The 72,089-nt window shown below is 32.8% G+C and overlaps 2 protein-coding genes across 2 annotated transcripts in view; one reads left to right on the top strand and one right to left on the bottom strand.

The window, feature by feature from the left end:
* The window catches only part of LOC134718363 (uncharacterized), a 9,293-nt gene extending 6,630 nt beyond the window's left edge, over window positions 1-2,663 (bottom strand). The window contains exons 1-2 of the mRNA XM_063580860.1: window positions 1,648-2,663; window positions 1-1,488 (exon numbers count right to left, since the gene is read on the bottom strand). The exon at window positions 1-1,488 is cut by the window's left edge and continues 1,456 nt beyond it. Coding sequence (XP_063436930.1) covers window positions 1-1,488; window positions 1,648-2,663 — 2,504 coding nt within the window. The remainder of the gene's footprint in view (window positions 1,489-1,647) is intronic.
* A 9,184-nt stretch (window positions 2,664-11,847) lies between these two features.
* On the top strand, window positions 11,848-69,215 carry LOC134718362 (uncharacterized). The gene is made up of 17 exons (XM_063580859.1): window positions 11,848-11,865; window positions 12,952-13,038; window positions 17,964-18,062; window positions 18,819-18,920; window positions 25,085-25,174; window positions 34,858-34,933; window positions 40,088-40,330; window positions 42,304-42,783; window positions 51,773-51,879; window positions 56,016-56,469; window positions 57,072-57,844; window positions 58,429-58,459; window positions 60,190-60,461; window positions 61,615-61,642; window positions 64,377-64,700; window positions 66,156-66,455; window positions 68,881-69,215. The coding sequence occupies exons 1-17, from the start codon at window positions 11,848-11,850 to the stop codon at window positions 69,213-69,215; spliced, it is 3,819 nt and encodes a 1,272-aa protein (XP_063436929.1).
* Window positions 69,216-72,089: the final 2,874 nt, after the last annotated feature.

Here is a 72,089-nt window from a genome sequence, read left to right as displayed (position 1 = left end):
ATTTTCCAATACTCTTTGGTGTTTTGAGATCTAAGATTTTTTAATTTTCGAGCCATATCTTTTTTATGTTTTTTAATAGCCTTGTCCATGACCTTTTTATATCTTTTTTCAGATTCTTTTACTTTATAAGATAATAAAGGCGAAGGCCTCGCCTTAAGCTTGCGCTTAAATTTCCTATAATTCTGTCTCTCAAATTTACACTCAAGGTTAAACCAAGGTTTATCTCCCTTGATTTTGTATGCTCGTTTTTTCGGCTTGTCTGATCTTGTTCCTAAAGTTTCCCTTGCGGATTCTATTAGGATTAATCCGATCTCATCCACAAAAGAGTTTATCATGTCATCATTAATACTTTCCAAATTAACATTTACTAAATCATGTAATAAACTGTCTAGTTTTTCAAAATTTAAATTCTCTCTAAATTCAGGTTTCTTTTCGTGATTCAAACATATAAACAATGGACAATGTACATCTGAATACAAATGCGAAAATTCTAAAACGTCCAAACTAATAATGTTTTTAATAAAATTAACATTACATAAGCAGTAGTCTACTACACTTGCATTTCTACAGGTAAATTTACCAGCTATATCAGTAGCTAGTCTTCCATTCATAATAAATAAACTGTTACATTTACATAACTCAAGTAATTGATTACCGTAACGGTTTTTTCCTTTGTCCATACTATTACGATCTATAGGTATATTAAAAAGGTTAAGGTTACATACATCATTAAAAGATACACATTCTAACTCATTACTTTTATCATTTTCGTCAATAAAAATATAATCTTTCTCACTGGCCGTGCGGGCGTTAAAATCCCCGACCATAAATATATTGTCATATTTGGATGAGAGTTCTAGGTACTCGCTTTCAATTTCACCGAAAGCATCAGGTGACGAATAAGCAGTGTATTCTGGTGGTATGTACACAACACCGAGAATAACAACCCCATCTTTAAATAATCTTGAAATCTTACACCACAGAACAAATTTACTATTTGTCTCAATTACTTGAATACAGTCAGAAATATTTTCCCTAAACCCGAGTACGATACCACCGGATTTCACTCTAGATATTTTACGTCTATTTTTTGCTTTTATCTTATATCCCGGTATACAAATTTCATCCATATCGTCAGTTTTGGACTCAACAAAGCATAAAATTTCATGTTTTTGTAATAAAGTTTCGAATTCTGGGTATTGTAACTTATGTTTTAATCCACAACAATTAATGTAAATGATATTTATGTTTTGAATATTTGTGGCTTTTGCCTGAGACTGATATAAAGATTCACTGCTAGGAGCATTTGGATTCTCATCAACTAAAATATTTGCATTTTCAATCTCAACATTTACATCAAATATCATATTAATCTGATCATATATTTCATCAGTACATGTATTACCCCCTACAGGTATATTACTAGGTGTTATATCTATTGTATTATAATCATTAGTACATAAGTTTATAACATTATATTGTTGCCCACTAAATATATTACAATCAGTCACACCATTTATTAGATTACTGTTTTCAATATGAACATCATTGGCACTTATATTTACATTGTCAATTTCTCTACATTTAACACCAGATTCATGACTTGACTTCAACGTGTTAAGGTGGTGCACTCCTTGGCGCTCCTACCATCTTGAAGGGGTTGAGCTCGTGCGAGGCCGTTTTGTGGATCTGCGATCTCCTTGTGAGTTTGGCGTCGAGTGTTCGTTTCCAGGTGTGGCATCGTTACGTTCTTCTGGGTGTACTTGGCGATCAAATGTGTCGATTTCATCATGTATCTCGTACAGTTCATTGTCGATATAGAGTCGGTCGCGAACAAGTTTCACATTTCTTCTATTGTACTTTGCTTCCTTCATGATTGGATACAATTTTTTCCTTCTGTCTTCTATTTCTTTCGGAAACTGCTGTTTGATACCATACCTAGTATTGTGTAACCTGTAAGCATTTTCTAGTACATACTGCAAATCGGCTTGATATAGAAATCGTGCGACGATTGGTCTCATACCACGCTGACTTCGTCCAAAACGATGGACATTACCAAATTCAATTTGGTAATCAATACCAATTTCAGTATGGAGGAAACCTCGGAGAAGTTCTTCGGTGTTTTCATCTCTTATCCCATAAAGACCAGTAAAGATGAGATTGTTCTTCATAGACCGACAAGATAAGTCAAGCACTCTTTCCTTGAGATTCTCTAGTTCATCTTGGCAGTTACATTCAGTGGAAGTTCTACCTTGTGACTTTATTTCAGAAATGTCTTTGGAAACCTTATTTATGCTTGATTTGGTTTTGTCAACTTCACTGGAATTCTTGTCATTGAGGCTCTTGTTTTTATCACATTGAGATTTTAGGTTATCGAATAAATTTCCTACTCCTTGTATGTTGTTTTCAAGTTCGGTTATTTTGCCTTGACATGTTTGTAAGCCTTTTTCGTTTGTAATAACTCTACTTGTCAGAGATGTAATAATATTTTTTATTTCTCCAAATTTGTCAATGCCTTTTTCGACCGACTGTAATCTTTTATCAATGCTTGATACTAGGTTTATAAAAGTGTTTAAAAGTAGGGGTACGCTTTGGTTCTCCCCATTTTCTTCTACAATCTTTCTACTCTCCTCCAAGAGCTGACGTGTTTCACTAAGTGACATTATGTATATGGGTTTTAGAATTATAGATGAACGTATGGTCAAGTGGTCAACAAGGTCCAAAGTCCAATTTCGATGACCGATTGTAACACCTCACACATTAAATTACATTGTTCGACTTAGTGAATTGTTCTCATTATATGTAGGTGTAATGTTCTATTTTTAGTGCTGTCTTCAAATAAATTGCACAAAAGGTGAAAAAATAAATGATTATCATACGTTTATTCTCTTCTTCTCACCATGTAGTATATTGAATGCTGTTCCCTGTGGTATATCGGTTATCTTCGTTCTTTTTGTTAATTCTACATTTTGAATGATTTTCGTCTCTCTGAAAATTCACACGTCCATTACGTTAAGGGGACATCACTGGTTAAATGGCTTCTGCTAAATGTCACATACAGAATTTATTTACCACTTTGCGACGCACGTGTTTGAACAAACTTTTGACGTCTCCTCCGCTTTTAAAGATAGTTTAGAAAAGAAAGCTGTTGTTGTGACGAAAAATGTTCAAAAGCAAGAAAAATCTCGGATTTAAAACTTTAATTATCCTTTGACTTAAATATCGGTAATTGATTCGAAAGACGTTTTTAAAGTCGTTTGAGTGACACACGTATTTCAAGCCTAGTTTTGCGTCTCAACTTGGTCAAGAAAAGAAAACTGTCGTTATGAAGAAATCTATCCAAAACGTTGGCTCGAATGAGAGTAGCCCTTCAATGTAATGACTACACATGAAACGAGGGATCAATTTCATGTGATAAAAGCTTTTGTTTTGTTGTAAAAAGACTTCTTAGTACAAAAGGGAACATCAGTATTTTTCTTTTAAAGAAACTTTTACTACGAACTATACTGGTATTATATAATCAAAACATGTCCATTAATTTTGTTATATTTCAGGACTTATATATTCTTTATTATTAAAAGTATAGTGGCCCAATCAATTAGAAAAGTTGTTTAAAATACAATGAATAGTTTTCCCTTTTAAATTAAAAAAATCTGTTGTTTTAAAGTAAATTTTTAGTGCCCTTCATTAACATATAAACTCTAAAATAAGTTTGAGAGCATAATCAAAGACATAATGGGCAAAATCATCTTATTTAAGGGAAAGGGGGAGGGGGGGTAGAAAAAATGTAAATTTTAAACGAAAATATAGTTATGTTATTTGGCGAAAAAAATAATAAAGTGGCGAAAAATATATTGTTTTTGCGAAAGAGGTGGCGAAAAAAATAATTGACCCAGGGGAAACCCTGATCTTTGTCAAATGATTTCCCTTCTCCTGGACTCTCTCTTTGTTTGTCTACCATTCATTGGTTAAGGCTGGGTTGCCCACCTAATCCTTACAGTGGCAGGTTGGATTTGGCCATTTTGACAATATCCAATACACAGAATAAACTCTGTATTCACATGTAAATTTGTAGGATACTTATAGTTATACAAGTGAATTTTATTTACCTACATTTGTATATAGAAGAACTGGATCCTTCATACTTCGTACTTTGGATATAGATGCCTTATGTTATGAAGTTTCTGTCTGTCATATGTCCATTGTCCTTGACCTCATTTTCATGGTTCAGTGACTACTTGAAAAAAAAATTAAGATTATTAGTATTCTTAATTTCTCTCTTATAATGAGTAATTGGATAACTATATTTGGTACGTGCGTACCTTGCAGGGTCCTAGTGCCCATCAGACAGTTTGTTTTCTATTCATGGATCAGTGAACATGCAAGGTTAAATTTGTATGGGTCAAGTCCATATGCATGTTTCAACTTCTCTGTAACCTATGTACTTCATGGTTTTATGAGAATAAACTATCTATCACATCTTAAATACTGTAAGCAATAGGTCTACTATATTTATGCCCTGGTCAGTCTGTGCGTCCGTCTGTCCCTACATATGTCCATGCGTCCCAAAGTTGGTATCCGTTCTCTAACTTTAGTTTGCCTCAACCAAATGTTATGAAACTTATACACAATGCTTATTTCCACAAAGGACAGATTAAGTTTGAATTTTGGTGCTTCACTTAAACTGTTCTAGAGTTATGCCCCTTTACAAATGGTAAAGGTGCTGAATTTTTCGTTTCTGTTCTCTGACTTAAGTTAGCCTCAACCAAATTTTGATAGTGACCTTTACTGTTCTTCAGTTATGTCCCTTTATAACTTTATATGATATGCAAGCGGGGGCAACTTCTGTGTCCCATGGAAACATTCCCAATTTATTTGTATATGGAATCATTATAAGATGTACATGTCCAACTGGCAGCTGTCACCCGACGTTGACCTCATTTTTCATGGTTCAGTCAGTCAAGGATATAACTCTATAGAGTTATTACAGAAAAATAACATACATTTGTTATCGTGGACTAAAAAATCAAAGAACTGTGATAACATATGTATGTTACATGTTTCAAAGGAACAATATACATCATTAGTTTTGTTTAAATATATACAAGTTCTATTGATATTACTATTGTCTTTATGTATACTCAACTATAGAAAGATATAACAGTTGATAGTTTCCAATTATGCATAATACACCTATGTTATTACAGAAAAAGTACATGTATGTCTGTAATAACTAAAGGGTGTTATTACAGCTTTTCTTCATCACTCCAAAGCATTTGCTCAGACATATACATCATGTTTGTACATGCTTAAATACAATGTATTTTAATTTATTGTAAGAAATATGATCAGAGCATGTACAATGTAATGAGGTTCTGTGCAAGCTTCCCAGTAATTCCCAAGTTTCTCATATATAGTAAGTTACATGCCTTAAATAACTAAGCCTTGTTATAACAGCTAAGTTTATCCCTTAAAAGCCTCGTCTCATTGATTTACCATGGTTAATGAAAAATGTATCAATTAGGACCCCGCCTAGGCGGGTCGCCCTATAGTGATCAGTCTGTCCGTCCCTCCCTCCGTCCATCTGTCCGTCCGTCTGTCCGTCCTTCCGTCCGTCCGTCCGTCCGTCCGTAACACTTTAACTGTGTCCGCTCCATATCTAGAGAACCATTATGATTTCATACTTTATACTTTACATGTTTATTAACCACCACCAGAGGGCGTGTCATGATGTATGTATCAGGGTTGGCAAAAACCTGGGTTTTATGAGTATTGCCCAGCCCAGTGGGAATTACTGGGAAAACCCGGGTTTTACAGGGTTTTACTGGGTAAAACTGGGCAATAATGGGTAATATAAAATATTGGCATGAATTTAAGAGAGAATGAGTGTTCAAACACAAATGCAATACATTAAAGATATATATAGTATTATAAACATACTTTGATTTGTATAGATTGGTCTAACTGTAAAAATATTTTAGCAAAAGAACTTATTTTGTTTATCAAATATATAAAACTAATACATAATTTTATTAAGACTTAACCATGTGAACAATTACATGTAGGACAGATTACTTTAAAACAATGTACATCACTAAATTGACTAATTAATAAGTAATTATTCAGATTAGAACACCTATTTGTTTATGTAACAATTATCAGCCTTTTCAATTCTATAAGTGTTAAATGGCATGTCCCTTTAGGCTGTTTATTTAGCAATATATATGATTGCATAACAATTAAAATTTACAATTCACTAAAACACTGCAATCAAAGTTTGGACAAATCATTTGAAACAATGCATGGAAACTAACAAGGTATCCTAAAATATGCAAATCTTGTATTCTGCCTACACAGAATAAGTTGAGAAGATAATTAAAATGAATTTTAAATCTTATAAAATGACTCTCAATGGTTATCTGTATAAGAAGTATATATTTAGCTATATTACTATGAAACTACAAAAAGTCATTTCTATTTTGTGTTAAAATAAGCTTAAAAAATCATATTGCCCAGTTTTGCCCAGTATTACCGATTTCTGGGAGTATTGCCTAGCCCGGGAAAACCCGGGTTTTCCCACCTGGGTTTTCCCGGGCGGGTAATACTTTGCCTACCCTGGTATGTACAACTTCCTAGGTCAAAGGTCAAGGTAAAAAAAACTTTGGTTTCAGTTTACAACCCTTTGTCCTGTGATGAAGATCGTGTCCGCTCTATATCTTGAGAACCGTTATGATTTCAAAGTTTATACTTGACATCCATTTTAACCAACACCAGAGGGTGTGTCATGGTGTATGTACAACTTCCTAGGTCAAAGGTCAAGGTCAAAAACTTTGGTTTCAGTTGACAACCCTGTGTCCTGTGGTGAAGATCGTGTCCGCTCCATATCTAGATAACCGTTATGATTTTATACTTAATACTTAACATCCATTTTAACCAACACCAGAGGGTGTGTCATGATGTATGTACAACTTCCTAGGTCAAAGGTCTGTCTGTCTGTTGGTCTGTCCATCGCTAACAAATTTGATCCACACTATATTTTGAGAGGACAGCTGTTATTATTTCATACTTTAATTATACCTGACAAACATTTCAACTTAACATATATATTAACCAACACCAGAGAATGTGTCATAACATGAATATTACAAAACTTTCCTGATAGAAATAATTTGCTTCTTTGTGTTATATTTTTCTTAAATTAAAATCATCTATTTTTCAAAAAGTTGCAGCCCCTCATCAAATTTTTTTAACATTTAATTAGCATTCTTTTTTGGAGGGTCATGATATATTGAAGGCATAATTCTAAAAATAGGTGACGGATAGCTAATGAGTATCACCTAGATTATTATTACTGTTTGCAAGATCTCCTTACAGTGATCATTTCCAAGTTTTTGCTGATCTTCAATTGTAAACTAATTAAGCAATATTGTGTATAAGTTTTTTTACAACATTTATTCCACAATTTTCCTGATAGAAATAATTTGCTTCTTTGTGTTATATTTTTCTTAAAGTAACATCCATATTTTTCAAAAAGTTGAAGCCCCTCAGCAATTTTTCATTTTTTAACATTTAATTGGCATTCTTTTTTGGGGGGTCATAATATATTAAAGGCATAATTCTAAAAATACAAAAATGAAATATGTGACAAATATCAATTGGGCAGCACCTTTAAACATATTGGTTAAACATCAATCCATATATCCAGAAGTCACATCATGCAGTCATATCACTATTATACTATGAAAGTAAGTTGAGAATATTTATCAGTTTTAACTTAAAATCTTAGAAAAAAATCACACATGAGACTGTAATAACTTCAAATAATGCTTCATATTAGATTATCAATACAACTTATTTACCCCACGTTATTGACAGTGGGGCCCACAGAGATGGCTCCCATCTCAATGGTATCTAGTTTAATTCAAAAATTAGTTATCATGGCTATGCATTTAGTTTCTCCGCACCGTTTCAAGAGTTCCCTAGAGGCCACTAAAATTTAAAATATTTATGATTTATTTTACAAATAACAAACATACATGACATATTTGCCTTTACTTTGCTGAACTAGTAATCATTATTGTTTAGCCTTTAGGGGCCAGATCAAGTGTGCCTCTGGGTGTGGAATTTTCTCGCTGTGTTGATGACCCATTGTTGGCCTTTGGCTGTCTCTGCTCTCTGGTTGGGTTGTTGTCTCTTTGACACGTTCCTTGTTTCCATTCTCTATTCTGTTTTATCTGTTTACATGTTTTAAATTTTAAAACTTTTTTTTCAGATTCTGATTGACTGGTGGCAGAAGGGGTATGAATATAAAGTGGCATTAAGGCCTTGAAGACAGACTATAACATGCTGAAGTTGCAATAACAGTTTGACGAAGACCCACATGTAATCCCATATTGACGGTTGTAGAACTCATACCAACAGATTTCACTTTGGGTATTTATTTGTATTGTAATAAGTAAGGGACTTTACTTTAACACGTTTCTTTAAAATCACATAATCTTCAGTTTGCATGCTCAGATTGAAAAAGTATTGCTTATGAGCTTCACTGTTCGACTTTCTTTCTCGCCTTGTAAAAGTAGTTACACAGGGTTTTTTCCATTGTTATGCATTGTACCTGTGCAATTATTTCACGATGTGAAACCGTGAAATTTCGTATGAAGTGATTACTGTCAAGTATGAAAATTTTGTAATCTCTTTAAAACATATATAATGTCATTCCAAAAACATTTCTGCCTCGAAAAACACAAAAACTGGCACAGAAACACTATATATGTACTGGAGTCTGGATGTGTAAACTTTTTATCAGGATCTGAACATCATAATATTCAATATGCTAAAAATAAGTGTTATTAAAGCCATGAAAGCTCAGACGATCAATAGCTTAACATATTTTGTATAGTTTCATCACTCGATGCATAAAATTGAGAATGGAAATTGGGAATGTGTCAAAGAGACAACAACCCGACTATAGAACAGACAACAGCAGAGTCCGTCATAGGTATTTTTATTGTTCGGCTGCTGTCCTGTGCAATATCTCCGATTAGTAAGCTATAAAGTGACCAAAAGTTATTTGTGTAAAATAACATAAAAAAAATCGTCCTTATTTTATATATACAAAAATCCAATGCATAAAAGAAATATAGTAGGTTTAGGTGTAAAGATGCAATTTTCACAAAACATATCAAATTTCCCACGTTGTCGAACATAAACATGGATAACATCATTAATGATTTTATTAAGATTGACAAATGTTCGAGTACGAGTCTGTTAAAAATTAAAAAAATCTAATATCTCCATTTGAAAAAAAATCTTAGCAAAGACGAAAACCATATGAAACAACAGTTGTTTTCCACTACCGTCAGAGCAAAGAGAACAGTTTGCAAGTGGCAAATACTGAAATATGTCAAAAATCAATACTTTTTTGTAAACACTGTCATATATGTGTATGTAAATACTTTATAATGGAAACCCGAACTTCTGAGGGATGTTTATATACAAAAATAAGGAGATGGGGTATGATTGCCAAATGGGACAACTATCCACTTAAGCACAAATAAAGTGGATATAAGTTATGATAGGCAACTGTAACGATTTCAACAATGAGAAAACCCCATACTGTATAGTCCGCTATTAATGGCCACGATTGATGATTATACGCTATTGTCTCTTAAAGACAAATATATAAACACATTTTGTCCTCGATTTAAATTACTTTTTAAACATAAAAGTAGGTGCAATATATATTTTTAAACTCAAAATGTTTAGTGACCCCATCAGATACTTGACAAGCTCTTAGTCTTCGTCTTTTGTATGAACACAAAATTCATGGATCACACATTTCTCTTTAACTATCTATACGAAAGTTTCTGCACTCATGAATATTAGCATCGGCTGTAATCGACGGCTAACTTTACACTTGTATGTTTGTCTGATGTGTTATTGTGTTTTTCACTGTAACTTTGTTTCGTTGCTGTCTGGTGGACAAATACATGAATTCTGCATGTCATCATCAAACACGTGAATAGCTATATATCTGGTAAATCAAACACTTTTTCTTCGCATAGAAAGAACTCTTCATTAATCTGAGCATGGAAGGAATACTTTATATCACAAACTATAAATGTGGATACAAAAAATGAAGAACTAAGCAAAATTGTTAGTCCCGCATTGCATGACAAAATGTGTTGTATTTAAGTAAGTAGCATGTGTTCTTGGTTGGTTGTAAACACGTAGTAGTCCATAATGCATTGTTGCTCATTTAGTGGATTGGTAAAAAAACCAGGTAACAATAAATTGCGTCACACGTAAATAAACAATTACACGTGCGAGAACATAAGTATGCTAATTCATGCATTTCCATATAAGGTAGTGTTGCTGACCTGAGTAATGATAACATTAAAATTTCTTTTTGACTTTTTTTTAAAGTCATGTGTGTTATGAAGGTAAATGTCACAGTTGTAATGTGGTAATTAATTTTTGCTGTACAAGTGTGTTAATGTTTATTTTTTTACATGATCCTGTTTGTGTTTCAGATTTGCAAATATCATTTTCATTATTAATTAAAAATGTACTTTCAATAAATGTTAGGGAGGAAGCTTGATGGTTCGTGGCATTCCCTCTTAATTAGAAAATAATCTATTATAAATATTCAATCAGAATCCAAATTCAGAGCTGTTTTAAGCCATACCTGTCAACTGACCCGTATTTTGCGGGTGTGACCCGAGATTTTCACAATTATGAGGGATCACCTGTGACACCCTCCGGGTCATTCAAATAACCCGGGAATTCCGAAAATGACCTGATTTCACCTGTTTTTCTTAGCTTTGAGATTGATTTCATAAGTAATATTCCTTTGAAATACCGGCAAATTCGTAATTCTTCCATGAACAGGAAGTTCATTTATCTATACAAACTGTCAAATTAAGTGAACCATTAAGTGTATGGCTTTACTTGACAGCTTTGGTGTCAAACACACTGTTAATTAACACCAATTACCTTAGCTTTAGGTCGTAAATAAATTGTAAACATATTTCAAACAGACGTCTAGAGTTACTTCCCCTTATTTGTCACCATTCAAAATTATTCCTTATATTTACGTTTTATGGGTGAAAAAGATTAAATCATTAATAAATGTAAAATTCAAATACATATTGAAAACTAAATTTTTATTATTTATATACCTTCATACAATTTTTTTAAAAAAGTTGAAAATTATTTTTTACATTTATACCTTCTTTAACTATATTACTATATTTTATCACTGTCTAATTTCCTTCTATTAACAAAAATGGTATGTTTAAAGGCTACATAGCCAGCAATCTCAAACATTTAAAAATCAACAATTTTAATTATCCAAGTAGTAAAGAACAGAAGACTGTTACACAGAATTATAAAAATCTTTAAAAGTGCAACGAAGTAATAATTAATATGATTTAAAATGACTTAACCAAGTGAACATGCATTGATGTTGTGGTATCTTTGATATACTTTACAAGAAAATGTACCATAAATACTGAAATTCAGCTCGAAAAAGTTCGTACGCTTTATGACTTGTGATTTGATTCTTCAATGCAGGTCATCATCGTCACAGGTTGACAGGTATGTCTTAAGCTTAAATGTTGTGTCCATACTTGTTCAACTGTTCAGGGTTCGACCTACATTGTATGCAGGAAAAACCAGTTTGCTGTCACTTGACAGCCTCTTGTTCTTATTGTTGAAGGCCGTACCGATGCCTATAATTGCTTACATCCACTTCATTTGAACTTAAGTGGATAGTTGTCTCATTGGTAATCATATCTCCTTATTTTAATAAATATACAATGATTTCATTTTCTTTTACAGGATATAATGGCAAGTTGGGATAAGGTAAGTTTTTCTTCTTAAAAGTCATTGTCATGTGACCTATGTCATGTGTCCCATGTTGTCTATAAACTGTACATAAAGATACAGGTGTGTAGTATTCTCAGAGTCAGTCAGTGTCATGTGACCTATAAAATGTATGTCATGTGATCTATGTTGTCTATAAACTGTACATAAAGATACAGGTGTGCAGTATTCTCAGAGTCAGTCAGTGTCATGTGACCTATGTCATGTGACTTATGTTGTCTATAAAATGTACATAAAGATACGATACAGGCGTGCAGTATTCTCAGAGTCAGTCAGTGTCATGTGACCTATGTCATGTGACTTATGTTGTCTATAAAATGTACATTAAGATACAGGTGTGTAATATTCTCAGAGTCAGTCAGTGTCATGTGACTTATGTCATGTGACCTATGTTATAAAGATACAGGCGTGCAGTTTTCTCAGGGGGAGAACAGGAGAAATCAAAATGACTACAGTGAACAGAATTTCAATATACAAAATTCCAGGAGACAAAAAAAAAGAAACGTAAGATATTGTAGGACATTAACAACTCTTTAAGTCGAAGAGAATCTGACAACGCCATAGAAAAAAATGAAAAACAATCAAAATTCAACAGTCTACATTAGTCATTTCAGGGCCTTTTATAGCTGACTATGCCATATGGGCTTTGATCATTGTTGAAGGCTGTACAGTGACCTATAGTTGTTATTTTCTGTGTCATTTTGTCTATTTTGTAGAATTGTCTCATTGGCAATCATACCACATCTTCTTTTTATATTCAAAACATTACATAAAAAACTAAAGACCGAGCAACACAAACCTCAACAAAAACTAAAGACCGAGCAACACAAACCTCAACAAAAACTTAGGCTGATCTCCAAACTGATACATAATACAATTGTCTACAGACTTTTCTAAAAAAAAAACTCTGAAATTATACACAACAATTTCACTCCTTCTTGGTAATCACTGTATTTGGTATAAACTGTTGAAACTGTAAAAATGTAGTTGTTAATTTCAATTATTACATTTATAATACATTTGTATGTTCTAGAGGAAAATGTAAAAGCTTTGTTTTGCTTACAGAAACTTCTTACAGCTGCAAGGCAGGGGAATATAAAAGAGGTAGAATTATGTGTAAAGAACAGAGCTAACTTGGAATGTAGAGATTCTGTAAGTAAAGTAAAATGTTTAACACATTTACAGATATTTATTATATATAGTACACATAATGTGGATCAGTTAAACACTGCCCTTGTTAGTGTTAGTGATTCAGTGTACATTCTAGTTATTGCAAATACTCTTGTCTTCAAAATATTAAGAAACATAGTATTATGATATATTGTGATTAACTTTATTACACTGATGAAAACCACTCCAGTTTGTATGTCAAAGAGTTGCTGTCTGATACTTCGAAACTGTATACAACTGAAATATTGTGATTTACTTCATTACACTTAACATAGTATTCTACACAAAAAACATTACTTTGGTTCAAAATAAATCTTGCATGACCATTACTTGAGACATGACACCTGATCATTCAACTTTCATTAACCACTCCTGTACTAAACATGACATGTGACACCTGATCATACAACATGCATTAACCACTTCTGTACTGAACATAACATGTGACACCACATCATACAACATTCATTTACCACTCCTATACTGAATATGACATGTGACACCTGATTCTACAACATTCATTAACCACTTCTGTACTGAACATAACATGTGACACCTGATCATAAAACCTGCATTTACCACTCTTGTACTGAACATGACATGTGACCCTTGATTATACCACATACATTTACCACTCTTGTATTGAACATGACATGTGACACCTGATTATACAACCTGCATTTACCACTTTTGTACTGAACATGACATGTGACATGCAGCATTCATTACCCATTCCAGTTTACTCATTCCAGTACTGAACATGACATGTGACACCTGAACATACAACATGAATTTACCACTCTTGTACTGAACAAGACATATGACACCTGAGTATACAGCATTCATTTACCACTATTGTACTGAACATGACATGTGCCACCTGATCATACAACTTTAATTAACCACTCTTGTACTGAACATGACATGTAACACCTGATTATACAACATTCATTTAACACTCTTGTACTGAACATGACATGTGCCACCTGATCATACAAATTTCATTTACCACTCTTGTACTGAACATGACATGTAACACCTGATCTTACAACATTCATTAACCACTCCTGTACTAAACATGACATGTGACACCTGATCATACAACCTGCATTTACCACTCCTGTACTGAACATGACACGTGACACTGATCATACAACCTGCATTTACCACTCCTGTACGGAAAATGTAATGTAACACCTGATTATACAACATGCATATATACCACTCCTGTACTGAACATGACATGTGACACCTGATTATACAACATTCATTTACCACTCCAGTACTGAACATGACATGTAACACCTGATTATACAACATTCATTAACCACTCCAGAACTGAACATGACATGTGACACCTGATCATACTACTTTCATTTACCACTCCAGTACTGAACATGACATGTGACACCTGATTATACATCATTCATTTACCACTCTTGTACTGAACATGACATGTAACACCTGATCATACAACATTCATTTACCACTCCTGTACTGAACATGACATGTAACACCACATCATACAACATTCATTTACCACTCCAGTACTGAACATGACATGTGACACCTGATTCTACACCATTCATTTACCACTCCTGTACTGAACATGACATGTGACACCACATCATACAACATTCATTTACCACTCCTATACTGAACATGACATGTGACACTTGATCATACAACATGTGACATAGTCAACACCAACATGTGACATAGCAATGACACTCTTATGCTCAACACCAACATGTGACATAGCAATGACACTCTTATAGTCGACACCAATATGTGACATAGCAATGACACTCTTAACCTTAACACCAACATATGACATACCAATGACACTCTACATCAACACCAAACATTTGACCTATCAATGACACTATTTACCTTAACACCAACATATGACATACCAATGACACTACATCAACACCAAACATTTGACCTATCAATGACACTATTTACCTTAACACCAACATATGACATACCAATGACACTCTACATCAACACCAAACATTTGACCTATCAATGACACTCTTTACCTCAACACCAACATATGACATAGCAATGCCACTCTGATAGTCAACACCAAAATGTGACATAGCAATGACACTCATATGCTCAAAACCAACATGAGACATAGCAATGACACTCTTATAGTCAACACAAACATGTCACTTAGCAATGACACTCTTATACTCAACACTAACATAGCAATGACACTCTTATAGCCAACACCAACATGTGACATAGCAATGACACTCTTTACCTCAACACCAACATGTGACATAGCAATTACACTCTTATAGTCAACACCAACATGTGACATAGCAATGACACTCTTATAGTCAGCACCAACATGTTACATAGCAATGACACTTTTATAGTCAACACCAACATGTGACATAGCAATGACACACTTTACCTCGACACCAACTAGTGACATAGCAATGACATTATTACACTCAACACTAACATAGCAATGACACTCTTATAGCCAACACCAACATGTGACATAGCAATGACACTCTTTACCTCAACACCAACATGTGACATAGCAATGACACTCTTATAGTCAGCACCAACATGTTACATAGCAATGACACTCTTATAGTCAACACCAACATGTGACATAGCAATGACACTCTTATAGTCAACATCAACATGTGACATAGCAATGATAATCTTATAGTCAACACCAACATGTGACATAGCAATGACACTCTTATAGTCAACACCAACATGTGACATAGCAATGACACTGATATGCTCAACACCAACATGTGACATATCAATGACACTCTTTTAGTCAACACCAACATTTGACATAGCAATGGCACTCTTATAGTCAACACCAACATATGACATAGCAATGACACTCTTATACTCAACACCAACATGTGACATAGCAATGACACTGATATGCTCAACACCAACATGTGACATAGCAATGATACTCATATGCTCAACACCAACATGTGACATAGCAATGACACTCTTATAGTCAACACCAACATGTGACATAGCAATGACACTATTATAGTCAACACCAACATGTGATATAGTAATGACACTCATATGATCAACACCAACATGTGACATAGCAATGACACTCTTATAGTCAACACCAACATGTGATATAGTAATGACACTCTTATAGTCAACACCATCATGTCTCTTAGCAATGACACTCTTATAGTCAACACTAACATGTGACATAGCAATGGCACTCTTTACCTCAACACCAATCTGTGACTTAGTAATGACACTCTAATAGTCAAAACTAACATGTGACATATCAATGACACTATTATAGTCAACACCAACATGTCACTTAGCAATGACACTCTTATAGTCAACACTAACATGTGACATAGTAATGACACTCATATGCTCAACACCAACATGTGACGTAGCAGTGACACTATTATACTCAACACCGACATGTGACAAAGGAATGATACTCTAATAGTCAACACCAACATTTGACATAGAAATGACACTCTTATAGTCAACACCAACATGTGACATAGCAATGCCACTCATATAGTCAACACCAACATGTGACAAAACAATGACACTCTTATAGTCAACACCAACATGTGACATAACAATGACAATCTTTACCTCAACACTAGCATGTGACATATCACTGACACTTTTCACCTCAACACCAACATGTGACATAGCAATGACACTCTTATACTCAACACCAACATGTGACATAGCAATGACACCCTTTACCTCAACACCAACATGTGACATAGCAATGACACTTTTTACCTCAACACCAACATGTGACATAGCAATGACACTCTTATACTCAACACCAACATGTGACATAGCAATGACACTCTTTACCTCAACACCAACATGTGACATAACAATGACACTATTATACTCAACACCAACATGTGACATAGCAATGACACCCTTTACCTCAACACCAACATGTGACATAACAATGACACTCTTTACCTCAACACTAGCATGTGACATATCACTGACACCCTTTACCTCAACACCAACATGTGACATAACAATGACACTCTTATACTCAACACCAACATGTGATATAGTAGTGACACTCTTATACTCAACACCAACATGTGACATAGCAATGACACTCTTATAGCCAACACCAACATGTGACATAGCAATGACATTATTACACTCATCACAAACAAGTTACAGATCACACTTATAGGCAATGCAAACTTGAAAAAAATAAACATGGCTTATTGCAGTTCTTTACTTATACTCACCACAAACATACACCATTGCTATATTACCCTTATACACAACAACTCATATGATAAGAAGCAGCTGGCAGCTGAGAAGTTGTTGAGAACAAGTTGTGTTGACTTCTTTAGTTAGATAATGTTAATTCTACAGATCTAATGTAAAACATCTTTAAAAAATAACAAATATTTGACAGAATTATATAAAGTGGGGTCTTATTTTTCTTGTCTCTTCGTACTGAATCAGAAAATATTACTCGTTTTAATGTTTCTTGAATTTTTTTTTTTTTTTAACTTTGATCATTCTACGTAATCATTGTTAATCAGACAGATTTAATGGACAACAAATATTTGTTAGAATTATATAAAGTGGGGTCTCATTTTAATTGTCTTGTCCAACTGAGTCCATTGATATAAATATTGTTTGTGTTTCTTGATAAAAGTTATTTTTTAACCAGACAGTTCTGATGGAAGTTCTGACATCTCACAATAAAACATGTTGTTTATTTGTTGTTTATGTAGAAGACAAATAAAAGTGTGACTGGTCATTTTATTCAGTTTTGACCACTGATTCATATGACATATATTTTGTTTATATTTATTACACAACAATGTCAAGTTTATGACACAAGTTTTGATGTTTGTTATATATTGATATTACAGTTTGGATGGACACCATTAATGTTGGCGGCTCTGAGAGGACACCTGGAGGTGGTGACTTACCTGGTCACTCACGGCAGTCAGTTAGAGACTACAGACCTGGTAATGATAGATATGATCACCTTACTCTGACCAAACATCACTTTATACAGAATCTACACAAAATCATGTTGTTAATCAGACAGGTTTAATCGACAACATATATTTGTTAGAATTATATAAAGTGGGGTCTCATTTTATTCGTAACACAGAACTGAATCAGATAGTTAAGGTTTTATTTTGTTTCCTGATGAAAAATCATTTTGTAAACATCTGATTTTAATGAGAAGTTGATGAGAAAAAGTTGTGTTAACTTCTTTAGTCAGATAAATCTTATGTGAAACATCTTTTAAAAATAACAAATACTTGACAGAATTATATAAAGTGGGGTCTTATTTTTCTTGTCTCTTCGTACTGAATCAGAAAATATAACTCGTTTTAATGTTTCTTGAAAAAAGTTTTTTTTTTTCAACTTTGATCATTTTACTGAATCAACATAAAATCATTTTGTTAATCATACATGTTAAATAGACAACAAATACTTGTGAGACTTATATAAAGTGAGGGTTGCTATTATTTGACTTGTTACATTTATATAATTCAGAGTTTACTATTTTTTTACCTGTTTTGTTTCACTGAATCAGAAAATATACATTGAATTTATATATCTTAATCTACCATTTAATAGTTTATACACAAATATAATTGGATATTTTCTTACCCGATGTTATATTTCTTACATTTGGTAAATTGTTTGACTCCTCTCATGATTTTGTTATCACACACTATTAACATATTTATATTTTTATATTGTTATAGTTTGGACAAACAGCTTTACATCATGCTGCTGAGTATGGACGGATTGATGTAACAAAATGTTTAATAGATCAAGGATGCAGTCCTTGGGTGAAAACAAAACAGGTAACATTCAGTTTTATTCTTATTAGATAGATAGTTATTTTATTCTCTAAAAACGTAATACAAGTCAACAGAGAAAGTACAATTACAATATAAATACAAATACAATAGTTGAGGGTAAACAGATGCAGATAATATATAATAAAGTACAACTTTTAAGTTTATGATGAAATACCTGTATAATAAACAGGTTAAACTAAATATGAAGAAATCAGTCTGTGCTTAACGTGTACATGGAGGGACTAACCTTTTTATTAATACACTTAATGAATGAACACAGTTTTCTTAAGGAGGCTCACAGGTATAAGATTTTCAAAAAAATTAAACAATAATTTTTCATTACAAATTTTATTTATTACCTTAAGTAGTTATTACTTTATCATTATGGTACAAGAATCATTCCAAAAAATCAATTCTTGTTGGCCTCAGGTGACTTTTAAAATGTAGATATAATTGAAAAAGCTCCAAATTATCTCCCTTTGGTGCAAAAATGCCATTTTTTGGCATTTAAATAGAAATATCTTAAATTTACTCATTGGTGACCTATATTTTTTATTGTTGTTTTCGAAAAAGCTGTACATGAACTAAATAACTGTAAAATTTAGTTCTTTTTTTTATTTCGATATTACAACTATTTCCCCTATTAGGTCAACAGAAAAAAGGACATTAACAAAAATGTATACTTCTTTCGAAGGCAGATTGTGAGTGTAAATGAACGGTGATCCCATTTTTTAGCTCACCTGGCCTCCGGCGTTAACTTTTACAAAAATCTTCTCTGAAACTACTGGGCCAAATTTAACCAAACTTAGCCACAATCATCATTGGGGTATCTAGTACAAAAATTGTGTCCGGTGACCCCGCCAACCAACCAAGATGGTCGCAATGGCTAAAAATAGAACATAGGGGTAAAATGCAGTTTTTGGCTTATAACTCAAAAAACAAAGCATTTAGAGCAAATCTGACGTGGGATAAAACTGTTTATCAGGTTAAGATCTATCTGCCCTGAAATTTTCAGAAGAATCTGACATTCTGTTGCTAGGTTGCTGCCCCTGAATTGGTAATTTTAAGGAAATTTTGTTGTTTCTGGCTATTATCTTGAATATTATTTTAGATAGAGATAAACTGTAAACAGCAATAATGTTCAGCAAAGTAAGATCTACAAATAAGTCAACATGACCAAAATGGTCAGTTGTCAACTTGACCACTTTAGGAGTTATTGCCCATTATAGTCAATGTTTAACCATTTTTCGTAAATCTTAGTAATCTTTTAGAAAAATCTTCTCCTCTGAAACTACTCGGCCAAATTAATTGAAACTTGGCCACAATCATCATTGGGGTATCTAGTTTAAAAATTGTGTCCGATGACCCGGCCAACCAACCAAGATGTCCGCCACGTCTAAAAATAGAACATAGGGATGAAATGCAGTTTTTGGCTTTTAACTCAAAAACCAAAGCATTAAGAGTAAAACTGACACTAAGTAAAGTTGTTGATCAGGTCAAGATCTATCTGCCCTGGAATTTTCAGATGAATTGGATCATCGGTTGTTAGGTTGCTGCCCCTGAATTGATAATTTTGAGGAAATTTTGCTGTTTTTTTGTTATTATCTTGAATATTATTATAGATATTGATAACTGTAAACAGCAATAATGTTCAGCAAAGTAAGAACTAAAAATAAGTCAACATGACCAAAATAGTCAATTTACCCCTTAAGGAGTTATTGCCCTTCATAGTAAATTTTAAATAATTTTCACAATATTTGTAGATTTTCACTAACATTTTCCACAGAAACTACTGTTATATGTTACTGTTAAAATGTTTAGTAAAGTAAGATCTACAAACACATCACCATCACCAAAACACAATTTTGTCATGAATCCATCTGTGTACAATGTTTAATATTAACATAGACCAAGGTGAGCGACACAGGCTCTATAGAGCCTCTAGTTTTAAATTAAAAAAATGATTTAGACCCATGAGCCCCCTTAAAACTGATTATTTTTTGTCGAGCCTGCGACTTTAATCTCAGAAAGCTCGGCATAGGGATAGTGGTAAAGCAGTGGCGGAGGCGTTAGCTAACTTCTTAAAAGCTTTATATTTAAGAAGGAGGAAGACCTTGATGCTTCATACTTTGTATATGGATGCCTCATGTTATGAAGTTTCCGCCAGTCACATGTCCAATGTCCTTGACCTCATTTTCATGGTTCAGTGACTACTTGAAAAAAAAAATGTTTGTAATGTTAAATTATGTTTTATAAATAAAGTATAACTATATTTGGTATGTGCGTACCTTGCAAGGTCCTCATGCCCGTCAGACAGTTTTCACTTGACCTCAACCTACCAACACACCTAACACCAATCCTACATTACTGACACAACTACCATCTCATCATACTCTACCAACACACCCTACACCAATTCTACACTACTGATACAACAACCATCTCATCATACTCCGCCAACACACCTAACACCAATCCTACATTACTGACACAATGCTACCTCATTATACTCCACCAACTCACCTAACACCAATCCTACATTACTGATACAACTACAATCTCATCATACTCCGCCAACACACCTAACACCAATCCTACATTACTGACACAACGACCATCTCATTATACTCCGCCAACACACCTAACACCAATCCTTCATTACTGACACAACGACCATCTCATTATACTCTGCCAACACACCTAACACCAATCCTACATTACTGACACAACGACCATCTCATTATACTCCACCAACTCACCTAACACCAATCCTACACTACTGATACAACTCCAATCTCATCATACTCCGCCAACACACCTAACACCAATCCTACATTACTGACACAACGACCACAGGGTTGGCAAAAACCCGGGTTTTATGAGTATTGCCCAGCCCAGTGGGAGATACTGGGAAAACCCGGGTTTTACTGGGTTTTAGTGGGTAATACTGGGCAATACTGGGTAATATAAAATACTAGTCTGAATTTTATAGAGGATTCAGTGATCAAACACAAATTTTATACATTTAAGATATATATAACCTTTTTTGTTTGTCTGGATTCAGGTAAACCTGTTCAAATGTAATTCATAAAGCAAAAAACTTTTTTTTAAATAAATATAACTCCTATTAAAAATTAACAATTACAAAAATGAATTACATGTAAGAAAAAATACATTTAATTAAAGTATACATATGTACTGTCACTAATTAGTAAGTAATTATTCTGATTATAATGCAGATTTGTTTATGTAACAATAATCAGCCCTTTCAATTTTATTGTGTTTTTCAAGTGTTAATGGCATGACCCCTTAGGGTGTTTATTTAGCAATATGACAAATGTATGAATGTATAACATTTAAATAAACAATTCACTTCAACATTGCAATATTTTTTTTTCAAAGTATGGATTATTGAAACAATGATTTGTGCTTATGTACAAATCTTGTATTCTGGCTACATAGAAGGGAATGAAATTGAATTTTTCATTCTTTTAGAAATGACTGTCAATGGTTATCTGTATAAAAAGTGTATATTTAGCAGTAATACTATTAAACTACACCAAGACTTTACTATTTTACATTAAAATAAGCTTAAAAAATCATATTGCCCAGTAATGCCCACTATTCCCTATTTCTGGGAGTATTGCCCAGCCCGGGAAAACCCGGGTTTTCCCACCCGGGAATTCCCGGGCGGGTAATACTTTGCCAACCCTGAACGACCATCTCATTATACTCCGCCAACACACCTAACACCAATCCTACATTACTGACACAACGACCATCTCATTATACTCTGCCAACACACCTAACACCAATCCTACATTACTGACACAACGACCATCTCATTATACTCCGCCAACACACCTAACACCAATCCTACATTACTGACACAACGACCATCTCATTATACTCTGCCAACACACCTAACACCAATCCTACATTACTGACACAACGACCATCTCATTATACTCCGCCAACACACCTAACACCAATCCTACATTACTGACACAACGACCATCTCATTATACTCTGCCAACACACCTAACACCAATCCTACATTACTGACACAACGACCATCTCATCATACTCCATCAACACACCTAACACAAATCCTACACTACTGAGACAACTACCATCTCATCATACTTCACCAACACACCTGACACAAATTCTACATTACTGAGACAACTACCATCTCATCATACTTCACCAACACACCTAACACAAATCCTACATTACTGACACAACTGCCATCTCATCATACTCCACCAACACCTCTTACTTCCATCTAATCACATTCCACTAATGCACCTCACACCAATCATACACTAGTTAACAAAACTACAATCTAATCATACTCCAACAACACACTTTACTACCATCTAATCACATTTCACCAACAGATCTTACACCAATCATACACTGTTTACAAAACTACCATCTAATCACATTCTACCAATACACCTTACACCAATTATACACTATTAACAAAACTACCATCTAATCACATTCCACCAACACACCCTACACCAATCATACACTACTAACAAAACTACCATTTAATTATACTCCAGCAACACATCTTACACCAATTATACACTATTAACAAAACTACCATTTGATTATACTCCAGCAACACATATAACTACCATCTTATCACATTTCACCCACACAACCTACACCAATCATTCGATAATTTCTTTAACAGCAAAATCTCAAATATTATTCATTGATCTCTTTATAATGACACTTCATATATGTTGTTAGTTTAGGTTCACTGGTTTTTATTTCAAGTATATATAAATAAGACAACATTCTGCATTGTAAAGGCAGGGATCTCCATGGATGAAAATTGAACGAAGGAGGAACTTTCACCATCATAAACCGTATCTACGCCGTACAGTGAAGCGCGATCGAAAGTATTTCATCCCTCTACATAAGGATAGGTGAACATGCTAATTCCTTGCTTATTTAAATTATATTTATTTGAATTTTCATTATAAATACTATATAAAAGTATATATATTTTCAATAATTGCCGTTTGTAACCCTTGAAAGGCCAAGCCTTCATGCCCCCTCCCTTTCCCTTAGTCGAGAATGACCAATAGCTATCACGAAGGTCCCCATGTAGTTTTCTTGCTATTTTTGGTTATTGTTATGGGGGTTAAAAATCATGTGGAGCTTATTTTTCACGAACACTATCAAATTCAGAAGTCATGAACCCATTACCGGTATGGCTGGTTTGCAGCAACGACAAAACGAGTCGTACAGGTTATGTAAAAGGTTAAAAAGATTTGCAAAGCAAACGTTGTCAAATGAAAAGTTTTGTAATGACTTTATCTAGCAAATCAATGCTATATGCAACATGCATCTTTCGAGTCTGAATAGAAACCGAAAACGTGGACGTATTAATTTGATTGTAAACTACGAAATGAATTCGGAATAACGATACAATATTTCTTTACAGGAAATATTAAAAGTTTTAACTTTTTAACTTTTAAAGTAATTCTATATTATTGTTACAATACAGCAGTACTCGAGTTATTTGCGATGAAATAATAACTACTGTTTTACGTCTTATTTTATACTTCTTAAAAAGGGGGATGCTGATTGCGTAAGTCAAAATAAAAGCACGTGTTCGACTTGTTAAACTTTGTTACTGGATTATTAATATATTTATTTAATCTGAATTATCATTAGCATTTGCGGAAACATAGTTAAATAATTCGACAAATGAATCTTCAGATAATATTCTCCTGTCTGGTTTGTTGATCTACCTGTACAAGCTCAGGTACAAGTGATTAGCGATTTTAATCCCGATATCCCTCAGGCGTTAGAATTGTATTGGATTATACTATAAAAAAAAGCCCGAGGGTTATGCAATTACATGCATTTGATTATAATTGATAAAAAAATGGTGTCAGGCTATAAAAACGATTACAGTTTTGAACGATGGCGGAAGACAATTGAACGATGGCGCGGGTCATTTGACGATGGCGAAAGACATTTGAACGATGGCGGGGCGCCATCGTTTAACAGGCCATGGAGATCCCTGATAGGTAAAATTAATGCAACAGTTACCTATTATTTAATGTTTTACAGTTTTTGAAATAAAAGATATATATATATATATATAATTAATGAAATATGATTTGATTGTATTTCAGGGTAAGACTCCTTATGATCTGGTAAAAATAGAAAGCTATGATGATGAAGAGAGAAAAAGGAAGAAGAAAGAAGTGATGGACTTCCTTAAGGTAAATAGTCTTGTCTTACTTTAAAAGATATTCACAGATTATAAGAGACAACACAGACTTGGTACAAAGAAATTACAATAAAACAGTTGCCTGTAGTTTTCAATGTCATTGTAGTAATTTTTGTCAGTTAACAATGTAAGTTGACAATTCCAAGCTTGTTGCCTAATATACATGTTGGCATATGTGAAAGACAAATGTTTAAAATCTGTGTTCTCATCTGTTGGATGTCTCTTATTTTTTATACGCCACATATTATGGTATACAAATGTCCAGTGTCTGTCCGTCTGTCCGGTGTAAACATGTCGCACCATAACTTGAAAACGCCTTATTTAAATTTCATGAAACTTAATATTGTAGTTTCTTATGATGGTCAAATGATCTGTATACTTTTTGGTAAAAATAAGATTTAAACTTTTTGAGTTACCGCACTTTGTAACTAAAACAGTGGTGTGATTCTTTTTCACATGTCGCACCGTATCTCAAAAACGATTCTTGATTATTGTTTAAAACTTTACACACTTCTTAGTTACATTAATCTCATTATCTGTATACTTTTTGGTGATGATTCAAAGTTTTATTTTTGAGTTATTTAGTATTTTGTAAAAAAGGGGGAGTTTTTTTTTTACATGTTGCGCCGTATCTCAAAAACAATTTATGATTATTGCTTAAAACTTTACACACCTCTTTGTTATATTAATCTAAAGATCTGTACACTTTTTGGTGATGACTCAAAATTTTATTTTGAGTTATTGAGTATTTTGTAAAAAAGGGGAGATTATCTGACTATTGCTCAGAATGCTGGATACTTTTCACGCTAGTCTGTTTCCACACTTGTTATTGACAATGATATGTAAAAGTACGGGATGTTCTACCAATTCTTTTCAAATTTAAATATGTTGCTGATGGCAAAACGGAGATCAACTAAGGAGAGATATGGTCATTTGAAAGATCAGAAAATGGCATGACACAGTTAAATGTAGTAAAAATGGTTTGACTGTTATTGGCCAGCTTTGGTTAAGTATAAAATTGAAAGAGTTTCCGTTGTTGAGAGCAGCAAAACAAAATGAAATCCAAAAAATCAGAAGTTTGTTTATGCTCATTGGTGTGCAAAATGGAGCATATATATAGTTTTTATACGCCCTTCAAAATTTTGACGGGACGTATTATGGTATACAAATGTCCGGTGTCCGTCCGTCCGTCTGTCTGTCCGTTTGTCTGTCCGGCCTAAACATGTCGCACCGTAACTTGAGAAAGACTTATCCAAATTTCATGAAACTTAACATAGTTGTTTCTTATGATCATCAAATGATCTGTATACTTTTTGGTGAAAATTAAATTAAAACTTTTTGAGTTACAGCACTTTGTAACTAAAACAGGGGTGTGTTTTTATACGACCGCAAATTTTGAAAAAAATTTCGTCGTATATTGCTATCACGTTGGCGTCGTCGTCTGCGTTGTCGTCGTCGTTGTCGTCGTCCGAATACTTTTAGTTTTCGCACTCTAACTTTAGTAAAAGTGAATAGAAATCTATGAAATTTTAACACAAGGTTTATGACCATAAAAGGAAGGTTGGTATTTATTTTGGGAGTTTTTGTCCTAACATTTTAGGAATTAGGGGACAAAAAGGGCCCAAATAAGCATTTTCTTTGTTTTCGCACCATAACTTTAGTTTAAGTGAATAGAAATCTATGAAATTTTGACACAAGGTTGACCACAAAAGAAAGGTTGGGATTGATTTTGGGAGTTTTGGTTTCAACAGTTTAGGAATAAGGGGCCAATAAAGGGCCCAAATAAGCATTTTTCTTGGTTTTCACACAATAACTTTAGTTTAAGTAAATATAAATCAATGAAATTTTAACACAATGTTTATGACCACAAAAGGAAAATTGGTATTGATTTTTGGAGATTAGGACCCAACACTTTAGGAATAAGGGGCCAAAAAGGGGCCCAAATAAGCATTTTTCTTGGTTTTCGCACCATAACGTTAGTATAAGTAAATAGAAATCTATGAAATTTAAACACAAGGTTTATGACCATGAAAGGAAGGTTGGTATTGATTTTGGGAGTTTGGTCCCAACAGTTTAGGGAAAAAGGGGCCCAAAGGGTCCAAAATTAAACTTTGTTTGATTTCATCAAAATTGAATAATTGGGGGTCTTTGATATGCCGAATCTAACTGTATATGTAGATTCTCAACTTTTGGTCCTGTTTTCAAATTGGTCTACATTAAGGTCCAAAGGGTCCAAACTTAAACTTATTTTGATTTTGACAAAAAATGAATCGGTTGGGTTCTTTGATATGTTGAATCTAAAAATGTACTTAGATTCTTGATTATTGGCCCAGTTTTCAAGTTGGTCCAAATCGGGGTCCAAAATTAAACTTTGTTTGATTTTTTTTTTCATCAAAAATTGAATCTTGGGGTTCTTTGATATGCCAAATCTATCTGTGTATGTAGATTCTTCATTTTTGGTCCTGTTTTCAAATTGGTCTACATTAAAGTCCAAAGGGTCCAAAATTAAACTAAGTTTGATTTTAACAAAAATTGAATTCTTGGGCCTCTTTGATATGCTGAATCTAAACATGTACTTAGATTTTTGATTATGGGCCCAGTTTTCAAGTTGGTCCAAATCAGGATCTAAAATTATTATATTAAGTATTGTGCAATAGCAAGTCTTTTCAATAGCACAGTATTGTGCAATGGCAAGAAATATCTAATTGCAAAATATTGTGAAATAGCAAATTTTTTTTTAATTAGAGTTATCTTTCTTTGTCCAGAATAGTAAGCAAGAAATATCTTATTGTGCAATAGCAAGAATTTTTTTTAATTGGAGTTATCTTTCTTTGTCCAGAATCAACTTTTAAAAATCTTTGTTATATACAATATACAATGTATATTCACTTTTTACTACCAACTGATAAATTTAAATAATCTTTACCATTCAGTGATAACAAGCAGTTTTTTTACATCTTAATATTTTATGATGTATTTAAATGAGTAGTTATTGTTGCAAACTCCATTAGAATATTTTAATTGAGATTAGTTTTGGAATAAGGGAAAGGGGGATGTGTTTAAAAAATTGGGTTCAATTTTTCTCATTTGAAATTTCATAAATAAAAAGAAAATTTCTTCTAACATTTTTTTGAGAGGATTAATATTCAACAGCATAGTGAATTGCTCTAAGAGAAAACAAATATTTTAAGTTCATTAGAACACATTCATTCTGTGTCAGAAACCTATGCTGTGTCAACTATTTAATCACAATCCAAATTTAGAGCTGAATCCAGCTTGAATGTTGTGTCCATACTTGCCCCAACCGTTCAGGGTTCAACCTCTGCGGTCGTATAAAGCTACGCCCTGCGGAGCATCTGGTTTTCACATGTCGCACCGTATTTCAAAAACGATTCTTGATTATGGCTTAACACTTTAAACACTTCTTAGTCATGTTAGTTTTATTAATCTTAATATCTGTATAATTTTTGGTGATGATTCAAAATTCTATTTTGAGTTATTGAGTATTTTGTAAAAAGGGGGAGGTTTTTTTTACATGTCGCACCATATCTCAAAAACGATTTATGATTATTGTTTAAAACTTAAGACATGTCTTTGTTATATTAATCTAAAGATCTGTATAAATTTTGGTGATGATTCAAAATTTCATTTTTGAGTTATTGAGTATTTTGTTAAACAGGGGAGGTTTGTTTTACATGTCGCGCCGTATCTCAAAATAATGTATGATTATTGCTTAAAACTTGACACACTTCTTTGTTATATTAATCTAAAGATCTGTATACTTTTTGGTTTTGATTCCAAATTTTATTTTAGTGATATTCATTTTTTTGTAAAAAAAACAAGGTTTGGGGTTTCACATGTCCCACCGTGTCTCAAAAACAATATATGGTTATTGCTTGAAACTTTCTCAGAAACTATTGATGATTATTGCATAAAACTTCCACACAAGACATCGGGCGTATCATGCGCTCATGGCGCAGCTGTTTATTGTTTTGTCTCAGTCTTTTTGTCCCTTGTCCAAAACTAATGGCTTCCAGATACCTTCACTACCCTTGGCTGCTAGATTAAAATGAAACTTTTGTAAGAATGTACATAAAGGAAGGTTTACAAAGCGTATTGATTCTTGGATAAAAAAGACTTTTGTAAGAATGTACATAAAGGAAGGTTAACAAAGCGTATTGATTCTTGGATAAAAAGACTTTTGTAAGAATGTACATAAAGGAAGGTTTACAAGGCGTATTGATTCTTGGATAAAAAGGTCTGTAAGAATGTACATAAAGGAAGGTTTACAAAGCGTATTGATTCTTGGATAAAAAGGTCTGTAAGAATGTACATAAAGGAAGGTTTACAAAGCGTATTGATTCTTGGATAAAAAGACTTTTGTAAGAATGTACATAAAGGAAGGTTTACAAAGCGTATTGATTCTTGGATAAAAAGACTTTTGTAAGAATGTACATAAAGGAAGGTTAACAAAGCGTATTGATTCTTGGATAAAAAGGTCTGGTGTTTCAAAGTCATTGATACATAATTGAAAAAAGGAGTTCTGGATTGTAACTTCAGTTTCCTTGGCAGCTGATTGATTAGAAGGAAATTTTAACAGTTGGAAGATATTTGAAGGGACAGAACCCCCATATCTAAACGAAATATTTTATACAGTAAATAAGTTGATAAAATATGTATATCAACCAAGTTTTAAAAATCAGAGTTGGGGAGAAGTGCTTACATGTACAAATAATATACATAATTTAAGAGATCTGTTGTAAATAGACTATTTTCATATTACTGACTTTTGACTCCGGATATATGTTCCATTTTTGTCTCGCCTGTGACGAAAGTCGCAGAGTGAGACATAGGTATTACTATCCAGCGGCGGCGTAAACTATTTGTATAAAACTTTATATTTCAGAAGGTAGAAGACCTGGATGCTTCATACTTTGTATGCAGATACCTTATGTTAGGAAGTTTCCATCTGTCATATGTCCATTGTCCTTGACCTCATTTGCATGGTTCAGCGACTGCTTGAAAAAAAATATGATTTTTTTGTATTGTGAATTTCTCACTTATGAGTAAAAGGATATATTTGGTATATGGGTTCCTTGCAACGTCTACGTGTCCGTCAGATAGGGTTCACCTGACCTCCACCTCATTTCATGGATCACTGATCAAGGTTAAAGTTACGTGTCGGTGATTAGGTCCGTTTCTCGGATACTATAAGCAGTAGGTCAGCTATGTATGGTGTATAGAATAATTGTAAGGGGTACATATCAGTCTGGCAGGTTTCATCTGACCTTGACCTCATTTTCACAGTTCATTGGTCAATGTTAAGTTTTTGTGTTTTGGTCTGTTTTTCTAATACTATAACCAGTAGGTCAACAATATTTGGTGTATGGATTAATGATTGTAAGGTGTACATGTCTGACTGGCAGGTGTCATTTGTCCTTGACCTCATTTTCATGGTTCATTGGTCAATGTTAAGTTTTTGTGTTTTGATCTGTTTTTCTAATACTATAAGCAATAGGTCAACTATATCTGGTGTATGGAATGATTGCAATGTCTACATGTCTGTCTGGCAGGTGTCATTACTTGACCTAATTTTCATGGTTCATTGGTCAATGTTAAGTTTTTATGGTTTGGTCTTTTTCTTGTATACTATAAGCAATAGGTCAACTATGTTTGGTGTATGGAATGATTGTAAGGTGTATATGTCTGTCTGGTAGGGTTCATCTGACCTTGACCTCATGTTTATGGTTCATTGGTCAGTGTTTAGTTTTCCTGTTTAAGTGTGCTTCTTAGATACTATAAGCAATAAGGTCAACTTTATTTGATGCATGGAATGATTGTAAGGTGTACATGTCTTTCTGACTTGGTTTATATGACCTTGACCTCATTTTCATGGATCATTAATAATTTTAAGTTTATGTGATACTTGTAGTGAAACTTTATCTTTAGGACTATCAACATAAAACCAATCATGGTTAGTAAAGCAGGCGAGACATTTCAGTGGGTGCACTCTTGTCAGAATTATTCCGTGTTACTTTTCTAAAAACCATATATACTTATATTGGGTGAATGCCCCCCAGACTAGGCAAGTTAGTAGAAGAGACCCTTTGTCTATAATTTTGAAAACCATTATAAAGAGAAAATCTGATAAGAGCTTAAATGATCAGGATGTTGAGCTCTGCCAATTGTCTATACTTGTCAAAACCGTCAGATGACTTCTTGTAGGATTAAATGCCCTCAAATGACAAATTTTACCATTTTTAGCTCACCTGGCCCGAAGGGCCAAGTGAGCTTTTCTCATCACTTGGCGTCCGGCGTCCGTCATGGTCGTCGTTGTCCGTCGTCGTTAACTTTTAAAAAAATCTTCTCCTCTGAAACTACTGGGCCAAATTACACCAAACTTGGCCACAATTATCTCTGGGGTATCTAGTTTAAAAAAATGTGTGGCGTGACCCGCCAAACCAACCAAGATGGCCGCCATGGCTAAAAATAGAACATAGGGGTAAAATGCAGTTTTTGGCTTATAACTAAAAAAACGAAGCATTTAGAGCAAATCTGACATGGAGTGATATTGTTTATCAGGTCAAGATCTATCTGCTCTAAAATTTTCAGATGAATCGGACAATCCTTTGTTAGGTTGCTGCCCCTGAATTGGTAATTTTAGGGAAAATTTTGCTGTTTTTGGTTTTTATCTTGAATATTATTATAGATAGAGATAAACTGTAAACAGCAATAATGTTCAGCAAAGTAAGATTTACAAATAAGTCAACATGACCAAAACGGTCAGTTAACCCCTTTAGGAGTTATTGCCCTTTAAAGTAAATTTTTAACCATTTTTTGTAAATTTTATATATCTTTTACGAAAATCTTCTCCTCTGAAACTGCTGGGCCAAATGAATCCAAACTTGGCCACAATCATGTTTGATGTATCTTGTTTAAAAAATGTGTGGTGTGACAGGCCAAACCAACCATGATGGCCGCCATGGCTAAAAATAGAACATAGGGGTCAAATGCAGTTTTTGGCTTATAACTCAAAAACCAAAGCATTTAGAGCAAATCTGACAGGGAGTAAAATTTATCATCAGGTCAAGAGCTATCTGCCCATACATTTTCAGATGAATCAGAGAAACAGTCGTTGGGTTGCTGCCCCTGGATTGGTAATTTTAAGGAAATTTTGCTGTTTTCGGTTATTATCTTGAATATTATTATAGATAGAGATAAACTGTAAAGAGCAATAATGTTCAGCAAAGTAAGATTCACAAATAAGTCAACATGATCAAAATAGTCAATTGACCCCCTAAGGAGTAATTGTCCATGTTTATAGTAAATTTTTAACTATTTTCATAAAATTTGTAAATTTTTACTACCGGTAACATTTTCAACAGAAACTATTGGGGCCAAGTTCATTATAGATAGTGATAATTGTAAGCAGCAAGAATGTTCAGTAAAGTAAGATGTACCACCATCACCAAAACATCATTTCGTCATGAATCCATCTGCTTCCTTTGTTTAATATTCACATAGACCAAGGTGAGCGACACAGGCTCTTTAGAGCCTCTAGTTTTGATTTTTGCCTACTATCTTGAAAACTATAATAGATACAGCGGTGAAGATGATGAACAAGACAAGTTCTACAGATACATGAAGGTCAACATGGTCAAAATTGTCTATAGACTCCTTATTAGAGTTATTGCCCTTCGCTGACCAATCTTTCCGTTTTTTGCCTTCTATCTTAAAACTATATTAGACAGATAGAAAATTAGCTAGGCAAAAATGATCAGCAAAAGAAAATCTACAATGAAGACAATATGGAGGAAATGGTCAGATGACTCTTTTTGGAGTTATTGCCCTTATCGCCCTTAGTCAAGATCTACTAACAATTCAAATGTTGCCGATATAGTTAAGTAGACTGACTCTTTATAGGAGGGATAGCCCTTAAATGAGGATTTTGTTTATCTTCTTTTGTGTTTTGAGCAAAAACTAAAGAAGTTAGAGAGAAACTAAACAGGCTAAATGATAAGCAATACAAGATCATCTAAACTGATTTTTGTCGTGAATTCTATTCTTGTCTACAATGTTGGAGAGTGTCCGTTGTTGAATATGCACATAGACCAAGGTGAGCGACACAGGCTCTTTAGAGACTCTAGTTAAAAGTTATCTAGTAAATACAATCTAGTTAATCCTGCAGCCATATTAATTTTTATGCAAGGAGAAGTATTTAGATATATATTGAAATTCTCAAAACAGAAAGAGTTGTTCAACATGTTCAACAAGAAAAAAAAGATATATATATATATCTGTCATTTGTGGATAGATGTCTTATTGGCAGTCTTACCCCAGATGTCTATAGTTTTATACCATATTCATTATACATGTATTAGAATATTATTATTAGGATATTAGTAAAACTTTATAAAACAAATTCTCTCAATAATACAATAAATATGTCTCCTGTCTTACACACTTGATAATATATAAATTAATGCATAAATATGCTGTCTAAATTTTTCTTCACTGTAAAAAGTTAAGAAGACACTTTAAATATCACTATTTTGAACTAAATGTGCATACACACTTATTCAAAATGGTGGAAATTCTAATGCAATGTACTTACCAAAAGATGTTTCCATAAATATTTGTTAAAACATCAATCTTCCTTAATCCAAAAGTCATGCCACCAGAAGAATACACTGCACTATGCAATGTCTATACAGTTATTAGTAAACATCCATTGTAAAATTCTTATTTTATTTATGATAGCTAGAAGACATCTTTGCTTGCCATGTGTATGCTCAAGCCCAGTTCAAATTTTAACTTTGTTTGAGGTTTTTTAGGGTATTGTGACAGTGTGATCCCTTTAACATTTGCCCCTAATAATAACTATTAATTACCAAAATCTTGAATATTTGATATATCTTATAATAAAAAAATACTGTTTGTTTTTTTATTTTTATGTTATGAGTTATAGTTAAGTAAATACCTGTAGAAAAATGTATAAAAACATGTGCTTCCCTTAATTTTGGTTCAGTTGAGGGCCAGTTCAGCGACATCTATCAAACATACAGTGCTTGGCAAAGTTTGAGTTGAGCTATAAAATTGAGAATGGAAATGGGGAATGTGTCAAAGAGACAACAACCCAACCATAGAGCAGACAACAGCAGAAGGTCACCATCAGGTCTTCAATGCAACGAGAAATTCACGCACCCGGAGGCGTCCTTCAGCTAGCCCCTAAACAAATATATACTAGTTCAGTGATAATGAACACCATACTAAACTCCAAATTGTACATAAGAAACTAAAAGTTAAAATAATACAAGACTAACAAAGGCCAGAGGCTCCTGACTCGGGACAGGCGCAAAAATGCGGCGGGGTTAAACATGTTTGTGAGATCTCAACCCTCCCCTTATACCTCTAGCCAATGCAGAAAGGTAAACGCATAACAATACGCATTAAAATTCAGTTCAAGAGAAGTTCGAGTCTGATGTCAGAAGATGTAACCAAAGAAAGCTGCTCAACACCTAGCCCTCACCTATTTTGCTTAAAACAGCTAGCCCTCAACTGTCCTCCACATAGCCCTCAACTAGCCCTCAACTTTTTTTTTCTGTAGGGGTATTAAACTATTTGACAAGTTTTCACATAGGGCATGATAGTTTAAAGCATATTTTTCTTTTGTAGACTGTCATGTCAAAGACATCCCCAGAAGTAACTCCTGACACCCATTTACAGGAACCTGCAGCACCAGTAGTTGAAGGTAATTATCTAATGTTAATCATTCAGATACCGGCTGAAATGATTTATAATTACTTGTTTCTAATATACAGATATTTGTTGTCCCAAGTACATCCATACTTTTCTGAGAGTATTGCAACAGTGGGATATAGCTGATCTGCCTAAGACAAGTAAATGGATGTTTTAAGTTCTGCCTACAATAGTAGAGGGTCATGATGTTTTCTGGTTTGTGCGTCTGTCCCAGTATCAAGTTAAAGTTTTGAAATAAACATGTAGTTTGTGATCACATCAACTTGAAACTTAGTTAATATATAACTCAAGCAATTGAATATTTGAGTAAAATTGAGAATGGAAACGGGGAATGCGTCAAAGAGACTTCAACCAGATCAAAAAGCATTAAACAGCCCAAGGCCACCAATTTGTCTCGAACACAGCGAGAAAATCCCACACCTAGAGGCTGCTTCAGCTGACCCCTAAACTTTAATGTATACAAGTTCAGTGAAAATTGATGTCTCACTAAAATAAACTATCAGTATTCACAAAGTGTGGATTAATAAAATAAATTAAGTAAAAAGACAGGATATCACATACTTATGTATTGAAGGGTTTCTTTGCAAGTACAAACTGATGGACGCCACTAGTGGATCAATAATTGTTCTCATGGACGTTTGGTAAGATTTGATGCTCTATCTGCAATTTCATGTTTAATGTTTATAATGGATTTGTGTTTGTCTTGATGTTGATTCTAATGCGAATAAGAGGAAGTTGAATTGCTGAAAACCAGCTATCGGCTTAACTGGATTATACAGAATAAGTAGTTTTTTGGCATATTAGTGCATTGACACATAGACAGACAGACACATTGATCAGTTGACCCTCTTAAAAAATCGACATATTAATCAATTGACATATTAAAACATTGACAGATCATCATCTCAAAATTGAGGTATCAAAAGAGTATCAAATTCAAACATTGACACAGACATATTGACACATTGACCAGTTGACAAATTAACATATTGACATATAAATACATTGACAGTTCTAAAGCTTTTTACACATCAACACCTTGAAAGATCAACACTTAAACAGACTCATATACTGACACATTGACATATCCACACTTAGACAGATGAACACAATAACAGACTCATATATACATCGACACATTCAGGCCTCTACAATAACTTTTTTTTCAACTTGTCCAGTAGGACAAGTACATACCAAAACTTACCTGTCTAAATGAAATTGTTACTTGTCCAAAAAATTTTAACTAAAAATAACCTTTTTACATTCTAAGTTGATTAAAGGAACAAAACGGATATAAATAATAGAATAGAATTTGATGAATTTCTTTTGAAATACTTTTCAAAAATATGAATCAAGTACAACTGAATCTAGTCATGTCACAGGACTTAGGTTCTAGTTTTCACCAATGCCAGTCTCATCAGAATCTAAACATTAGGCACCATCTGATAGGCCTGTACACTCATCATTGCTCATTGGATTTGTATCCTGTTTTTTTTATAGTTGAAAACAGTTTTATTCAAATGCAATCAATAAAAAGAAGATGAGGTCTGATTGCCAATGAGAAAACTCAAAACAAGAGACCAAATGACACAGAAATTAACAACTATAGGTCACCATATTACAAGTATTGTTTTTTTTCTACTTATGATCAAATATGAATTTGTGAATTTTATGAAATTATGGTAAATAAAAAAAATATTTTTGTGAAAAAATTACCAGTATGGTATTTATTATAAAGAACATAATAAGGTAAGAAAATGAGATACTGATTTGTCTTGGTCCCAAATTGTTTCCTGTCTTGCCAAACTGTCTATTAATCATGTCTACTGAATATGTGTCCTACGGTGCCAAACTGTCTTAAACTTTGAGCTAAACCTGTCCAAGTAACAAACTGTACTGTAAAGTTACCTTATCTATAAAGCGCAGCATTGATTCGGAACAGAATGACTGGTTTCCGAGAATAGTATACTTTTGACTTGTTAAAAAGTACCTGACAAAGAACCAGTTAAAATTTATCGATTGCAAGTAAACATGTCGAAGAAAAAAGTTTTGCATTTGAATAGACAGAATACAGAAACATGTCAAATTAATATTTGTTTTGTTTGTTTGTTTGTTGTTTATAATTATACTTTGTTCATCAAAGTTGGATGAAGTTTATTTTCTGCAGAATAATTGTACTTGTCCCAACAGACAAGCTTGATACAGCTTTTACTTGTCTGACCTTTTTTCCCTCTGGTACCGGACAATTGGACAAGCATTATTGTCGAGGTCTGCACATTGCTATATTGACACACTGACAGATTAACACTTTTACAGATTCATACATCAGCACATTGACATATCGACAAACTGACAGATCAACACGAAACAGACTCATCAATTGGCATATTGCTACACTGACACATCAACACAAACATATTCATACATCAACACATTGTCATATCGATACACTGACAAATCAACACTTAAACAGATTCATACATCAACACATTACCATATTGACACACTGACAGATTAGAAAAAATAACAGACTCATATATATCGACTCATTGACATATTGAAACACTGACAGATCAACACATTAACTGACTGGATCACTCATACATCAACACATTAACACATCAACACATTAACAGACTCACACATCAACACATATACATATTGACACATCAACATATCAACACATTAACATACTAAAACATCTACACATTGATACATCGATACACTCACAAATCAACCCATAAACACTCATAGATCTACATATAACAAGACTCATACATCAACACAATGAAATATTGATACCTTGAGAGACCTAAAAATCTATGCATTGTCATATAAACACACTGACAGATTAACACATTAACAGATTCAAACATGAAACATTAATACACTGATAGATCAATACATTAACACTCATACATCGACACATAAACATATTGACACACTGACAGATCAAAACATCAACTGACTCATACATCAACATTTGATATATCAACACATTGACAGATCAACACATTAACAGACACATCAACACATTGACATATTGATACACTGACAGATCAACATATTGACACACTGACAAATCAACATATAAACACACTCAAACATTAACAAGTTGACATATTGACACACTGACAAATCAAAAAAATAAACAGACCCAAACATCAGCACATATACATATTGACACATTGACAAACTTAACACATTAAAAGATTCACACTGATATATCAACATATTAAAAAATTCGTACATCAACACAATGACATATTGAACACACTGACAGATCAACATATTACCAGACTCCCACTTCAACAATTTGACATATCCACACACTGACAAATCAACACTTTAACCCACATTTGTCATCACGCTGATAGATCAACACATTGACAGGCTCATACATCAACACATTGACATATTGACACACTTACATATCAACATATAACCAGATTCATACATCAACACATTGACATATTGACACACTTACATAACAACATATAACCAGATTCATACATCAACACATTGACATATTGACACACTTACATATCAACATATAACCAGATTCATACATCAACACATTGACATATTGACACACTTACATATCAACATATAACCAGATTCATACATCAACACATTGACATATTGAAACATTGACAGATCAACACTTAAGCACACATACATCATCACGCTAATAGATCAACACATTGATAGACTCATGCATCAGCACATTGGATATTGACACACTGACATATCAACATATTACCAGACTCAAACATCAACACATTGACATATTGACACACTGACATATCAACACATTCCCTGACTCAAACATCAACACATTGACATATTGACACACTGACATATCAACACATTCCCTGACTCAAACATCAGCACATTGACATAATGACACACTGACATATCAACACATTTCCTGACTCAAACATCAACACATTGAAATATTGACACACTGCATATCAACATCTTACCAGACTCAAACATAAACACATTGACAGATGAACACATTAACAGACTCATACATTGACACATTGACAGATCTACACATTAACAGACTGAAACATTTGCATATTGACAAATTGACACACTGACAAATCGACACATTAACAGACTAAAATATTCACACGTCGACATATTGACACATTGACAGGATCATACATCAATACATAGACATAAAGACACTCTTGAACATATTGAACCACGAACATATTGAAAAACATACATTAACACATTGACATATTGACACACTGACATATCAACACATTAACTGTCTCTAACATCCAGGAGTTGACATTACGACACATTAACAGACTCACACAGCAACTCATTTGGATATTGACACACTGACAGATGAACACTATTACAGATTCATAAATCTACACATGACATATCAACACATCAACATATCAACACATAAACATACTAAAACATCTACACATTGATACATCGACACACTGACAAATCAACCCATTAACACTCATACATCAAAACACTGACAGATCTACATAGAACAAGACTCATACATCAACACAATGACATTAACACTCATACATCGACACATAAACATATTGACACACTGACATATTAACTAAAATTTCAGACTCATACATACACCTTGACATATTGGCACACTAACAGATCAACAAATTAACAGACTTGTACATCAATATGTAGACATATCAACACACTTATAAATTAACACATTAACAGATAAATTCATCCACACAGAGATATCGACAAACTGACATTTTAACACATTATCATGCAGACTCATACATTGACACAGACATATTGACACACTGAAATTTCAACACATTAAAATATTCATATATCAACACATTAAAATATTCATATATCAACACATTAACATATTAAAACACTAACAAATTAACACATTAACAGACTTCTACATCATTACACCAATAATTCAATACATAAACAGGCTAATACATAAAAACATAGACATAAAGACATTGTGACATATTTAACGCATTGACATATCGAAAAGATGACATATCAACATATTAACCAACAAATGAGGAGAAATTATCTATGAGTGTTTGTATGGATACATTTTTTTTTTCACAACATGAACAAATCAAAACTTTCCAATTTTTTTAATTTTTTTTAGATTCCATCGGAAAAGGGCAACAGTCTGCCATGTTAAATCGTTTATTAGGGAAGGGCAGCTATGAATCTTTTGATATGAGATGCATGGTAACTGGCCAATTTTCTGTTGGGAAGTCGACTCTTGTTAAGCTGTTAGCTGGAGAAATTATACCTGATGGTCGACACCCGACTGATGGGATTTCTCTGGTAGAAGGTCGCTGTGGCCTAGATATTCTTACAAAAGAGTGGATTCGTGTTGATCAAGGTGAGAAAGGGTACAAGTACAAACATCTGACCACATTTAAAGAAACTATTGCATGGACTGCGCTATCAGCAGAGATGTTATAGCACTGATTTAAATTAGTTTCACATTGTAGCCATTTTTTTGTGCCTTCTATTCACGCACCATATTAATTCAATATCAAATCTTATTTGTGTATGAAAATTTTAACATCATTACTAATCTTATTAGAAGGATGTTAAGGTTTTTATATGACCGCAAAAATTGAAATGTTTTGGTCGTATATCAGTATATTGGTATCACGTTGGTGTCGTTGTTGTCCGTAGTCGTCGTCGTCGTCCGAAGACATTTGGTTTTCGCACTCTAACTTTAGTAAAAGTAATTAGAAATTTATGAAATTTAAACACAAGGTTGATGACTATGATAAAAGAAAGGTTGGGATTGATTTTTGGTGTTTTGGTCCCAACAGTTTACAAATTAGGGGCCAAAAAATGCCCAAATAAGCATTTATCTAGGTTTTCGCACAATGACTTTAGTATAAGTAAATAGAAATCTATGAAATTTTAACACAAGGTTTATGATCACAAAAGGAAGGTTTGGATTGATTTTGGGATCAAATTAGGGGCCAAAAGGGTCCAAGTTAAACTTTGTTTGATTTCATCAAAAAAGGAATTATTCGGGTTCTTTGAAATGCCAAATCTAACTGTGTATTCAGATTCTTAATTTTTGGTCCTATTTTCAAATTGGTCTACATTAAGGTCCAAAGGGTTCAAAATTAAACTAAGCTTGATTTTAACAAAAAATGAATTATTGGGGTCTTTGATATGCTGAATCTAAACATGTACTTAGATTTTTGATTATGGGCCCAGTTTTCAAGTTGGTTCAAGCCGGGGTCCAAAATTATTATATTAAGTATTGTGCAATAGCAAGAGATTTTTAAAAGGTACAGTATTGCGCAATAGCAAGAAATTTTCAATTGCACAGTATTGTGCAATAGCAAGAAATGTCAATTGCACAGTATTGCGCAATAGCAAGAAATCTTCAATAGCACAGTATTGTGCAATAGCAAGAAATCTTAAATTGCACAGTATTGCACAACAGCAAAAAATATCTAATTGCCCAATATCTGCAATAGCAAAAAAATTTCAATTGCACAGTTTTTATGAAATATTCTTTGAAAATTGAAGTTATCTTTCTTTGTCCAGAATAGTAGTTGAATCAACTTAAATCATTGTTTTATACAATATACAAAGAATAGTCACTTTTAGTATCAACTAATAAATTAAAGCAATCTTTACCATTCATAATTGCAAGCACTTTTTTACATTTTGATATTTTATGATGTATTTAAATGAGTAGTTATTGTTGCAAACTCCATTAGAAATTTGAATTGAGATCAGTTTTGGAATAAGGGAAAGGGGGATGTGAAAAAAAATGGGGGGGGGGACAATTTTTCTCATTTCAGATTTCATAAATAAAAAAAAAAATTTTGTAAACATTTTTTTTGAGAGGATTATATTCAACAGCATAGTGAATTGCTCAAAGGCAAAAAAAACAATTTGAAAGTTCATTAGACCACATTCATTCTGTGTCAGAAACCTATAGCTATGCTGTGTCAACTATTTAATCACAATCCAAATTTAGAGCCAAATCCAGCTTGAATAATGTGTCCATACTTGCCCCAACCATTCAGGGTTCAACCTCTGCGGTTGTATAAAGCTGCACCCTGCAGAGCATCTTGTTATATTTTTAAATTGAATTTAAATGTTAAAATTATGCAATGAATTAACATTTATTTTCCATAATCAATAATTTCATCAATCAATCAGTTAAAATATGACTCTCTTTAAAATGTGTTAATTGCATTATATGAATGTTACACCTGATAAGATATGATTCTTATTTTAATTCTGATTTTTCTTACATTCTTCACTTGGTTTTGACAGCCTGCAGCTGATTTGGATTTGATTTGCCTGATGTATTAAATATAATTTCAGACTCTTACAATGCCCTGGATGTTGTGTACCATAAGGTTTTAATGACCTCTCTGGAAGAAGAGGAGGAGAGTGAACTTACCAACAAAGCTTCAGATACAAGCCCAACTGGTTATGCCAAAGCTACACTTTCCTCTTTGCCCTCAGAACAGTCTGCAGCAGCACAATCTCTACCACCTCAGAAATCCTCCAACGTGTCTCTCACGGTTAAACAGATGGAAAAGAAAATGAGAACAAGAATGACTAAAGAAGAAATAAGAAAGAAAATGGAAAAGGTCCTCAAAAGTGGGAAGTATAAAATGAAAGTTGGACGTCTTATCTTCTGGGATTTTGGTGGACAATATGTTTATCTAACAACACATCAGACCTTCATGACGTTCCGGGCATTATTTCTTGTAGTATTTGATGGGAGCAAAAATTTGCATGAACAGGTCCGTGATGTGATGTGTTTTCCAGGGCAGCACATGACGCCAACCCCGGCAGGTAATATGCATGTTATTTACAAACCAATACTGCAAACAGAAAAATAAATGAACAAATTGCCTTCAAATCGTATTCAAATCTCTTTCAAATCGTGATTCTGCGATTTGTTAGTACCATTTGCTTGCGATTCATTAAACAAATCATAGACAAATCAGAATTTTCCAAATTCCCTAAATCTGATTTCTATGTGATTTCTTTTATTGTATGATTTGTAAGCCATTTGCTTCTGTTTTTGTGTGATTTCTTAATGCTTTGTTTACTTAGAATATCGTATGAAATGATTTGAAAGAGATGAGATTTGTTAACTTTGTTAGCAAGAACTGTGTGATTTCGTTATGATTTGTTAACTTTAAATATCATATGAAATGATTTGAAAATGATTTGTTAACTTTCTTAGCTATCTTGGTGTGATTTATTGATGATTTGCTACAATGAATTAAATGTTAATGTATTCCAGTTTTCTTTGTTTATCTATCTCTCTGACTTCCGGTTGAGGTCAAATTCAAATTTCAAATAATGTTCTATATCAACTGAACAAAGAAGGTTGCAAGATGAAGAGTTGTATTCAGTCTATTAAAGATGATGGTGGTAAGGAATCTTTATATTTATAATTTCACTTATTTAACTAATACTTATTATTAAAATGTTAATCTTTAAAATTCAGAAACTGTGCATTTCAGTATCTCGTTATAATCATGATAGTCTAGTGCTGTTAGGATTAATTTTTAAAATAAAGATGTGTAAACGATCAAAACATTTCAAGACTAGCTTCCTGAACCAGCAGATCAAATTCACTGGCAACGTTTAATGTTTTAATTGTTGTTTACTGACTAGGTCCCGGGTTAAAATAGACAAAGCCATGTATATTTATGTACTAGTATATTGCAATGTAGCAGATTTGGACCAAGACTAAGACCCATCACCTATTCGACATTATTCTACTAAGTACACGTGGTTGCCTATTTCTTTTTCAAATTTCGTTTTAGTCAAATTCGGGTAAAAGTAAGAGAAACTATACAAAGAACAATTTGTCCCTTAACGCAACCAAAGATAGTACTCCTTTTTACAATTAGTGGAGTAGCTGTTAAAGGTAAAATGAAGACACATGCGCTTCAGAGTTTAGGGGTTTCAGGGGCAGAACTTATTTTTGATCTGGATGTTAATTACATAATCTGTAAATTGATGATTGATGCCAATTTATTTACTATTTGCTTGTGATTTGCTAGAGATAGGAATATGATTTACTTCTGATTTGTTAAAGATTTGATAACAATTTCTTAACGATTTGAGAACAATTTGCTTCTGATTTGTAAATGATATCAAAACAATTTGTTTATGATTTGCTTATGATTTGTAAGCAATTTGTTCGTGTTTTGTTATTATGATTCGTTAGCTCATTTGCATGTGAAATTTTATCACTTTCAAATCACAAAGAAATCATACAATTTGTTTATCATTTGTTACCCTAATTTGCTTATGATTTGTAAGCAATTTGTCCGTGATTTGTTATTGTGATTTGTTAGCTCATTTGCATGTGAAATTTTATCACTTTCAAATCACAAAGAAATCATATGTTTTGTTTATCATTTGTTACCATGATTTGTTCCTCAATTTTTTTTGTTTGGGAGAGTATTCATTTATAACAGCAAGGAGATTATTTAAAATTTTTGAAATTGCATTTTGCAGCATTGATGTGAAGTACATTGTAAGACATAAACATTGCAGTCAACAATCATACAAGATACCAGATTTCACTTTTTGTACGCCAGACAAGTGTTTTGTATACACAAACATGATCAGTTAAATAAGACTCAAACTAAGATGCAAACTCGTTTTGGAAGTTACAGCATGACCAAAACACTAAAAAAAAGGCTTAATTTTCAAATCAGTCAAAATAACAATAGAAATACATCATGTTGTATTGTGATGAAGCGCTTCCTTTAAATTTCTTTAGATTTTTGTTATGTGAATTTATTGAAAAAAAGAGCTGATGAACACTAACTACACTGGTGTTATCATTAGGAAAAAATCAGTGTTACACTTCTTGAGAGACTACACTGGTGTTATCATTAGGACAAAATCAGTGTTACACTTCTTGAGAGACTACACTGGTGTTATCATTTGGAAAAAATCAGTGTAACACTTCTTGACAGACTACACTGGTGTTATCATTAGGAATAAATCAGTGTTCCACTTATTGACAGACTACACTGGTGTTATCATTAGGAATAAATCAGTGTTACACTTCTTGAGAGACTACACTGGTGTTATCATTAGGAATAAATCAGTGTTCCACTTATTGACAGACTACACTGGTGTTATCATTAGGAAAAAATCAGTGTTCCACTTATTGACAGACTACACTGGTGTTATCATGAGGAATAAATCAGTGTTCCACTTATTGACAGACTACACTGGTGTTATCATTAGGAAAAAATCAGTGTTACACTTCTTGAGAGACTACATTGGTGTTATCATTAGGAATAAATCAGTGTAACACTTCTTGACAGACTACACTGGTATTATCATTAGGAAAAAATCAGTGTTACACTTATTGACAGACTACACTGGTGTTATCATTAGGAATAAATCAGTGTAACACTTCTTCACAGACTACACTGGTGTTATCATTAGGAAAAATCAGTGTAACACTTCTTGAGAGAATATAACTGGTGTTATCTTTAGGAAAAAATCAGTGTAACACTTCTTGACAGACTACACTGGTGTTATCATTAGGAAAAAATCAGTGTAACACTTCTTGACAGACTTCACTGGTGTTATCATTAGGAAAAAATCAGTGTAACACTTATTGACAGACTACACTGGTGTTATCATTAGGAAAAAATCAGTGTTACACTTATTGAGAGACTACACTGTATTTTGGGAAGTAAAGTTTTGAACTTGTTCTGGCAGAAATTAAGTTAATAGATTTTTGTTATTACTTAAAAAACTATTTTTGTTCAACTTATATTAATAGCTGCACAGCTTAGTCATTTAGACATTTAAAAAAAAATGATTTCCCATAGACATTCTGATTGTTTTAAATGAGTGTTAAACCAGAAAATAGTTTTACTATAAAAATGTTAACATACTGATTTCTTAAAATATTTAGACAAAAGACAAAACATATAAGTTTTGATGAGAAGGATTTATCACGTTGGTATTTTTGCTTTGCTAGAACGAAAACTGAGGACGTTTATATAAACCTGTTTAAAAAGAACATAGCATACGATATAGTGTAGTTTGTCAGTCCATGAATTAACATTTCATGCACACAGTACATTTTTGTTTTATCGGTTCTCATATTAACGCAAGTATTATTTGAAGGAATAACGCTTCTTTTTTATTTATATGATTTTAAATGATGTAATTCCAAAGATTGAAATTAGTCCAAATTTATATTTTTTTCTCTTGTTATACCCACCTTTGTTTTGTATTGTTTGTAAATATATAGAGTCTTACATTGATACCAGTGGATTATCGGATTTATCCAATCGATCGAGATAGTTAAATTATCAATTTTAAAGTCCGAGCCTCCTCGGCGAGGACTTTAAAATTTATTCGGATTTATCCAATCGAGATAGTTAAATTATCAATTTTAAAGTCCGAGCCTCCTCGGCGAGGACTTTAAAATTTATAATTTAACTATCGAGATTGGATAAATCCGATAATCCACGAGTAACTATGTAAGAATCTGTTTCTCTAATGATTAGAAAGACATTTTCTTTTTTTGTTAACCGAAAATCCCCTTCGAGTGCCTTTCACATTGCACAAAGTTTTCAATTTCATTAACACCTGTTATCATATTTTGATTCATTCAGTTAGCTAAAAAGGTCATGACCTTAAAATCATCCAATGATCTTTTGAGATCACCAGCAACCACACGTTGATTAAATTTTTTTATACAATGGGTTCGGAAAGGGATAAATTTCCATAGAGTTATAGAAATGTAAATATAGTATTCCTCTTTTTACACGTATGTATTGTGTCTGAGTGATCAAACATGTCAAATAAAGTCATATTATATTATTATTAAGATCAACATTCATCAAATGGAATATATAAGGTTTTTTCAATTTTCAATTTTGATTTATTTAGTTAAAACAAACTAATTTTAAAAATAAATCTTAGGAATTGTGGACTACTTTTCAATAATATAACTTGGTATTAATTGTCTGTTATAAGGTCCGGGAACACAGTTGTCGTCCTTTGATTTCCGTCTTTACTGTGGACAGTGCATCTGTCACCAAGGTCCAGACACTGTTAGATAAGGGGAAGCTAATTCGTATATGATGGAACCAAGGGACAGTGGTCAGTCAATCGCTAGACTTAAATGTCTTATAGGCATAGCTTAAAACAAAATACTAAACTCTAAGGGAAAATCGAACAATAAAACACATCAAACGAATGGACAACAACAAGGAAAGTTTTCATAATTTAATAAAAATCGGTTAATGATGGTAACAAATCAATCAGTAAACAATGCCAATTAACAATAATCTAATTCAAGTACCAGGCTATTAAATCCAAAGTAAAAAAAAAATAAAAATATAAAAAAAAATATTCAAAGATACATATGTGTCTCAACACTACAAAGTCAACTGGTAAACTGATCAACAGTCTTACACATCTAGTACGATACATATCAGTAGTGCAAGTTAAGGTTTCCGAAAAGATTACTGTGTTTTCCTAAATTTCACAATGTGATTTATACTAAACAACAAATAACTCAATTTGTTTTGACATGTAAATAGTTCTCTCATTTGCAAAAATAGACTTTAATTAATAAAGCCTAATCCTATACTGTTTTGATAACGTCTAAAACTTTCCAAGTGACATATGCTCATTAATCCGGTCAGCAGTTCCATCTATAGCTTCATACCAAAGGAAGGGGTTGGACCCATTGGTACATTGGCATTATTAATTGGACAAGTCTTAAAAATTCAACGATTCGCTAATAAAATAGACCAATTATAGTGATAGGAAATTGACCTCCATTGTTAATACCGCGATGCCATCAAATAAAAAAAGGATCTGTTAATTAACCTCATGGTGGTAGCGGAGATAAATGATCAATGAGCATGTTATCACGTTCTTGACAAAAGGAACCGGTATCTTTTATTTCCTTAGGAACTCCGTCGAGTTATAAATGTGTTAATTTCTCGTTTGATTTTCTATCATACATAATAAACATAGCACATGATGCACTAGTCTTGTCGAATTATTAAATCCCGTGGTCAGAATTCTGACCATGGGATTTAGGCCGTACCTGTTGTTAGAGTAGTGATAAGTGAACACAACAGGGGTCAAGTTTAATCAGCTCATTACAATTAATATCTCAAAACAAAATGCCTTTAGCAAACTGTGACATTTCAAGTACTAATGCTACAGCATAGGTAAAATTGATTGAACAAATTAATAAAAATTTTACAAAAGACAAACATTAAATTTTCTTTCTAACGATAAAACATATTTCTTATACAAAATCATACTATTAAAAATATAAGCCAAATAACACGCCATGACATATAACTTGCACATTTTTTTCATACACTGTCCAGATACATTTCTTTTTAGTAATACGTTAAATAGTAGGGGATGAATTTTCATATGTGGGATTTTGTTGGTAAATTAGTGATTTGGTCCATTTTAAAAGGTCAACAATTAGTATATCTGAAGCTGTCAAACAAATTGCAGACTCCCTTAACCTAACTTGTCCATATTTGGAGTTAGAGCCAATGGGTATTTTTAAGATTTTGACATTATTTGTCCAAATGTAGTACACTGCACTTTAAAAACTTGTTTAGATAGAGCAAGTGTGTTTTCTTCTTATTTGTTGTCTAAAAGAAATCATAACGGAATAACTGTATTCTTAGCCTTAAATGATAATTGAAAACGAAACACAGTGATAAAAAAAACATCCCAGGGCTGTTCTTACACAAAATGACCATCATTTATGTGGTGTGAAATATTATGACGTATACGTTTTAATTGTAAACAGGTCATTAGCATTGATACCTTTTTTTAGCTCACCTGGTCCGAAGGGCCAAGTGAGCTTTTCTCATCATTTGGCGTCCGTCGTTCGTCGTCGTCGTCTGTAGTCGTTAACTTTTACAAAAATCTTCTCCTCTGAAACTACTGGGCCAAATAAAATCAAACTTGGCCACAATCATTATTGGGGTAGCTAGTTAAGTCTCCCAAACAAAGGTTGGAGACTTATTGTTTTTGCTCAGTTAATTCTTATTATTTTGATTATTTTTCTTCTTCTTCTTCTTCTTCCCCTTCTTCCTCTTCTTCCTCTTCCGCCCCTTTAAAAATGAACTTGTTCGCAGCGTTTCTCCAAAACCGCTTGTCCGATTTACTTAGGGTTTCATAGAATGGTAGACTAATATGTCTAGGTGAGCCATCAATCTTTCGTTTGTGCATTGGGGTCTATTAAGGGGTATTTTGGGGGGTAGAAAGGAGGGAGGGGTTTACTATAGAACCCATGGGATTTTATTTTCTAAAATTTTCAAATGAATATAACTTGAAAACTGTAAGTGATAGATACATGCAGTCTTCAGAAATGATTATAGGACAATAAAACAAATCACATGAAATATAGAGGGAGTCCCTGGAGGGTCATCCCCACCCCCTTCAATTTGAGAATATGCTTTTATCTTGTAAACGGTCCAGATCCCCACCCCTAAATCATATATATTCGTGAATGGGACAATAAAACAAATCAAATGAAATTAAAGGGAAGTCCCCGAGGGTCATCCCCACCCCGTTCAATTTTTTAATAATTGTGTTCGGTGACCAACCAAGATGGCCGCCATGGCTAATAAATAGAACATATGGGTAAAATGAAGTTCTTGGCTTATAACTCAAAAACAAAAGCATAAAGAGCAAATCTGACATGGGGTAAAAATGTTTATCAGGTCTAGATCTACCTGCCCTGAAATTTTCAGATGAATTGGACGACTGGTTGTTAGGTTGCTGCCCCTGAATTGGTAATTTTAAGGACATTTTGCCGTTTTTTGGTTATTATCTTGAATATTATTATAGAAAGAGATAAACTGTATACCGCAGAAATGTTCAGCAAAGTAAGATTTACAAATAAGTCAACAGGACCAAAATGGTCAGTTGACCCCTTTAGGAGTTACTGCCCTTTATAGTCAATTTTTAACAATTTTTAGTAAATCCTAATTATCTTTTACAAAAATCTTCTCCTCTGACACTACTGGGCCAAATAAAATCAAACTTGGCCACAATCATCATTGTGGTATCTAGTTTAAAAATCCGTTGACCCGGCCAACCAACCAAGATGGCCACCATGGCTAAAAATAGAACATTTTGCTGTTTTTGGTTATTATCTTGAATATTATTATAGATAGAGATAAACTGTAAACAGCAATAATGTTCAGCAAAGTAAGATTTACAAATAAGTCAACATGACGGAAATGGTCAGTTGATCCCTTTAGGAGTTATTGCCCTTTATAGTCAATTTTTAACCATTTTTCGTAAATCTTAGAAATCTTTTACAAAATTCTTTTCCTCTGAAACTACTGGGCCAAATACTTCCAAACTTTAACTGAATGTTCCTTAGGGTATCTAGTTTGTAAATTGTATCCGAAGTTATGATCTATTAACAAACATGGTCGCCATTGCTAAAAATAGAACATAAGGGTCAAATGCAGTTTTTGGCTTATAACTCAAAAACCAAAGCATTTAGAGCAAATCTGACATGGGTAATATTGTTTATCAGGTCAAGATCTATCTACCCTGAAATTTTCAGATAAATCAGACAACCTGTTGTTGGGTTGCTGCCCCTGAATTGATAATTTTAAGGAAATTTTGCAGTTTTTGTTTATTATCTTGAATATAATTATAGATAGAAATAAACTGTAAACAGCAATAATGTTCAGCAAAGTAAGATCTTCAATTAAGTTAATTTGATCAAAATTGTCAATTGACCCCTTAAGGAGTTATTGCCCTTTAAAGACTTTTTTCACAATTTGTTCATCATGTTGACCTACTTTAAAAAATCCTCTCCTTTGAAACTGCTGTATCAATTTCAACCAAACTTAGGCTAAATGAGTTTCAGAGTATCTAGTATAAATTTTATATTTTATTTCCTTGTATGTCAAGAAACATAGCTACTATGGCAAAAATAGAACATAAGGAGAAAATGATTATTTTTTTTGGCTTTTGAAGAAAATAGGACGATCCAAAAAACATTTAAATAAATTGATAAGCCAAAATAATCATTGATGAGAGATTTAACCAAAAGAATTAAGGTGAGCGATTCAGGTTCTTGGGAGCCTCTTGTTGTTATTATCTTGAATATTATAATAGATAATAGATAAACTGTAAACAGCAATAATTTACAGCAAAGTAAGACCTAAAAATAAGTCAACATGACACCCTAAGGAGTTATTGCCCTTTATAGTCAATTTTTAACAATTTTCATAACATTTGTAAATTTTTACTAACATTTTCCAATGAAACTACTGGGCCAATCATTATAGATAGGGATAATTGTACACAGCAAGAATGTTCAGTAAAGTAAGATCTACAAACACATCACCATCACCAAAACACAATTTTGTCATGAATCCATCTGTGTCCTTTGTTGAATATTCACATAGACCAAGGTTAGCGACACAGGCTCTTTAGAGCCTCTAGTTTAATATGCATTCCTTAATATATGTGTTGATGAAATAGACTGAAGAACAAATACAACAATAGTGTATATACATATACACTGAATATACATATACACTGAACATGTTGAAAACGTTGTCCCTTTTTGACAGAAAATACAATTTAGGGGAACACTTTTATCATCTGTTTGGTTGACACAGTAATCAGCATTTTCTTTTAATTACAGGTTAACAATCTAAAAGACAAAGAAAAACCTTAAGCGTAGGATCACAACTATAAATAATGGAGAATGTATATACTTTTTTTTTCTTCTTTTAAGACAGATTTTGATTTTATTTTGTAGTATTCTTGCAATATTGGGTCAATTCCATCCTGACGTATTGTAAGGTTGTATATGCAGGCATTCCAAAGATCTTGTTTGTTGCAACTCACAAGGACAAAGTACCATTGGTGAGTGATCTTGTGTAAGCTATATGGTAGTAAGTTATTGTCATTTTGAAAACTTAGATAATGTGTACAAATTGCCCCATTTGCTAGCATAAAAACCAGGTTTAATCCTCCATTTTCGACATAAGAAAATGCCTGTACCAAGTCAGTAATATGACAGTTGTTATCCATTCGATTGATTGTGTGAGGGTTTGATTTTCCCATTTGATTATTTTGATAACTTTTTAGCTCACCTGGCCTAAAAGGCCATGTGAGCTTTTCTCATCACTTGGCGTCCGTCGTCGTCGTCGTTAACAATTTTTCAAACATCTTCTCCTCTGAAACTACTGAATGGATTTGAATGAAACTTAATATGATTGTTTTTTAGTATATCCTGCACAAAATGTGCGCTTCGATTTTTGATCCGTCAAAAAACATGGCCGCCGTTACTTAAAATAGAACATAGGGGTCAAATGCAGTTTTTGGCTTATATCTCAAAAACGAAAGCATTTAGAGCAAATCTGACATGGGGTAAAAATGTTCATTAGGTCAAGATCTATCAGCCCTGAAATTTTCAGATGAATCAAAAAAAACATTGTTGGGTTGCTGCCACTTAATTGGTAATTTTAAGGAAATTTTGCAGTTTTTGGTCATTATCTTGAATATTATTATAGATAAAGATAAACTGTAAACAGCAAAAAAGATCAGCAAAGTAAGATCTACAAATAAGTTAATATGACCAAAATTGTCAATTGACCCCATAAGGGGTTGTTGTCCTTTAATGACAATTTTTCACAATTTGTTCATCATATTTGCTAACTTTAAAAAATCTTCTCCTCTGAAACTACTGAATGGATTTGGTTAAAACTTAGCATGATTGCTCCTTAGATTATCCTGCACAAAGTGTGTGCTTTGATTTTTGATCCGTCAAAAAACATGGACGCCGTTACTTAAAATAGAATATAGGGGTCAAATGCAGTTTTTGGCTTATATCTCAAAAACGAAAGCATTAAGAGCAAATCTGACATGGAGTAAAAATGTTCATTAGGTCAATATCTATCAGCCCTGAAATTTTTAGATGAATCAAACATCAAATTGTTGGGTTGCTGCCACTAAATTGGTAATTTTAAGGAAATTTTGCAGTTTTTGGTCATTATCTTGAATATTATTATAGATAAAGATAAACTGTAAACAGCAAAAAAGATCAGCAAAGTAAGATCTACAAATAAGTTAATATGACCAAAATTGTCAATTGACCCCATAAGGGGTTGTTGTCCTTTAATGACAATTTTTCACAATTTGTTCATCATATTTGCTAACTTTAAAAAATCTTCTCCTCTGAAACTACTGAATGGATTTGGTTAAAACTTAGCATGATTGCTCCTTAGATTATCCTGCACAAAGTGTGTGCTTTGATTTTTGATCCGTCAAAAAACATGGACGCCGTTACTTAAAATAGAATATAGGGGTCAAATGCAGTTTTTGGCTTATATCTCAAAAACGAAAGCATTAAGAGCAAATCTGACATGGAGTAAAAATGTTCATTAGGTCAATATCTATCAGCCCTGAAATTTTTAGATGAATCAAACATCAAATTGTTGGGTTGCTGCCACTTAATTGGTAATTTTAAGGAAATTTTGCAGTTTTTGGTCATTATCTTGAATATTATTATAGATAAAGATAAACTGTAAACAGCAAAAATGATCAGCAAAGTAAGATCTACAAATAAGTCAATTTGACCAAAATTGTCAACTGACCTCTTTAGGAGTTATTGCCCTTTAAAGACTTTTTTCACAATTTGTTCATCATGTTGACTTACTTTAAAAAATCTTCTCTTTTGAAACTGCTGTATCAATTTCAGCCAAACTTAGGCTAAATGAGTTTCAGAGTTTCAGAGTATCTAGTATACATTTTATATTTCAATTCCTTGTATGTCAAGAAACATAGCTCCTATGGCTAAAATAGAACATAGGAGAAAATGATTTGTTTTTGCTTTTGAAGAAAATAGGACGATTCAAAGAACATTTAAATAAATTGAAAAGCCAAAATAATCATTGATGAGAGATTAAACCAAAAAAATTCAGGTGAGCGATTCAGGCTCTTGAGAGCCTCTTGTTTAATTTCCACGTAGTTCAGTATTTTTTAAGATTTTCGTATATGCTTACATATAATGATGTCCTGCCCATATATCTTAACTTGACCAAAACTTTTGTGAAACTACACTTTTAAAAGAACAAGATCCTTATTGGTTTGTGGGTAATACACTTAAAATCAGATTACAGGGCCTATAAATAGAGTACAAGACATGAAGAACCACTTCTAGATAAGTAAATGATATTTGGTATGAAATTGTATCAATATTCCATTTGATACATCTCATTTCCATGGAGATAAGTTGGCCCTGCCACTCTTAGTCATGTTGATCAGTTTACATGTTAAATTTTAATTAAATTAAGTTTTATTTCAACAATCAGGTTGTCAATATGAAGCTTAATTATTAAGAATAGTAGTACTGCACAAGATGCACTTCTCAACAATTAGTATTTCCTTGGTGATGTGTGAGGCCAAAAAGTAAAACAATTGTTGAACAGATGATGAAATAAAACATGATATATAACAAATTAGGACAAGAAATGCATAACGATACATACTTTATTTTAAAAGAAGTTCATTTTTAGTTCACCTGGCCTAAAAGGCCAAGTGAGCTTTTCTCATCACTTGGCGTCCGGTGTCTTCGTCCGTTGTCGTCGTTAACTTTTACAAAATCTTCTCCTCTGAAACTACTGGACCAAATTAAACCAAACTTGGCCACATTCGTCATTGGGGTATCTAGTTTTAAAAATGTGTGGTGACCCGGCCAACCAACCTAGATGGCCGCCAGGGCTAAAAATAGAACATAGGGGTTCATTGTATATTTTGGCTTATAACTCTGAAACAAAAGCATTTAGAGCAAATCTGACATGGTTTAAAGTGTCTATCGGGTCAAAATCTATTTGCCTGAAATTTTCAGACAAATCGGACAACCCGTTGTTGGGTTGTTGCCCCCGAAATAAGTAATTTTAAGGAAATTTTGCAGATTTTGGTTATTATCTTGAATATTATTATAGATAGAGATAAACTGTAAACAGCAATAAGGTTCAGCTAAGTAAGATCTACAAATAAGTCAACATGATCAAAATGGTCAGATGACCTCTTAAGGAGTTATTGCCCATTATAGTCAATTCTTAACAATTTTCATAATTTTTTGTAAATTTTTAGAGAATATTTTCCTCTGTAATTATTTGGCCAAGTTCATTATAAATAGAGATAATTGTAGCAACAAGAATGTTCAGTAAATTAAAACACATCACCATCACAAAAACACAATTTTGTCAGGAATTTATCTGTGTCTATTGCATTGTTTAATATGCACATAGAGTCATAGACCAAGGTGAGCGACACAGGCTCTTGAGAGCCCCTAGTTGTTTAACTGCAAATTTAAATAATACAGTTTCCGTATTTTCACGCTAATCCTGAAGTACTCTATACTAAAAGAGGGATGAAAGATACCAAAGGGACAGTCAAACTCATAAATCTAAAATAAAGTGACAACGCCATGGCTAAAAATGAAAAAAAGATAAACAGACAAACAATTGTACACATGACAAAACATAGAAAACTAAAGAATAAACAACACGAACCCCACCAAAAACTAGGGGTGATCTCAAGTGCTCCGGAAGGGTAAGCAGATCCTGCTCCACATGTGGCACCCGTTGTGTTGCTTATGTGATAACAAATCCGGTAAAAAGTCTAATTCGGTAGGTCACATTCATGAAAGGGTAGGGGATTTAAGTTACGACGTAAGGAACATATCCGATTTCATTTGTGAAACGGTTATTCCATACTAAACTATTAATACCTTCTTCTACCTGTTTAAAATGTATTGCCAATCTATTAAAATGTTTCATTTTTTTTACTAGTGGTATCTTTAGAAATAAAGAAGCTAGGTTAAAAGTGTAATAATTGACCTGTAAGAGTATCTACTTTATATATTTAAGATAAATCTAGTTATTTTCTATTTGGAATGTTCCATCATTGAAGATGCACATACATCATGTTCGCGATACATGCTCTTTACACCCTCAGGTTTATTTATCTGGGACATTTTCATGTTTTAATAGGAGAATGTTGAGACACGACGTGAAGAGCTTTACAGTGGAATTGAGGAGTTGTTTAAAGACCACGAGGGAAAACATCATCTGGTCCTTAGACCTTTAATATTTGTCAATGCCAAAGATAAAGCTGACCCAGAAATAGAGGTTCTGAAGAAAACAATAACAGAACTAACATTCGACCATCCATGCTGGGGTGAAAGGATGCCGAATGCATGTGTTCCACTGGAGCTTGAGATCGCTGAATTGGTTGCAGAAGGGAAACAAATTATGTCTTTGGTTGAAGTTAAAGAATTAAATGACATCAGCGAGGTGTCTGTCCTGTCTCCTGAGCAGTTGACCGATTTTCTACATTATCAACATTCTCTAGGGAAAATTGTCTATTTTGACACACCACAGCTAAGAGATAATGTTATCATCAGTCCGCTTCTTATGGTGGAAGTTATGAGATCTTTTATTACTGGTGTGTAAATATTTTCATTTAGTAATAATTAAATTGCTGGTAAAAAATCAACATACCAAAATATTGTTTACCAGGCATTTAGAGAACTGGGGACTGTTAACTGATGCCTTTCACTAATCTTTTAAACTTTATAAGAACTTTTTATTATACAATTAGTCAAAATTAATCTTCTCTTTAGGTATTCATAGCGTCACTACTTGTTAAATTATAGCTAATTATTTTATCATGTTGTAAAGTTTTGGAGAGAATGGATGTTTTGATTTACGTTTTGTAAAATTATGCAAAATTTAAAGTTAAAACTGAAACTGATATTTCCTAGTTATTAAGATGTAGGTATTATTATAGAACTACATGTACATGGTTTCTAAATATAGAATATATTAATTGGGGTATGGTCTTCCAAATGAGAAAGAATATTTTGATCATTGAATCCCTTCAATAAAGAAAATTTAATTACTCCTAAAATAGGACATTTTATTAAAGTATTAAGATAATTTTGTTTTCATGTCCTGACCTAGGTGAGCATATTACCGTTTTATATAAATATTTTTTTTACTTTGATTTCAAGTCATAAGATTGATTTTTTTCCTTCATTTTCATAGATGTTGAATTCTGGCCAAAAGAAGATAAAACAAGAAAAACCTTCAAAAAGATGTCTGAAAATGGAATGATACAAAAATTAGACCTCTACCAGATTTGGGAGCAAGAAGAATTTTGTCAGATTCTACCATGTAAAGAGTATATATTTGATATGCTGATACACCTTGATATCGTATCTGAACAGCGTAGATATGATACAAAAACAGGAAGTCGGCTACCAATAGAACACTTCTTTGTACCCTGTATGCTTACCCAAAGAAATGATACAGATTTCTTGAGACAAGAATGTACACCAGAGAGGACACTTAGTTTGGCCTTTGTTTTCAAAGGAACCATCATACCTCCAGCCTTACCAAATCGTCTCATATGCGCATGTCTTAGTATGTGGACATTGAAGCAATACCGTGGAAGGAAACTTATGTTTTCTGGGTTTGTTGGGTTATCAGTTGATAAAGAGCATGATATTGTTGTTTGTGTAGAAGGTAACAAGATCTTACTGTACCTAATCCATAAACGCTCCAAGGGCCTGATAGTACCTGAGATAGCCACTAGTGTCAGAGAATGTTTGCATTTAACATTGGAGAGGATTTCAGAATTTTATCAGTCCACTGTCCACGAAAAAGTCCGCAGTCAACTACCATTTCACACTGAGTATTCCTGCTCAAGATTTATCTGTTACTTTCCAGAAAAAAGATTAGCTTTAAAAACTGATGAGTGTGTTTGTAAACATGGTGACGACATTACACTCAACTGGAAGGTTTGGAACCAGGAACAGGTTTGTATACTAGCATTGAATATACAAGTTATTTTGTAATCATTTAATTCCCCCTACCACAATCATGACAATACAGAGATGTAGTTGAAGTTTGTACACAAGTTCCCTATTATCTTTCTAATTTTAATGCCAAATTAGAGTTTTGACCCAAATTTCACTGAACACAGAAAATAACATGTGAAGAGACCACAAATGGAAAAGAAAATCTATAATTTTTGGGAAAGCAAACAATTAAAGTAAAATAAGTAAATTAACGATTGGCTAACTTGTAATCCATTAAAATGTATGTGTACAATTTGTTAAAAAGGTATGGTTCTTTTTGCTCAAAAGGAATTTTAAGACATAACTTACATTTCACAAGGGAGTTTACCTTATTGAGTTCATTTCAGCTCTCTGGTTAATCTGTTTGCAGTTAGCTAATAAGATATTTACAGAAAGATATGTCAATGTTAATCAATCGAATTCGGGTCATACTGTTAATAGTTCAAATTGTTGTGTTAAGTATATGCTTTGTTATAATTAGTGTCTGTGCAGCTTCTTGTAGATGTTGAATTTACAATTATATATTTGTTTTCCTTTAATAGAAACAAAAGCAGTGTGATCTGGATTGTACAGGTATAGTTATGTGTTTTGTATTTAACTTCGTGTTTTTTTATCGATAGAATAATACCAAAATAATTAATAATGAATTGACATGAGCTCTCAGTGATTCCTTCCTTAACTGACTGAACTTATTAAACCACGAACAATGACGAAGGTGTCAACCCCTACGATACCTTAGATGTATATGATATAACATATGAGAATTATTGGATTTAAATGCTCTTGGGTTTCGTTATAAACTTCTTTTACTATTTAACTCTTGATTTCATTAGACACTGAATTATTCCAAGTTCGATTACCCATTCACAGGTCAGTTACATCTTTTCATTAAACAGTGAGTTGGTTTTTTTATTACAAAAATAGGAATGATAGAAACAAAGTTCTTTTTTTTTCGTCATCAAAAATCGAATTTGTGAAGAACTTCCTGCTATGATCCAAAACAAAAATAAGATGACTCTAACTCCTCATATGATCTTAAAAAGAAATACACTGAAAATAACAAACATTCTGAAAATATACATTGAGACTATGCCCTCAGAGGCTAAATATGGCAAGGAATCAATAACACTTATATTTGAACAGACTATCGGGTCTCCAATTGGTTCTTGTTATGCATCATTGGAAACTTATGGATGCATAATACATTAGAGGGAAATTGAATGAAATTTGTTTTCTCGTTAAAAAAAAGTCGTATATATGAACTAAATATCTGCTTTAAATTAGAAAAAAAATTGCTGATTACTGATGTTGAACTTTTGGAAAATCTCTGTAGCTTAAAGTGGAACAATACCAAATGTCAAAAAAGAAAGAATTGCCTACTGTGCTTACATAATCCACCAATCAAGTGTGCATTCAGTTAAAATTTCACAATAAAATAAGAAGCTATCCGTAAGTTACAGTTCAGAAGACGTATCTTAATATGCAATTACATAAACACAAGTCTTCTGTTGGTTTTTGTATCACAGACACATCATGCATTTCAACCAATTTCTAAAGGCGACTTAAACTTTGTAATTTGAGAAAGATTAATAGTACATGATCCAGGAATGTCAGAGAGATGTTCCATTTAATATCATGTGGAGCGGGCTTAGTATACAGCGTTCTATTACAATTTGTGAAAAGTTGCGTTATTCAGTTTACGTATAAAATTTGCGTCTACTTTCATTTTATATCAAACTCAGTTTTTATGAATAATGTAAATAAATAAGTCGTATACTGAAATGATCATTTGATTGCTAGATACAAATTATTGACAATATAAAACAGAAGATGTGGTATGATTGCCAATGAGACAACTATCCACAAGAGACCAAAATGACACAGACATGAACAACTATAGGTCACTGTACGGCCTTCAACAATGAGCAAAGCCCATACCGCATAGTCAGCTATAACAGGCCCCGATAAGACAATCCAAAACAATTCAAAAAAGAAAACAAACGGCCTTATTTATGTAAAAAAATGAACGAAAAACAAATATGAAACACATAAACAAATGACAACCACATGTTTTTCAATTATCTGTATTTGGATTTATCATCAAATTTTGTCAATATAATGCGGCTGTTAACAACAGTCAATTAAATGGGAGATGTATCTTGCTATAAAAACAGGTTTAACAATTTTCTCAGGAAATATGATAGTTATCCTTGTATAAATATGTTATATGTTGTTAAAGCTGTATGTTGATGTAATGTGTTTGTAAAAAGTTATCATATATATTTGTTATATATTAATTTAAGGTTTGAGTGAAGATGCATTATCTCAGTTTCCTAATAACATAGAGTTACTTCGTCTGTCTGCTAATTGTGAGACACGCATGATACATGATTTAGCTCTTCATCTTGAAATGGAAGAAACAGAATGGAGTGATAAGGTAGAGAATTACCCAAGAAATACACAAATGGTCAAGTTTTTAACACTTATTGATTTGAGAGAGAACAATGGAATACGTTTTAGAGATTTGGCCAAAGGCTTAACTGAAATGAAGTTAACAATGCATACCTTATGTATGGTAAGCTATGTATGATACTGATAAATTATTCATTTTCTTCATCTCTTTTTCTTCTGTTTTTTTGTTCTTACCCTCCAACTCCACCCATTTTCTGAATGCTATATATATATTTTTTAGATGAAGTGAACTCCTTTAATTAGATAATTATCTTTGTATTAAAGGATATATTTCATTACATTACATTGTGTAGATAAAGTTGTTGATTGATAAGTTGCAGATCTATATTAGTTTGTGACAAATGAAAGAAATAATAGTTGGAACTATTAATTATATTTGATTAAAATTTGAAAAAAGATATACATTGCGTAACATCATATCTAATTTAAGTGGGTAAATCATATCTAATTTTACAGAACTGTTTGTTTTATCAGTTAAAAAATATCTGTTCAAATGGAAATACTGTGGATTCATTATTATTCGTTGGATACCAATTTTCGTGGATTTCGTGGGTACAGGTGAACCACGAAATTAAATGTTCAACGAAAAACATATTTTCTATAGGTTTGTATGTAGACTTTGCCGAAACCACGAAATTTAATATCAACGAACATGTGATTTTTCCTCTATCCACGAAAATTGGTACCCACGAAAATAAATGAACCCACAGTAACTCAAACTTGTTCCATGAACCAGTAATGATAAAATAAAGTATATGGATTCTGTTCAATTAATTTTAGTCATTAGTTTTCAAAATTTCTTTACAACTATTTTGTTTAAGTCATGTGTGTTATGAAAGTAGATGTCTAAAGTTTTTATGTGGTATTTTATTTTTGTTGTGTGTGTTAATGTTTAATTTTTACATGATCCTGTTTGGGGTTCAGATTTACAAACATCATATTCCTTATAAGTTAGATACTAATCTGTTTTAAATATTCAATCACAATCCAAATTCAGAGCTGTTTTGAGCTTAAATGTTGTGTCCATACTTGCTCAACTGTTCGACCTCTGTAGGAAAATCCGGTTTGCTGTCACTCTGAAAGCCTTTTGTCTAAGCATATTGTTTAAGTATGATTTCTGGTTTAGAAGGGGGTATGATTCATTCCTTTAGCTCGTCTGTTGACAATAGTCTAATATAAACATTGTGTAACATTTGAAAAAGCTTTTGCTGCTTATTCATTGAAACAATTTAATGTCTGATATTAATCGTTTACAGATGCGGAGGAGAAAACAAGTGATGTCTAGTAAGTTATTAGAACTATGAAGATATTTACATAAATCCGGCTTCTTTCACTCGATCATGATTATAAGTACTTATATTATCCCCTCTCCAAACAGATTTGAAGAAGATATTTAGTGGTTTGTCTGTGAGATTGTCAAACATCTGGAAGTCATAGATCACTCATCATTTGATGCAATATGTTAAATGAGGAAAGTTCACACATATATACAATTACCTTAACCTTTGTGTTACACATGCATGGTTTTGATTAAGTTTTGTGTTTTTGTTTACAAAGTTCCGTACGTTCCATTGTATTTATACATCCCATACATTGAAATGTTTCACTTTTAGCGTTCTCGATGATGGTACACCTAGAGTTAGTTTCTGACGTTTCCTGAATTTTCTAACATAAGTTTAACTGCGTCACATGCATATGTTGTTAATCAACATATTAAGTTCAACTGCGTAACGTGCATTTGTTGTTAATCAACATATTAAGTTTTACTGCGTAACGTGCATTTGTTGTAAATCAACATATTAAGTTTAACTGCGTAACATGCATTTGTTGTTAATCAACATATTAAGTTTAACTGCGCAATGAACTTGATTGTGAGCACTTATTGTTATAAGTATATGCTGTGTGTATTAATTGTTATGATTTTATGCTGTTGGTATTAATTGTTATGATTTTATGCTGTTTGTATTAATTGCACCATTTTGCATGTATGGTCCATAATATTTTGCCAAACACATGAAAATGGTACAATTATGATTTAAATTTGTACCAAAGAAGAAATTCAATTCTTTCGAGTGATACATGTGATACTTAACTATATATCATTTATTCTGGTATCACCTAAGTTGGACAAAGGTATACAGAAAAAAACATTAGTTTACATTACATTACATATAAGTACATTTGTTTACTTTGGTCCTACAACTGTTCTAAGTTGGAAAGTTACTTACGAGTCTATGTAGTCAATAGCGTGTGATTTGCAATACAATATAAGCCTTGTAACCTTGATCAATTGTTACCACCATTTGGTCAATGCCATTGCTTGTACACATTTTGTTTCCAATGGCATGATAGTGCCACAAATCCCCCGGTGGTCAGCACTATATTTTATACAGTTATGTATATGTAAAATTATTGATATATTGTGTAATCAATGCTATTTGTTCATAGACTTGCTTTTGCCTTCCAACTATTTTAATACAGTGCCTTTGCAGCATTTTATATTGATGAGAAACGTGTTACCCTGTGTTTATTTTTTATACATATAAAGGCTAGCTCAGGACTAAATATGTTCCCTTAAAACCCTCAGAGAAGTCATTTTTATGCCCCGTCTACGATAGTAGTTGGGGCATTATGTTTTCTGGTCTGTGTGTCCGTTCGTCCGTCTGTCTGTTCGTTCGTCCGTCTGTCTGTTCGTTCGTCTGTCCCATGTCAGGTTGAAGTTTTTGGTCGAGGTAGTTTTTGATTAAGTTGAAGTCCAATCAAATTCAAACTTAGTAAACATGTTCCCTATGATATGATCTTTCTAATTTAATTGCCAAATTAGACTTTTGGCCCCAATTTCACGGTCCACTGAACATAGAAAATGATTGTGCAAGTTTCAGGTTAAAGTTTTTGGTCAAGGTAGTTTTTGATGAAGTTGAAGTCCAATCAACTTCAAACTTAGTACACATGTTCCCTATGATATGATCTTTCTAATTTAATTGCCAAATTAGACTTTTGACCCCAATTTCACGGTCCACTGAACATAGAAAAGGATAGTGCAAGTTTCAGGTTAAAGTTTTTGGTCAAGGTAGCTTTTGATGAGGTTGAAGTCCAATCTACTTCAAACTTAGTACACATGTTACCTATGATATGATCTTTCTAATTTAATTGCCAAATTAGACTTTTGACCCCAATTTCACGGTCCACTGAACATAGAAAATAATAGTGCAAGTTTCAGGTTAAAGTTTTTGGTCAAGGTAGTTTTGATGAAGTTGAAGTCCAATCAATTTCAAACTTAGTACACATGTTCCCTATGGTTGATCTTTCTAATTTAATTGCCAAATTAGACTTTTGACCCCAATTTCACGGTCCACTGAACATAGAAAAGGATAGTGCAAGTTTCAGGTTAAAGTTTTTGGTCAAGGTAGTTTTTGATTCCCTATGGTTGATCTGTCTAATTTAATTGCCAAATTAGACTTTTGACCCCAATTTCACGGTCCACTGAACATAAAAAAGGATAGGGCAAGTTTCAGGTGAAAGTTGTTGGTCAAGGTAGTTTTTGATGAAGTTGAAGTCCAATTAACTTCAAATTTAGTACACATGTTCCCTACGATATGATCTTTCTAATTTAATTGCCAAATTAGACTTTTGACCCCAATTTCACGGTCCACTGGACATAGAAAATGATTATGCGAGTGGGGCATCCGTGTACTATGGACACATGCTTGTTTAAACCTTTTTGCCATTTTTAACCCAACTGTAAATAAGTCAAAGAAAAGATCGAATTCATTTTCATATTTTGTTTAGATTGTTTCTAAATCAGGAAGGTCACACGTATGATTTAATAAAATTACTAGATGCATTATATTTAAATATATATGTGTCTTGTGCTGAAAAGGCAAGCAGCATTGTTACATCATAAAACAGAGTAGTTTTTAGTAGTTCCAGTGTTCGGAAGTATTTCATAGAAAGAATTCCTCCCAATGTTTACCTTATTTCTATTTTTGGAAGCATAATACATATGTTTTTCATACAGATATTCCAGACGATATCTTAGATTCAATTCCTACAGATGAAATATTAGATAACATATCACCACAGATTGGTAAAATGGTCTTTCAACTAGGAACAGAACTTGGATTGTCCATAGCAGATTTAGAGAATATAGACAAATGTAATTGTGACTTGACTGCCCAGAGTAAGGAAGTCTTATTTACTTGGAGGAGAGACAAATTAGTACGACCTACAATACGTGTCCTTGAACAAGCTTTGGTAAATAGTAGAAAAGGTGCACGGTGTTTAGAGGAGGTTGTAAAGAATGTTGATCCGAAAACACTGAGAGCTGTAGAAACAGTAACAGGTAATACTATTTCAAAGTGGGTAAACATATTATGTCTGTAAGTCTTTTGAATAATAGAAAGTATTTTAAACTATACGATCCATCAAACATAAAATATTTATCGTACTAGCTTTGAAAAAAAGAAATTTATATTATCTTACCTCAAGTAAATTAATAACAATTATTGTTGTTTTTTTTCCCGTATATTAACTTACATAAAAAAAACACAGTAAAACAAAAAACATTTGAACTCATTACAAAACTGAAAAGCTGCTAGAATCGGTACAGGCTGTTTAGCCTGTGAAATATTTATTAGTATCATTAATTAGCATTGATCATAATTGTTCATTTGCCATACACTTTTTCAAATGTCTCTGAATCTACAAGATAAAATTTATGGAAATTCACAAACTATGAATATTTGCTTTGTATGCATCAGTCTCTTCGCCTTCCAAAAAAATATGCAGACAGTGCCCTTGTTAACATAAATAAACTCATCATAGATACCAGGACTAAATTTTGTATATACACTCGAATCCAAAAAAGTTTAAAAAAAAAGCCAAATAAAGTACAAAGTTAAAGAGCATTGAGATCCAAAATTCCTAAAAGTGTTGCCAAATACAGCTAAGGTAATCTATGCATGAGGTAGAAAAGCCTTATTATTTCAAAAAATTCAAAATTTTGTAAACAGTTAATTTATAAATATAACAATATCAATGAAAATTCATGTCAGCACAAAAAGTTCTGACTACTGGACTTGTGATACCCTCGGGGAAATAAATCTCCACCAGCAGTGGCATCGACACAGTGGTTGTAAATAAACTTATCATAGATACCAGGACTAAATTTTGTATATAGGCCAGACGCGCGTTTCATCTACAAAAAACTCATTAGTGACGCCAGAAACCAAAAAAGTAAAAAAAAAAAAAGCCAAATAAAGTACAAAGTTGAAGAGCATTGAGATCCACAATTCCTAAAAGTGTTGCCAAATACAACTAAGGTAATCTATGCCTGAGGTAGAAAAGCCTTATTATTTCAAAAAATTCTAAATTTTGTAAACAGTTAATTTATAAATACATGTATAACAATATCAATGATAATTCATGTCAGTACACAAAGTGCTGACTACTGGGCTTGTGATACCCTCGGGGAAATAAATCTCCACCAGCAGTGGCATCAACCCATTGGTTGTAAATAAACTCATCATAGATACCAGGACTAAATTTTGTATATACGCCAGACGCGCGTTTCGTCTACAAAAGACTCATCAGTGACGCTCGAATCCAAAAAAGTTATAAAAAAAAGCCAATATCCGTGTTATCTGTTGGTTGCATAATAAAATAAGAGAACATTTTAATGTAAAGATATAGTTTTAAAGGAATCTATATCCTTTTTTTCTCTAACATTGCATATCATATGTGAAAAAAGTTATAATACACTAATGATTTAATGAATAATAAATCTTTTTGATTACAGATAGAATCAAAGATAATGAAGATAGAATCATACATAACATACAAACCAGCCAAATTTTAGACCATATGATGACACATCTGGTGATATCAGCAGACGACAGACTTGATGTTGAACATTATCCTCGACATGATGACCAGAACAAAGCATTGCTGGATATTGTGATTAAAAGGAGAGAACCTGCTTACAGTGTGTTTGTTGATGGATTACGTAATTATGGATACGAAGATATCGCTAATGATTTGGAATGTGTAACACACGATATCAGTCCAAGTCCAACATTAGTATCTGCTGAAAATGAAGGTATGAATAAAGGGGTCATAAACACAAGCAACGAATGTTTATACTGAAACATAAAATATTTTGGTACCTCTGCGCATGTTAGTGTGACATACGACACATAGTGTATTTGATTTGATAATACTTTATAGATGCAAAAAGTTCCTCAGATGGGTTTGATTTCTTTTTGGCTTGATACATTTTGAAACAATAGAAAATCAAATTCCACTGAATGATGCGAAAATCAATAACACTGCATATATATGAGAAATAAATTGTTCGTCAATAGTTTCCCACATTAAGCTAAACACATCTACACTGCATCAAGAATAAACTTTATATATACAATAGCTGTGTATAAATAAACCTTATATATACAATAAATGTGTATTAAAGAATTGGTATTAATGAAACATCTGAACTTTCAAACCATCTATGGATTAATACGTATCAATTAAAGAAAATAATGCATTAAAATAGTTCTTATGTAAAATTAAAGCCATCTCTGTTAATACACTAAACATCTCTATCCGTATCAACTTGTTTAATAGGTAATATAATGCCTAAATTATCCATTAGTTGCTGACATAAAGGCAATAAAAGTTGAAGTTCTTGGTATTACCTGTAATTCTTTATTCAATAGTGATACAGCTTATAGAAAAAAAAAATGTTTATTGACAAATGATAATTATGAAGTATTGTTGACTGTGTGTATGCCCAAACCATGATTATTATGTTATTTCTGTGTGTGTGTCCGTTCGTTCGTACGTCTGTTCGTTTGTCTGTATATTTCTCCCTCCGGTCGTCCGTCTGTTCGTTTGTCTGTACATTTCTCCGTCCGGTCGTCCGTCTGTTCGTTTGTCTGTACATTTCTCCGTCCCGCCGTCCGTCTGTTTGTTTGTCTGTACATTTCTCCGTCCCGCCGTCCGTCTCTCGTTCCCGGTTCAGATTAAACTGGGTTAAGTGTTTGTTGAAGTTGAAATCCAATTAATTTCAAACGAAGTACATGTTCCCGATGATTATATTTTGTATTTAATTCCAAATTAATTTTTTTACCCCAAGTTCACTGTTCATTGAACATAGAAAATAATAATCCAAGTGGAGCATACATTTATAATGGACACATACTTGTTTCTCTCTCATATTTTTATGTATTTGAAATAAATTAATAAAACACATTTAAGGCTAACAAATTGTTATTGTTGGTATTTTTCTTTGTATAGAATAATGGAAGTAGATTCTTAATACTTAACGGTATTGAAGAGTTGATCATTTTTATAGGCCACTTGTCTAAATATCACATGTTAAGAAAGTCGGTGAGATAAATTCGTTACATAGTGTGCTAGTGTCCTAATACAATATGTATGGTGTCAATAAATTCCACATGCGGTTTCGCTCTCACCCCATTTGAAATTCACTGACCCCATATATATCGTATAAGGTAACTAGCACACTATGTAACTAATAATATATCCTCCTCATAATTTTGTTGGAGCAGTTTTAGGGTAGGAGCACACTTTTGGATATGAAGTCTGTATAATGATAATTGGGAAGTTTAAATCGACCCGTTTCAAATAGATTTTAGTGTGAAGTTGACCATTGTTAATATTGAGGAAAAGATTATGATATGAAGTAGTCCTTCTAATGCCAGTAGTATTCTTAATTTCAACTTCACTGGGATATATCAGATGTAAGTACTTGCTGAAATATGGGTTATTCAGTGATAGGACATCATCAGTATATCTAAAAGTAAAATAAAAGAAATTTGCAAGGTGATTTTACTTTTTGTCTTTTAAAAGGTTCAAAATGAATTCTGCTTCATACGAGTACAAACACAAATTGGCCAGTAAGGGTGCACAATAAGTACCCATTGGAATATCGAATTTCTGTTGAATTATCATTTTCCAAACTCAACAAATATTTTGTCGATCAAAAAGTCAAGCATTTTAGTAGTATCATGTTCGGTATATATTCTGGTAGAATGAGTATGCTACTTTACAAAATAAGAATATATATTTATAACCAAAAACAAGAAATTTGTATCTACGATTACAATTTATATATACATGATATACAAAAAGCTCTGATTAATGAGAGGGCGAAGTCGATCTTTCAATTGACCATAGAATATCATGAACATAGCAGTGTAAAGCATAGTAAAATGAAAAGTCTTAATGTTGCTAGAGAATTTCAAAGATTATGATCCGAGATTAAGCAGTAGATCTTTATAATTGTTAAGAATCTACTTAACACCATGGATAGAATATATCTCATCACATTATGTGTTAAGGCCATATTTTACTGTAGAAGGAATAGTATAATTGGGGTAAATTTTCTGCTTTCCTTTGATGTTGATACAAAAAGGTAGAACACATTGTGTTTTGTAAAATTTCATCATTCTATCATTCTAAGATTAAGAAAATGAAATCTCTCTTTTTAAATTTTGTAGGCCTTTCAGTTTGGAATGTTCCATTGTATAAAGTTCGTCTACAAAAGAATTACGTTAAGGTTATTACTGATATACAACATGAAAGCATAGTAGATCATCTAATATCAAGAGAGGTAGTGTCAGTTGATGATGGGAAGAAGATAGAATCGGGTAAAACACCACAAGAAAAGAACAGGAATTTGATGGACATGCTTTTGCGTAAAAATGAACAGGGATTTAATGAATTTCTCAAAGCACTTCGAAAAGACTCAATTTATGCAGACCTAGCAGAGCAAATAGAAAAGACAGAAGTTACAAACACAGATATGGCAATCCTTCATAAATGCTTCAAATAAAATAAATGTAATTTCTTTCAAAAAAAACCAGCTAGGAAAATGTGAGTTCTTGTTATTGGGATACTCACTCAGTCGCATTATTTGCATTAATAAAAACATCGAAATAATTTCTGAATTTACACAATGTTATAGTGATAACAATATTTCATCTTAACCATATGTTATGTGTGAGTGTCATGCTTGGCAAGGAAAAAGCTCAAATATGTACTAACCCCTTTTATGAGAGTTGATTCCTAAACGTCAATCCCAATATCCATTTGACGTGGCTTGGTAGTTATACAGCATGTCATTGTGTTATTGTGCTATGGTAAATTTGTGTTTTCTCGCTTTCGTTTTTGCCATTATGCTTTGTCTATATGTCTTTTTTTATTTTATTTTTATAGTGATTAAGACTATTTTCAATGTTTACTGATGTATACTTTTTCTATGACAATTTAACCTATTATATTTATTTGCTTTGTACACACATTGGCGTCAATATAATGGAATTTCATGCGATTTTATACAAGTGAGAGGTTTAACTAGCCATAAACCAGGTTCAATATACAAATGTACCATTTTCGACATAAGCAAATGTTTGTACAAAATCAGGAATATGAAAATTGTTATTCATTTATGTAGTGTGGTTGAGCTCTTAATTTTGCCATTTGATTACGGACTTTCCATTTTTTAATATTTCTCCGAGTTCTGTGATTTGAGTCATTTTATTTTTACCAGTGTTCGTTCCTAAACAATTATGATAATTATAAAACAGTCACAACACATTTGTTCAAGAAAATAATTTTTAAGTATTTTAATAGAATTATTGGAAACCAGTATTTGCCACAGTTTATTAAGGCCACATACATCTAGGTGAACCTTAGTGTTTTTGATAACAAAAAATTTCGTAAACAGATAATTTGCACACGTGATATGTCATAACTACTGAGCTGGTTATACATTTAAAGTAGCTGCTCGATTAACACCATAACAGCAAGCTACTGTCAAGAATTTAGAAATGAAGGACAATATTCGGTCTCTGATTTAGTTATTTCATATGTGCATACTTTAGTATCCATTAGAACTAAATTAACTATTAAGGTATTCTTGAACAGCTTTAAGTGATTGATATACAAAGTTACGAATGAAATGAAACTCGTAATAACCTATGTAGGTTATTAAAAATTAATAAAAATAATATATTGTATATATAGATTCTTACATTGATACCAGTGGATTATCGGATTTATCCAATCGAGATAGTTAAATTATCAATTTTAAAGTTCGAGCCGCCTCGAGATTGGATAAATCCGATAATCCACGAGTAACTATGTAAGAATCTGTTTCTCTAATGATTAAAAAGACTTTCTTTTTTGGTTTACCGAAAATCCCCTTCGAGTGCCTTTCACATTGCACGAAGTTGTCAATTTCATTAAACCTGTTATCATATGTTGGTTCATCCAGTCAGCCAAAAAGGTCACGACCCTTAAAACCATCCAATGATCTTCTGAGATCACCAGCAACCACACGTTGATTAATTTTTTTTATACAATGGGTTCGAAAAGGGATAAATTTCCATAGAATTAGAGAAATATAATATATTGTATCTAGGGGAGATATATACTATTGATAGATATTTTGTTTTGTTAATTAACTGGTATGATCTCTATAGTTCATCTCAAAGATACACACCTTGGGGGTAATTTAACTAGTATAAATACACATGAGTAGCGGCCAAACTATAATTTGTAAATAAAAATGTGTCTTCATCAATAAGGTTTTGAACAAAAATGCAAAGATATACTCATATTATGTAAATATAGTAATTGCTAAAAAAATAATGTTTTTGACATAATGCATCTGTTCTACCATATGAAATTATTGTTCATTCATCAGAAAAACGGATTCAAAATAGATCAGTGAAAATTGTTTGGTTATATTATATAATCAAATGTTTGAATGTGTTTGAGAACATATCACAAAACATTTATGTGCGTCTCTACCAAGTACGGTTATCTACAACATGTGTTGTGTGTTTGTGTTTAAGAGCTATGCTATACAACTTTATGTTTGATTTGCCCTTTTAACATTTGTATTATATTCAGTTATATTCAATAGAGATTAGATTTTGTGAGGACCCTCATGGGGGTGTCCGAGTGATCATATAATCACAATTTTTTAAACAATATAATCACAGAATCATTAATTTTTTTTCTAAACAAGATAATCAAATAATCAAAAATACAGTTCTAGATTATCAAATAATTAAATACTCATAAAATATTTGGTCTGGTAACCATATAACCAAATAACAACAATAAAAAACAGCCGAATAAAGAAATACTCAATAACCCCACGAGGAGACTTTTTGTTGGACATGATTTTGCAACAATAATAATAGTTTGATTTCATGCTTGATAATTTTGTCCTTGCTCTCAATCACCCCAAATGTGTACTATAAAATATTATGCCAGATTTGTCATCAATTTGTCAGCCTTTTTCAATGCTTATACATTTTGCCTTCAAACAGTTAACTATAAATTGATACTGTTTTATTTTAAATATATAGAAACTTTGTTATTTACAAATAATTATGATATGATACAGTTGTGTTTTGTTGTTGATGTTATTATTGTAGCACGTTGTGTGTAAGAACTGTCTTATGTTTGTATATATGTATAAACTGTTTGTGCATTCTACTACCCTTAAAGGTAAAATCAAAAGTAAATAAAGGTTTTTGTTCTTATTTGTTGTGCCCCAAAATGAAAGAAGCATCTACACAGTGATCATGACAGTACAACCATTAATAAAAACAGAAACTAGTTAATAGATATATACAAAAGTCATATTCAAACTCATAAGTCGAAGACAAGCTGAAAATGCCATATCTAAAAA

This window comes from Mytilus trossulus, chromosome 5 (genome assembly GCF_036588685.1).
Source record: "Mytilus trossulus isolate FHL-02 chromosome 5, PNRI_Mtr1.1.1.hap1, whole genome shotgun sequence".
Lineage (NCBI taxonomy): Eukaryota > Metazoa > Mollusca > Bivalvia > Mytilida > Mytilidae > Mytilus > Mytilus trossulus.
The sequence above is the reverse complement of the archived record's forward strand: the minus strand, read 5'-3'. Positions and strand labels throughout refer to the sequence as shown.

Excerpts from the sequence above, each read along its gene's own strand:
- LOC134718362 (XM_063580859.1), top strand. Across the intron at positions 25,175-34,857 it reads AAGTGATGGACTTCCTTAAG|ACTGTCATGTCAAAGACATC; the intron begins GTAAATAGTCTT and ends TTTCTTTTGTAG. Across the intron at positions 58,460-60,189 it reads GTGTGATCTGGATTGTACAG|GTTTGAGTGAAGATGCATTA; the intron begins GTATAGTTATGT and ends TATTAATTTAAG.